We start from the raw sequence: 60,948 nt of genomic DNA, 5'->3' as shown, positions 1-60,948 counted from the left end.
CATTTTTGCAGTCACAATACTTTTCTGTTTCCCATCCTTGCTCTAACTTAAATGTTTTGCGGTGGGTGTGCGCCTTCGGGTCAGTATTGAGTCCTGGCGACAAATCCTTGTAACTTTCTCGGCCAGATTTTCCAAGGTGTTTTGCCTTTGCCCGCTTCTCTTGACTGAAAGAGAGTGCCTGATTCTAGGATTACCCAGCTGGCCTTTTTTGTGCCTTTTAATCATTACACCAAACTAGCTCTTAAATGCACTTAATGTATGCGATAGTTTTAATATATGTAAGACAGCACGTCTTTTGAAACAATTCATAAGAATCCTCAAAATTAATAACAAAGCATTATTTCAAGTTAGGTTTTAGTTCCTTAAATTTTACTAGCCGATGTACTCAACTGAGCCCGGAACTACCATAGCCTATCGCTAAAACAAAGCAGCCTCGATTCAAATAGGAAATTTGACACAGGCTGGGAACATTACTACACTATACAAACTTTTCTCTATAAGTCATCTCGAACAACCTCGTCTGCAACTCAACGGTGTCGCTCTACCCTCCCGTAGATCCATAGTTAAAAGCCTCTGCATCTTAAATTGCAAGTCGGGGGAATCACTAAAGTTACAAAGCTACGACAAAGCTTGCGCAGATGTATTTTCCTATGCACATTTCTTGCTAGCCAAACTCAAACTACCTTTCACGCCAACCTCCTTAAGCAAACCTCTTCCGCTTTCAATATGACACCCACCCCCAAAGCTGGGGCAAGAGAGACACTCTAGCCGAAATCCCTCTCTATGTATCAGTTCTTTCAATCGAAAGCTTGAAACGTTGCAAGGGTCTTCAAACTTGTCCCTTTTATGACTTGTGGACTTCAACTCCCAGAATTCCTCAGCCAGCATGCCTGGCTGAGGAATTCTGGGAGTTGAAGTCCACAAGTCATAAAAGGGACAAGTTTGAAGACCCTTGCAAGCAACAAAACGGAAGGCGCCCCTCCTTCACTTCCTTTATAGGAAAGGAGGGCCGAATAACGATAGAGCTGCAGGAAATATTTTAGCTAGAGAGGTCGCGGCTGTTCTTCCTGGATTTCCTGGAGGGGCGGGGCATGAAGGTTAGAGGTCGGCTCGTGTCGAAAAATGGTGGCGCGGGAGGAACTCCGCGTGGTTCGCTGCGGCGGGAGCTGGTTGAGCGGGTGTCGCGCGGTGTTTTCTGCGGATTCGAAGTTAGTAGAATTCAGAGAGTTGACGAGTTTTTTTCCTTTTCTCTTAGGCGGCGAGTTTCCATTACGCCAGAAAGCTGCGATTACAGGAAGCACGGTGTTTATTTTATTGACGTGTACCTGCGCGCATGCAATGCACTTATATATAACATGCTTGCACTTAATACATTCTGCAGACATATAAGCGGGAATATGCAACTGATTGTAGTGGTATGTCTTTTCTGAATAGGTCGGGTTATATGCTGTTGATATCTTTAGGCAACTGCTTTTGACCTCCAAAAATTTACTCCCTCTTTAGATGAATTTGCAGTCGGTAATGTCACTTCAAAAGGAGAAAGTGCCATAGGATCTGCAGTTGGAATGTGGCTTCCCTCTTATTACAATTCGTGCTGTACTCTTTAGTCTTTCTGAATAGAGAGTTCTCAATTAGGTCTATGTCTATAGAGATTCTCAGTTATCCAGCTCATGGTTGTCCCAAAGGTGCTTTTTCAAGAGGCGACAACTCTGAAAAAGCATCTTTGGGATTCTCAATTAGGTTAATATGTTTGAGCGTGTAAAAATAGACACACAACTCTTTTGTTTTCCTGTAAACTGAGGACATCACTTCTCTGGGATTTTGGCTTGTAAATTTCAGGTGGTGGGCCTATGCTTTGTTTTGTATTGATGTGAAATATAAAATAATGCAAGTGTATGAATCTTAATAAAGTTATTATTATTGCTTCATAGTTATTGAAAACACCTTTACCTCGTATTGTGCTTTTGAATGAATGCACCCTAGGTTTAATACAGAGTTTTAGTGCTGATATGTCACATAGTTTAGTAGATTTTGAGCACCTTTCATTTTATTTTAGTCTTTTAGCTTTAATGTTAAAGATCTGAAGAATCATGTCCTAAGTTCTAATTAATATGCAGTATGTTGTTAGAATTACATAGATGCCTTTTAAATTAATTTTTTTGAATCATTTACAGGTATCTCCTGTGTGCTTCAGGTGACTACATTAAAGTCTACAGTACACTTACAGAAGAATGTCTACATATCCTACAAGGTCATACCAATCTAGTGACAGGAATCCAGTTGAATCCTCAAAATCATTTACAGGTTGTTATCAGTTTGATTAAGGCATTTTTAAACTTAATTCTTGCATATCATTTCATTCAAACATCATTGGGTTAGACCAGACATGTCAGACTCGCGACATCCTGTGATGTCACAGGATGCATCGGAACATTTCCCCCATTGCTGGTTTTCTTGTGACACGTCTGGCCCATGGGCCGGCAGTTTGACAGCCCTAGGTTAGACAGACATATAAAGGCTAATAATTGAAAATTGAAGTCTGCTGAAAGTAGGATTAACGATTACTCTAAATTTTCCTTTAACTTTTCACTGTCTGTGGTTTTTCCTTTTCACTATCTAGAAGGCTACACTTACTCTTGGATCAAGTTGATGGGCATATACCAGTCCAGCAGCATTAACTTACTTGTTTCTTGTGCAATTTAAAAGTTCCATGCCATTTGAGGCCTGCACAATTTAAAACAAAATTAGGGAAACACTTTGTTTTCTCAATTTTTTGGATCTCAATTTCCATTATCTCTGATGATTGAAGATTCAGCTAGGATTCCACCCCTGGGTTATTTTGGGGGTAGGACTTATATTATAGACCCACCCCAAAAAATCAGGCTACAGCTTATTTTGGGGTGGGTCTTATTTTCAGGGAAACACGGTATGTGCACATGATTTTTAGCTAAATGCTTTAGCCAAATACATTAAAAATATCACATACTATAATGTCATAAATATAGCAAAAGGCACCAGGAGTACTGAACATTTTTTTCTACATCTATCTACATTGAAACTTACAGATCACTTGTTTTCCCCTTTTTCCTTACTAGCTTTATTCATCGTCTCTAGATGGCACTATTAAACTCTGGGATTTTATGGATGGAATTCTTATCAAGGTTTGTTCAATTTTCCTTTTCTTTAATTTTTTACACATCATTAATAATTTATGCTCACAAAGATACCAAATCACAGATTAGTAAATAGACTTGTACCTAATGATGCCAAAATACACTTGATTTCAGCAGTTAAGTAATATGAATTATCTATCCTGGGATTATGTTAGGTGTGATTTTTGTATGATGGCCGGGCTATAATATGCCATTATCATGCAAGCCACATGGTAGCTAATGAAATCATTTACTGCACATGAAATGTAATCCAAGACATAATAATTTAAAATATCAAACAAAATTTATCCAGAAATTCAAATGGCTCCTAATGATCTTGAAGGATATGCAAACCTGGCTGTTCAGGAGGCTTTTGGGATTTGGGATGTTGTGAGCCTGTTCTTTTTCACTATTCAGATATTGTTTAATGTCATCAGTGTTCCAAATTTATATCTTTAGACATATGTTCATATTAGTAGATGTTATTTTTTATTTTATTATTATTTAAACCTGATGTATGGATGGCAGGTTTTATGTTTTTCAGTGGCTTTTTAAGACTAGATAAAATAGTATATTAGATTTGGTTAGGGTTGCTCAGTATGACTGTTATTACAATTTTCTTGCAGTAATTTTTGTTGAGTATTAAGTTAACTACTGTGGATGTGTTAGGTTTTTTAAAAAATATTTTACCGTAACTGTTTTAATTGCTGCAGGAGTTCCTGCAGATTTGACAGTGGAATAAATGGAATAAATATGTTTCCTCTAGCTTATTGTATATAGGATGTACAATGTAACTGTTAGGCATAGGGCCAGGATGTGAACAGAGGTTCCTCAATATACGGTCTACTATAATTGCGGTTTCTTCTGATACAGTGGCCGTCCCTAAATGACCTCATGTTCAGCAACTGTTCAAACTTGTGACAGCAATGAATGAGTAGTACTTACAACTGGACCTCAAAGTTCTGGTGATTGCAGCATCCCCAAGCTCATGTGATTTTGATCTGGGTATTTGGTCCCCAGCACACAGTTACAGAGATTTTGTGATATCCCAAGCATGACCATTTATGCCATGAGAAAAACCAGAATATTCCAGGAGTACCAGAGAACTCTATCCCTACCAAGGTTGCATTTTGCACATCCGTATCTTATCAGACACCCTATGATATGTTATCTTCTTCAAAGCTAAATTTGTTACTCAAAAGTACCACAGACAGCTGGAAGGTAAAAATGTTGTGCACCACTGCACTGCAGGCAATATACCGGTACTGTCCTAGTGGACGTTCACTTAAATATGAGAAGTATTAGTACCTCTTTATAAAGCCTTAGAACAGGGGTGTCAAACTCAATTTCATTGAGGGCCGCATCAGCATTGCGGTTGCCCTCAGGGGGCCGGGTGGGTATGGCCAGGGTGGGCGTGGCCTACTGGGTGGGTGTGGCTAGAGTGCGTATGGCCTACTGGGTGGGCATGGCCAGCTCTACACTGTTCACATCAAGGGTGCCTATGGGGGCCTGGGCAGGAGTGGGACAGATCTGAGGGTCTCTGGCAGAAGGAGGGTCTCTGGGCCAGGGCCAAGGCAGTGGGGGCCGTTCCCTCACTGTTTCCAGGATAGCTTCACGGGCCACATGAAACCACTTCGCGGGCCGGATCCGGCCCCCGGGCCTTGTGTTTGACATGTCTGCCTTAGAAAAACCACACCTGGAATGCTGCTTTCATTTTTGGTCACCACATTACAAAAAGATGTTGAGACTTTGGGGGGAAAAAGTGCAAAGAACAGAAACTAATGTGATTAAAGGCCTGGAGACTAAAACATACGAAGAACGCTTGCAGGACTTGGGTTTGCCTAGTCTAGAGAAAAGAAGGACTAGGGGTGACATGATAGCAGTATTCCAGAATTTGAGAGGCTGCCACAAAGAGGAAGGGGTCAATTTATTTACCAAAGCGCCCGAAGGCACGACAAGAAACAATGGATGGAAACTAATCAAGGAGAGAAGAACCTGGAACTAAGGAGAAACTTCCTAACAGTGAGGACAATTAACCAGTGGAGTAGTTTGCCTTCAGAAGTTGTAGGTGCTTCATCACTGGAGGCTTTTAGGAAGAGATTGGATAGTCACTTGTCTGGAATGGTATAGGGCTGTGGCAAACCTATGGCACATGCGGAGCCCTCTCTGTGGGCATGTGCGCCGTCACCCCAGTCGGCCTTCAGCTGGGTTTTATAATTTTTTTTCGCTTTAGGCCTCTGCCGCCATGTGCAGAAAAAAAAAGGTTCAATCAGTTTCAACTTCTCGCGGGGGAAAAAAAAAGATCTCGCAAAGTTGGAATTGATTGAACTTTTTAGTCCCACCCAGTCTGCCGTTACCACCACAACCACACCCACCCAATGGGCCACACCCACCCAATGGATTGCAGTTTGGGCACTCGGTCTCTAAAAGGTTCGCCATCACTGGTATAGAGTCTCCTTCTTGAGCAGGGGGGGGTTGGACTAGAAGATCTCCATGGTGCCTTCCAGCTCTATTTTGATTGATGTTGCAGTGGTTAGAGTCCTTCGGGAGAGGGGCGGTATATAAATCCAATAATAAATAAGGTCGCCTTCTACAGGCTTCTTTGCTGGCTTTCTACAAGCCATGTCAATAGGGAAGCTGGCAGGAGGTGGCAAATGATGACCACATCGTGTCCTCACTTAATGACCCACGGTGATTCGCTTAATGACAGCAATGAGGAAGTGCCAGCTAAGCAATGTGGTCACATGACATCAGACTTTACGACCACATTGCTTTGTGACCGAAATTCCTGTCCCAATTGCTGCTATTAACTGGACTACCTGTAATTTTGCAGATACTTTTTATGTGTTTTTTTTAAATAATGCGGGGGCAGGGGAGGCATTCCTTTTTATCAAGTGAACTCAAGGCTGCTTAATGAAATGAAATCAGTTTGAATAATGTGCTTAACAATCATTGAAAGATTTTACTGTAATTGGGCATACATTTCAGTTGTACTGGCATAAGAGCAACTACGTTTTAACCAAGCCAAACCAAAAGAAAAAACCACATTGGGAATATGGGACAGGGAATATTTTTCTTGCTCTTCTCCTTTCAGAAGCTGCTTGGAACTTAGGACAAATTGTATTTCTTGCCAGGATTTCATCTTGAGATTGGCTGAGACTTAATAGAGGCATTGTGTTGCTGTGTTCTTTTCTTCCAGACATTTGTTGTTGGGTCCAAACTCTTTGCATTTTACACCCTGGCAAGTTTGGAGAATTCTGCATTTATCATCATTTCAAATCATAACGATGAAAAATCAGGTATGTTGTGGCCTATGTCCATTTTCTTCTGTAGATCTTATGTTCTCGTAAACCTCTTTGAAACTTTTGTTAAAGAATGGAAGGCTAGGGTAAAATAAATTCACTGCTTGAGTAGGCATGTATAAGCCCTCCTACGTTCTCAGAATTACGGACTTTATTTTAAGGTTATTTTCCCCAGCTCAGGATTTTGACAGGATTTTTTGACAGGATTTTTAGATGTATACTTGTGGTAAGCAAGTTGCAAAAACAATACGAAGTGCTGTGATTGAATGCTAACAGTTTTATTATGATGTTTTTGTAAATCAGTGATCTAAAAAGCAACCTATCAACGTGTCATTCTTTTGGTATAAATAGAATAATGTAATCATATGGCTCTTGGAATTTGAAGACCTGTCATGTGAAGTGGTTAATAAACGTTTATGGTTAGGGTGATGTTCGTTGACTTTCCACGATGGGTGAAATGAAGGAGCGTGATGAATTTATCCCAAAACTGAAGCCAAAGTAGATTTTTCTAAATTTAGCTCCAATTCTTTATTTCTCTCTAGAGCAGGGGTAGGCAATCTTGGCTCTTTTATGACTCGTGGACTTCAACTCCCAGAATTCCTGAGTCAGCTATGCTGACCACGAGTCGTAAAAGAGCCAAGGTTGCCTACCCCTGCTCTAGAGAGAATTTGGGGATGGAGGAGGGGAAAGCAGGTTAGGAAAAATTTCTCTTGTGAGTTCAATGAATGTGTTCTATAATTCAGGCCATAGGAGAAAATGGCCTGATTTATGCATTGTAGTAAGTCATAAAATGCTGTTTAATTTTGATTCAATATGATAAGTGAACCTGATTGTTCTTCCTTAATCTGCGAGTCGTGATTAAATTAATATCTTACTGTCAGCTAGTATCCATTTGTACCAATGTATTAATAAGAAATATTTATTTCACCAGATACGTTTCAGCTAATGACAGTGAAACTTCCAAAAACACCCGATCAAGAAGTGGAAGCCAATGAGCTAGAAATGGTTTTAAATGGTCTAAGCCAGTCACCCAAATGTACTGCATTTGGAAGAGATGTATGTATACTTTCTTTATTGTTAAGCTGTAGCAAAATGGCTGATCCTGTGGAGATGGGTTAGTGGCTTGGTAATTCCCTGTTGTCACTTATGGGAAGATACCATCAGTCATCCCTCTCTTTCCCAAAATCTGTGCTGCCTTTTTAATGATTAAATGGTCAAAAATTAAAAGTATTTTTTTTTAAAAAAAACCCCCACTACTTTTCAGTCAGGTAGTGCATGGCTGGTTGAGGAATTCTGGGAGTTGAAGTCCACAAATCGTAAAGTGGCCAAGGTTGGGGACCTCTGAGGTAGTGTATAGGCAAGGGACTAGAATTTTCAGGCTTTTGTTTCCTCCTTGGGAGGTAAACCAATTTCATCAAAAATGAACGATGAACTCTGTAACAAATCTATTTTAGTTTTAAATAAATACAATCCTCCAAGTAGACCAGAAGATGAGTGGATTTCTGAGCCTACTGTCTGGCAAGGAGGATACGTGCGTAACATACACATTTTACCGAGAAATGTTTGGGGTAATCAGGCTCCAGATTTATTTATTTTATTTTTATTTTATTAAACTTATATACCGCCCTTCTCCCGTAGGACTCAGGGCGGTTCACAAGGTTTTTTTTTAAACAATACAACAAATTACATAGATTAAAAACAATTAAAATGATTAAACTAACCTTGAAACTAAAAACCCCAATAACAATTAAAATACAATTAAAACCCCAATTAATACCCTCAGTCCAGGCCAGAAAGCTCAAAGAGCCAGGTCTTCAGGTCCCAGCGGAATGAGCGAAGGTCAGGGGAAGTCCTAAGCTCTACAGGTAGCTGGTTCCAAAGGGCCGGCGCACCCACAGAGAAGGCCCTCCCCCTGGGTATTGTCCGCTGGCAATCTTTTACCGGCGGTACCCTGAGAAGACCCCCCCTGTGGGAGCACACAGGACGAAGGGAGTTTGATGCCGGCAGCAGGTGTTCCCTCAGATATCCCGGACCCAAGCCATTTAGGGCTTTATAGGTCATCACCAGCACCTTGGATCTCACCCGGAGGGCAACCGGAAGCCAATGCAGCTCGCGGAATAGAGGTGTTACATGGGAGTATTGGGAAACCCCCATCACAACCCGCGCGGCTGCATTCTGCACCAGCTGAAGCCTCCGAGTGGTCCTCAAGGGCAGCCCCATGTAGAGAGCGTTGCAGTAGTCCAATCGGGAGGTCACGAGTGCATGAGTGACTGTGTGCAGGGCATATCGGTCCAGGTAGGGCCGCAACTGGCGTACCAGGCGAACCTGGGCAAAGCCCCCCCTGGTCACGGCTCCTATATGGTCTTCAAAACTGAGCCGCGAATCCAGGAGGACACCCAAGTTGCGAGCCCTATCGATGGGGGGTAACACCTCACCCCCCATCATTAAAGGTGGAATAGACTGGTTAATCCGAGATGCCGGTATGCACAGCCACTCAGTCTTGGCAGGATTGAGACGAAGCCTGTTTCTCCCCATCCAGACCTGGACCGCCTCCAGATCATTCTTTTTATTTCTCTGATTAGTCTGCTGCAGGAGAAAAGCAAAAATGTGGGCACATATCTATGATACGGGTGATGAAAAAAACTAGATGGCCTGTTCAGGGAATCAACAGTGCTTTATATGTCTCAGTCAGCATACATGCTGTTTCCTTTCCTCCTTCCCCAAAGTTCCTTCATGGTAAACTTTGTAAATTACAGTTTTTCCTCCAGACTAAAGCCTTGTTCCCCGTCCAGCTTGTGATGTGGAAACGGTTCATTTCAGTGACAGCTGAGTTGCATTATCAAACACGTAACTGCTTGGTCTTTTTAACAATGGAATGGGTAGCCTAATGATTTCCAGATGTCTTGTTCTACAACTTCTACGATCCGTTGTCATGTGTCATAATGACTGAGGCCGATGAAAGCAGGTCCAAAATATTTGCAAGGCACCAGATTGCCTCTCGGTGCATGAGGTCACTTTTCTGGGGTTGCTTTAAATTAATGGGCTTCTCTTGTAGTCCCCTATTAGTTGTCCCATTCCCAGCTGTTCTAATTATTTTTATAGTCAAATGAATGTTTTGATCTTGACAGGTATCTTGACGTAAAGATTTAAGATCTTGACAGAAAGTAAATCCAAGTTCATACCTTGCACCAACTTATATTTTTTCCCCCTTGATTTTGGCTTATTACAGTTTATTCACTCATCCGTATATTCTAAAGCCCCCGGTTCACAACTTAAAGTGGTATTTTCAACAAATTGCTTAAGCAAAGTAAGATTTAAATTGAAGCTGGTTGAAATTTCCAACTATATTTTCATTGTGACAGGGTGAATATGTAGTATCAGCCTGGAAGCTTCGTCTTGTGGTTTGTTTCTTCAAGAAGAATAAGGTTTACAGGTGAGAATTAAAAGTATAACTTGACTACTGTGGAATATCCAAAGCGATATGAATCAGTTGTTCTTCTTTACTTCCTCTTTTGGCTGTAGAGGGATGAATCTGTTGATTTGAATTTTTTTTTTTAAAAAAAAGAACATCCAATTCGGATTTAACCAGTTAAAATTGATTAGGTTTTCTGTAAGGATGTGTGGCTACTACAGATAAAAACCATTTATAAACCAGTAATGAAAGTGCTTTTTTGAAGTTTCTGGCTTCATCTTTAAAGAGCCTTGGTGGAGCAGTGGGCTAATGCCTCCTTAAGCAACACCAGCTGCCTGCAATTAGTGCAGGTTCGAGTCCCACCAGGCTCAAGGTTGACTCAGCCTTCCATCCTTCCGAGGTAGGTAAAATGAGGACCCAGATTGTTGGGGGCAATAAGCTGACTTTGTAATAATGCCGCTTGGGGTGTGTGTGAAAGCCCTAATAAGCAGGCATATACATAGAATGAAGGCTACTGCTAAGCTTGTAAGCCGCCCTGAGTCTTCGGAGAAGGGCGGGATATAAATGGAATTAATAAAAAAATAAAATAAAATAAAGCCATGAATGACAAGGGGGCAGGATACATGTGGGGCCACCTCCCTCTGAGGATGTCTTCCTGTTTCAACAGATGGATAGGGTGCGCATGGTGCGAGTTCTTTCCCTTGAACGTTTCTGTCTAGTGGGACCTAGGAGGTGTGCCTTCTCGACAACCAGCCCTGTCCTTTTGCAACACCCTTTCCCCTTAAGATTTGACAGGCCCCTATCCTGCTGGCTTTGTGAAAACCTAGGAAGAGGTGGCCTTTAACACATCCTTACTATGTATAGGAGATGGAGCCCTGGGAACTCTCATGTTTTTTGCCCTAGATGTGTCAGGAGCATTGAGAGATACTTTGTTGGATTTTAATGGCTTGTCTTTACTATTTTACTATTGCTTATAAGCTGCCCAGGATTGTGATTCATAAGATGGATGTATATATAAAATGCTTAAATAAAAATTCTAATAATATGAATTTATTTATTTATATCCCCCATCTTGCCTAGAGGCAACTTGTTGCGAGTTGTGGTTACGATTTGCTTTAAATAACAGCATGCAATTTGGAAAAAAAATGCAAAAGATCAAATGCTTACCACTGTTTGGTTGGCCCAGATTTTAAAGGTTTCTTTGGATATTGATTAAGCATTTTCTATCTTGCCTTCCTAGAATTCTTTCTTAGAAGAGAAAGATGTGGGAAGGTCAAGTATCTTTCAAACTCAGTCCTTACATGTTCCAGAATCTCCAGTCCATTCAATTTTGGCGGTTGGCATAATTGATTTCCATCCAGGGACAGCAATGAAAGAGAAAGGAAAATAGATTCAGGGAGAAATTAAAAAGAGATATATGTTCTTCTTCATAGAATCCATTCCTATCTCCCAAACCTTTTGAACATAGAAGTGTCGAATAATTAAGTTGGAAGATGGCTGGACTCCTGAATACCAAGCAAATGAAATGCATGTCAAAATAGATACAGAGATGACAGCAATATTCTGAATCCGTTTCTGAATAGACTTCAAATGGTAGTCCCATGTAGACGCTATTGCGGTCTTCTATCTCTGTGTTGTTAGATACGCTGCATTCCAGTTAGGAGATGACTCTTGCCGTTAGCATTTTAATTTTGTTAATTACTTGGCAAATTCTGCTTAACAGCTGCAACTAACTAAGCTCTAACTTTTATTTTTGAAGCTTCTCTGTAGGTAAAAATCTTAGAAATGCTTCGACCAGCCATTTCACCTGTGTAGCCTGTCACCCGAAGGAAGACTGCATAGCAAGTGGACACAAAGATGGCAAAATTCGACTTTGGTGAGGCAAGCATTCGTTATTCTTGGGTTGGGCAGCTGTTTCTAAGCACATATTTCCTGAAAAATGTAAGGTCAGAGTGTTAACCTCTGGCCACCAGCATACCCAAGTGTATGGCAAAACTGTACTGCCTAGAATAGATCAAGGGTGTCCAACCTTTTGGCTTGCCTGGGCCTCACTGAGTGAAGAGGAGTTGTCCTGGGCTGCATATAAACCATATGTAGTTAAATGTATATCAATAGCAAACCTCCATAATAATAATAATAATAATAATAATAATAATAATAATAATAATAATAATAATAATAATTTAATTTAATTTATTGAGATTTCTATACCGCCCTTCTCCCTAAGGGACTCAGGGCGGTTCACAGGGCATATATAAATAACAATACAAAAATTAAAAGAAAATTAAACCAATGCCCAATTAAAACAAGATTGATAAAATAATAAGCCGATAAAAACCCATATACCCCCCATCAGGCCAGACCCGCTAGTTCAAATAAATGGGTCTTCAACCCGCGACGGAAGGATCGGAGGTCCGATGCCATCCGGAGCTCAACCGGCAGTTGGTTCCATAATGCCGGAGCACCCACAGAGAAGGCCCTCCCCCTGGGGGCCACCAGTCGACATTCCTTGACCGGAGGCACCCTGAGGAGGCCCTCTCTGTGGGCACGCACAGGGCGTGTAATAATGATAATAATGATAATAATGATAATAATGATAATAATAATGATAATAATGATAATAATAATAATAATAATAATAATAATAATAATAATAATAATAATAATAAGAAGAAGAAGAAGAAGAAGAAGAAGAAGAAGAAGAAGAAGTAGTAGTAGTAGTAGTTGGAAGGGACCTTGGAGGTCATCCAGTCCAACCCCCTGCTAAGGCAGGAAACCCTATACCATTTCAGGCAAATGGCTGTCCAGTCTCTTCTTAAAAACTTCCAGTGTTGGAGCATTCACCACTTCTGGAGGCAGGTTGTTCCACTGGTTAATTGTTCTAACTGTCAGGAAGTTTCTCCTTAGCTCTAGGTTGCTTCTCTCCTTGACTAGTTTCCATCCATTGCCTCTTGTCCTGCTTTCAGGTGCTTTGGAGAATAGCTTGACTCCCTCTTCTTTGTGGCAGCCCCTGAGATATTGGATCACTGCTATCATGTCACCCCTCACCCTTCTCTTCATTAAACTACACATACCCAATTCCAGCAACCGTTCCCTATATGATCTTGGGGTTGCATTACTAGTTGTCTAGGGCTGTATGCAGTCTGCAGGTTGAGCATGCCTGGTCTAGAGCTTGGTAAAAAGATGTTTTCCAATGAATTGAAGACTCGTCAGATGAGAATATGTTGACTGCAGATTGCAAGATGGCACTGATTTATTGCAAATTAAGAAAAAAAAGTCACTCTGAAGAGAATGGAGGGGGATTCAATCCATTACAGATCACAAGACTATAAATAAAATTAATACTGTCAAGCCCAGCTTGAAATATCATATGCAGAGAAATAAAACCTTAAGACAACGAGCCTTGACAATAAGCAGCATAATGCTCATTTTTGGAAGACTACTAGCAGATTCCTCTGATAGTAGATTAAATGTATTAACATTCCTAAATTTTAATCAGAGGCGATGATTATCCTTCATGGTAATGTGGATTAATAATATGGCGTGAGGGGCTGCATTCAGAACATAAAAAGGAAAGAATTTGTTTTTCCGGAAGGCTGTTGCAATTAGAGGACAGTCTTATGGCAAAGAATTCAGATTTGCAGGGATATTGTAGCTAAAACTACTTGTCTTCAGTGATGGGACTTGCTTTGAGATCATTCTTGGGGCTAATGACAAAAAATGTATGCAAAGCTATGTAAGTTTGATGAATCAGTGAATGACAGCAGGAGGCGTTCAGCTCTTAATCCAGATGTTTTCTATATGTGAAGAAAAAAAATAGTTTTTGACGGCATTGAAAAAAACATGCATTTCATTATATGTCTGGCTACACACTTGATTCAAAACATTTATTGAGAATGAAATAGAAAGCTGGTATGGTTGCTACAAGGCACCATGTTCTAGTGCATTTATTTTGCAACAGTGTCTTTGGGCCCAGAAAGTTCCTTGGGATGGGATAGTTTATAAAACTTATAGATGGAGGCTTGTTGCCTTCGGCAAATTTATTTTATTTATTTTATTTTAATTCCATTTATATCCCGCCCTTCTCCGAAGACTCAGGGCGGCTTACAAGCTTAGCAGTAGCCTTCATTCTATGTATATGCCTGCTTATTAGGGCTTTCACACACAATGGCTCTTTATAACTGGCCACATTCACTGTAACACTTATTTTGTGAATAGACACTTCTCTCATGACAACTATTTTGTATGTGACAGAGGTGTGATCTCAAAATTCCAGATCTGACTCATCCCTGAGCAATTGTCTTCTGTACTCTTCTCTGGCTCAAATGTAAAGGCTTTGCTTTTCAAAAATGCTTATTACTTATCCCTTTACGGTAGTTTACATCCCGGCAAGTGATACACCTGAGAAAGCAGATATGTCTTTTTACCTGTATTTTCTTTGGTAGGGGCTAGGTACAATGTAAAAAGTAAATACTTTTACTTTGCAAGCTGAAAAATTAAAAATACTTAGCACCGATGCCTTCAGCTTAAGTGTCTTTGGATGTGCAGATTTCCTCAGTTGTCCTCAGTTCTCTGTATTGGCTACCCTGGCTGGCTAGAGAGAGAAATTCACACCACTGGATTGGGGAAAAGGTTGGTTTAATGCTTGACCAAAGTGATTTGGATATTAGCTCCTCTTTAACTCTTGAGAAGTTAAGAGCAATTCAATGTGTTTTTTTTATTCCTGTAGGAGAAATTTTAACCATAAGAGAGAATATACATTTTCTACAATGCACTGGCATCACAATGAAGTTATCGATCTTGCTTTCTCTGTAGAAGGTAAAATTGCCTGAGTTAAGAAAGCCCAATTTTAAGAGGGAATATTTCGGAGTATTCTGTGTGCTACTAATCTTTTAAGTACACACATTTGGATGACCTGCAAATGTGCAGACTGCTGAAAATGTACCGTATTTTCCGGTGTATAAGACGACTGGGCGTATAAGACGACCCCCCAACTTTTGAGATGATTTTCAAGATTTTTCGTCTTATACGCCGGAAAATCAGCGAGCCCGGGAAGGCACGCCCCCCCCTCTCACTGTGGAGGAAGCAGGGCAGGCTGGCGTCTGGTGGGAGCCCGCAGGGCAGTCCTACGCACGCGCACACTCCCCGGCTGCTCCTTAGCAGCTGGGGAGTGCGCGCATGTGCAGGACTGCCCTGCCAGCTCCCGCCCGACGCTCTTCCCTCTTGAGGCAGCATCCCCGAGGACTCCTTAGGAGCCGGGGAGCGATGCTGCCTCAAGAGGGAAGAGCGTCGGGCGGGAGCCGGCAGGGCAGTCCTGCACACGCGCACATTCCCCAGCTGCTAAGGAGCAGCCGGGGAGTGTGCGCGTGCGCAGGACTGCCCTGCGGGCTCCCGCCAGACGCCAGACGCTGATTTTCCGGCGTATAAGACGACCCCCCAACTTTTGAGGTGATTTTCATGGGTTAAAAAGTCGTCTTATACGCCGGAAAATACGGTAATACAAAAGCATCAAACATACAAGAAAAACAGTTTATAAAGTTTTCTCCACAATTGTTTTTATTGGGTATTGTTGTAGATTGTGATACTAAAGAAATTAATTTGATGTTGAACTTGATAACAGCAGCACGGTTACTGGTGGGACAATATTGGAAGAAGGATAGTTTGCCTACTATAGAAGAATGGGTACTTAAGGTATCGAATCTTGCAGAAATGTCTAAGATTTCTGCTTATTTGAAGGATCACTCGCAAGAAAGATATATTTCAGTTTGGAGGAGATGGATAGATTATATTCAGAATAAATATGGGACTAAAAAGTTACATTTAGCTTATGAGTAGATTTTAGATTGTTATTAATTTTAGTATTAGTATTGATTATATTTTTGTTTAAGTTATTATTATTATGTTTTTAATAATTTGAATGTATCTATGTTAAAGGGGAGTTAAAGCACATTATGAATTTGGTTAATTTTATAATGGATAATATTAGTTAGAATATGATTATTATATTTATAACCCTGTATTCAGCTCTGGGAAGTGGGGGGGGGAAGGGGGGTGGTTTGGGGCGGGTGGGTTTTGGGGATATGTATTGTAAAAAAATTTTTTTGTAAAACACTTTAATAAAAAAAAACATACAAGAAAAACAGTTTGATATACTAAATGCAGGTAGTCCTCGACTTATTACAGTTCATTTAGTGACCGTTCAAAGTTACGACGATGCTGGAAAAAGTGACTTACGACCGCTTTTCACACTTAAAATGATAGCAGCATCCCCATGGTCACGTGAACAAAATTCGGACGCTTAGCAACTGACTCGTATTTATGACGGTCGCAGTGTCCCGGGATCATGTGATCACCTTTTGCAACCTTCTGGCAAGCAAAGTCAGTGGGGGAGCCATATTCACTTAACAACCACGTTACTGACTTTTTAACAACTGCGGCGATTCACTTAACCACTGTGGCAAGAAAGGTCATAAAACGGGGCAAAACCCACTTTACAAATGCCTCACTTAGCAACAGAAATTTGGGGTTCGATTGTAGTTGTAAGTCGAGGACTACCTGTAAATCTTATCAAAGACGAGGGTTTAGAAATGGGTTCACAGCAAAAACAGAATCACGGTTATAGGTTGATTAATGGCAAGGTAACAAAATGGTTGTGCCTGTTTTATGTCAGTGTATGTGAACAGGGAGGCTGAGCCATTTCCTAAGTAGCCGGGGGAAAATCAGTTGTCTCGGTTGGAAAATTCTGGACCTTGCCAAGCACTTGAGGTGGCCCCTGTGGTGTTTATTTTATTCTTGGCTTCTTACTTGAACAGGAAAGAGGAGGAATTTTGCTGTGTGGCAGCAGAACATATTTTTCTGCTAACGTAAGCAAAGTGTAAGGTTTGGCTTGAAAATCCTGCTTCTTACGTGAAAAGAAAAGCCTTAATCCCTTGTTAAAGCAAATGTTAACTGTAGCATTGTAGAAGTGGAATTTCGGTTTGTGAGACCTGTTATATACAGAGATAAAAACATGTGCTTGTTATACACCTTTCCAGCAGGACATTTACCACACAGAGTGCTGCACAGTTTGGAGGGAGTCTGAGCTCATTCCTCAGTCGTTTTGTGCAAGATTGTGGTCTTATTCCCCTTTTTAATTCCACTTAGTATGACAAGTCCTCGTAGGCTCCAAATACTTGTACAGGCTGCTCAGCCAAAGCAAGAGTTGGCTTTACTTCTTATTAGCAATGGCATAAACGTAAAATAATTTAAATCACTGGAGTACATTGAAAACAATTGAGAACAGCTGCTCAGTTATTCTTGGCTTCTTATCTGTTATTCTTACTGTAAGTTATTATAAATTATTTTCTTATTGGTTGTTAATAGATTCATCCGCCCTCTTGATTCATTTTTTTTCCTTCTTTTGTTTGGGACAACAGGCACTAGCCTCCTGAGTGGTGGGATCGAATCTGTGCTGGTTCAGTGGCGAGATGGGTCAGATGCTAAAAAGGAATTCTTGCCTCGTTTAGGGGCCACGATACAGCATATCTCTGTCTCACCTGATGGAACTCTTCTTTGTACTTCACATTCCGATAACAGTAAGGCCAAACTGGGAAGATTTGTAAATGTTTTTTTGGTTTAACACAGGGGTGTCAAACTCAATTTCATTGAGGGCTGCATCAGCATTGCGGTTGCCCTCAAGGGGCCGGGTGGGTATGGCCAGGGTGGGCGTAGCCTACTGGGTGGGCGTGGCTAGAGTGCGTATGGCCTACTGGGTGGGCGTGGCCAGCTCTACATCGTTCGCATCAAGGGTGCCTATGGGGGCCTGGGCAGGAGTGGGACAGATCTGAGGGTCTCTGGCAGAAGGAGGGTCTCTGGGCCAGGGCCAAGGCAGTGGGGGCCGTTCCGTCACTATTTCCAGGATGGCTTCGTGGGCCACATGAAACCACTTCATGGGCCAGATCCGCCCCCCGGGCCTTGTGTTTGACATGTCTGGTTTAACATGAAATTTGTTATAATATACGAGTAGTCCTCAACTGGTCCCTTAATGACCCTTCAGAGTTACAGCAGATTTCCTCTTCCCTCCTCCTTCCACGACTTGGTCCCAAAATTATGGCTGCTGCAACGCTGCACTGGGGAGCTGTTGGACCTCCAGATATTTTGGAGTCCAGCTTCCATAACTTACTGTGCTGATTAGACCAGGGCTTTTCAACCTTTTCACCCATTGTACCACTTTTAGGATATGGCAATATCCAAGTACCACCAGTTGCCTAGCAAGGTGTCAAGAACTTGATGACCAAAAAAAAAAAAAGGAAAAAAGTGATGAAGTAGAGGTAGTCCTCGACTTACAACAGTTCGCTTAGTGACTGTTCGAAGTTACAATGGCACTGAAAAAAGTGCCCCCCAAGCCACAGCTGAGCAAGACCCCTGCCTGCCTGCCTGGCGGTGCTCTTCCTCCTATCCGAGGTTTTCATTGTTGTGAGCATTTCTGTTGAGGATTGGCAGCGGGGGTGGGGGGGATGTTTGGTTTTTATTCCCCACCCCTCTGCTGGGTGATTGCAGCAGATTTTGGTCACTTCACATGACCCTGGGACACTGACCATCATAAATATGAATCAGTTGCCAAGCGTCTGAATGTAAATCACAAGACCCTGGAGATGCTGCAACATTCCAGCTGATCAATGCTTCTTCTGGGCTCAGCAGAAGTGCCAAGATCAGCACCGAGCTCCAGCTGGAGTCTGGCGCTGATCCTGGATCTTCCGCTGAGTCCTGACAGCCCCGAAGAAGCGCTGATCCTGGCGCTTCCACTGAGCCCTGACAGCCCTGCAGCTCCAGCCATCTCTCGCTCAGGCTTGTGCGGTGCTGCCACTGGTTCAGCTCATTCCCCTCCCCCACTACCACTTTTCTAGGATGGTCACGTACCACTTGCCAGGTGCCAATGTACCACAGGTGGTACCCGTACCACTGGTTGAAAAGTCCTGGATTAGACAACCAAAGATGAAATCTGTCAAGCTCTGTTAGCTACATATACCCGATCAATGTTGCTGCACAGGAGGGAGTTAGCTACTTGGAGTGACTTACAGCACAAAATGGTCCTGCTACCTTGTTCTAAAGTAATTTTAATTTTGAACGGCCTTTGAGAATAGCTGTGCATTACAGTGGGCTACTTTTGAGGTCACCTGACATTTGGTTATCTTCAAAGCCTTATCCTAGAACAAGGGTGTCAAACTCGCAACGTCACGTGTCGTGTCGTGACGTATTGCGACTTTTTGGGTGGGCACAGGTTCAGCATGACGCATCCGGCTCGCAGGCTGGCAGTTTGACACCCCTGTCCTAGAAAGAGGTTTGCTGGCCTCTGTGAAAGCTGCTCAACCAAAGTACTATTGGTTGCCGCTTCCACCAAATTCTTCCAAGCCTAATTACAGAAATGCTGCCAAGATTTAAACAGCCCTCAAAAGCAAGCTCTTTTCCCCCCCACTAACAGAAATGCCTTCTGATCTAGCAGATATTCTGAATTGTCCAATTGTAGATGATAACTTTTCTCTACCTTCTGTGAGCCTTATTTCTTACGTTTATTAACTTCTTTTTATACACAGAGATAGTAATCATACATAGCAACCTGAAAGTTTCTGCAGTAATTCAAGGATTAATCAAAGGTATGTAGGGTAAAGGTTTGGGGATGGGGGGGAGTGGGGGTGGGGATGGAATTGTTTTTTGTGTTTTAGGAAGAAATGCCCTTCTGCTTCATACCATTTTCTTTATTTCAGGCAGTGATGTCAAGACTGGTTTGATAGTTGACCCAAGAACGAAAGCTTTAGTTCTAAATGGCAAGCCTGGACACCTGCAGTTCTATTCACTGCAAAATGATAAATTATTGTACAATGTAAGTTAAAGTAGGGAATATGTGATAAAGCCTTGTAAATTCAGGGAAGTTACTAGCTTACAAATGAGCTTGTGTTTCCATTCAACCAGCTGAGAAGGAAAATACCCAGTATTGCCCTCATAACAAGCTGAAAAAAATATTTTATTAGGTAAACGAATATCAGGGTACTAGAACTTAGCAGTAGGTTTCTCTTCGTCTACTAAAGGAGATAGTGGAAAAGAAGAAGAGACTCCAAGGTTGCTAATGGGTTGTTCTAATTACGTACCAGACAAATTGTTAAATATATGCATTTTAAATGCCATTCTCAAGGTACTCAACAAGGCAGGGTGAGCAGTACATTGGTGCTGTGGGAAGGATTTTTTGTGTGAAAATTAAGGGAGTTGTCTCTATGTATGGGGTAGCCATGAGTTGTGTGATGACATGAATTGGGAGCGGGGATGGTGATGTGATAAGCAGAGTGAAAAGGAAGAAGGTGAAGTACTGAACTTCAGGATAAGCTTTGCTGACGTTGGAAAAGGCCACGTAATATGGGGGCAAAAGGTAGACTCTGTCATAAATAAGTAGAAGTCACTAATGCCATTAGGATTAATGGACAGTGGGCTTAAAGAGAATAAAGTCTCTTGAGTTTCTATACCGAAGCAAAGAAATATGGTGATACAAAGTGACGTTGATAGTTGAGTTATACATAGAGGTATGCAAAAGGTTTGAATGGAAGTCACTGAAAAAGTGTGATAAAGGACTGTGTCCTTACGACCAGTAAGACAAGCCCTTTCATTTATTTATTTATTTATTTATTTATTTATTTATTTATTTATTTATTTATTTATTTATTTATTTATTTATTTATTTGAAAAATTCAAAACACAGTCCTATAATTTACCATTGCATGAGAGTAATAGTTATATATACTCTTATTTTTACTCTAGAAAGGATAGTAAGATAACTAGTGGATTATATGTTTTTCATGCAGAATGTTTAAAGGTAAAGGTAAAGGTTCCCCCGCACATGTGTGCTAGTCGTTTCCAACTCTAGGGGCTGGTGCTTATCTCCGTTTCAAAGCCGAAGAGCCAGCGCTTGTCCAAGGACGTCTCCGTGGTCATGTGGCTGGCATGACTAGAACGCTGTTACCTTCCCACCGTAGTGGTCCCTATTTTTCTACTTGCATTTTTACGTGCTTTCGAACTACTAGGTTGGCAGAAGCTGGGACGAGTAACAGGCACTCACTCTGTTACGCGGCACTCGGGATTCGACCCGCCAAACTGCCGACCTTCTGATCAACAAGCTCAGCGTCCTAACCCACTGAGCCACCGCATCCCTGCAGAATGTTTAGCAAAGCCTAATTAAAAGGATAAGAAACTGTAGACAATAGGAAAGTAGTTCTAACACTGCTAGTTTGAAGAGATGAGCCTGAATGGATCATGGGCTAAGGTAGCTTCATATATTCAGTCTTCTTTCAGCTGACTGTAGGTACTTGCTTCAATCTTTCTGAAGGCAGTGTTCTATCATTTTATGGTATTTGTGGGATAGGAGTGGCAACAATATATGTTTTCTAAAAAAACCCCAATAAAGAGTAAAATATTAAAAAACCTGGATAAATAATTGGAAATATTTCCCTTCCTAAATGGTAATAAAAGGCAGAACTGATTTCAATGTCAGTGATAATTTATTTCATAGCATGTATCCTGTCGTAGAAAAAGTAGAATTAACTGTTGCTATTAAGTTTGTAAGTGAAAGACTTGCAAAAAGTATTCCAGGGAGGACTGGAAGTATGGGATTTCAGGTGTATACTATTTGTATACTATTTGTGACTAAGACTTTGTAATTTAGTTTTGCATATGGTAGCTATGTTTTTCACTTGAAAGCATGTATAATTCCATCCATAGAATAATAGCAAAGTACGTTATGGCACCAAGCCATAACGTACGTATGAAAAACAAATAAGAATTCAACTTGAAAACTATTAATGAATTTTAATTCTACCTAAAGATGGAATTCTTTATAAAAGAATTTTATAAAGAATCATATAAGATATTGTAGCTAATTATTGATTTTAGTAACCTCCTAATCTTAGTTGGTACAATATAGTTTAATGTATAGCATTAATCTAACTCTATTTTGAAATTTTAATTTAATCTTATGCTTGTTTAACACAGTGAAAGATGAGGTGAAATGACCAGACATTATTATTTATTTATTTATTTAAATATATTGGCCGCCCAACTCTAGCGGACTCTTGTTGGTGTACAAAACTAAAAAAAAACGAATAAACAGCTAGAAACATGAACATATTAAGCATCAAAATTGAAATAGGCTGGAATTGAATATTTTCATCAAAGGGTTGCATTGTATACAATGTAAAACATGCAAAATAACAGAGATCATCAAAATTTTGATCTTACTGAGCAAGCAGTATAATGGAATGAAACAATTGTTCATTTTTATAAAGAACACCAACTACAGATGCTTAGTAGCAAATTCTAAAGAATGGTGGTGAATGTTGCAAGGCGCATTTTGGTATCTGCCTCCTTGACTCACCCTAATTTTAGGTTGCCTCCTTCCTTGTACAGGTAGTCCTCAACTGACGACCACAGTTGAGCCCAAACTTTCTGTTGCTAAGTGAGACTGTTAAGTTAATGTCCCATTTTACAATCTTTCTTTCCACAGTTGTTAGGTGAATCTGGCTTTCCCATTGACTGCTTGTCAGAAGGTCGCAGAAGTCAATCACGTGGCCCTGCAATTTACGACATGTCAACCGTCATAAATACGAGTCAATTGCCTGGCATCTGAATTTTGATCAGATGGCCTTAGGGCAGGGGTAGGCAACCTTGGCTCTTTTATGACTTGTGGACTTCAACTCAATTCTGGAATTGTTGTAACTTTGAATGGGTCACTAAACGAAGAGTCGTAAGCCAAGAACTACCGATATTGCTTAGTTTAGAGAAGATGGATATACCTCCTGCAAAGTCTTTGGTCCTGATTTGGTTTTGACTTGCCTCCAAATGTGTTGTTGTTGTTAGCTGCGAAGTCGTGTCCGACCCATCGCGACCCCATGGACAACGTTCCTCCAGGCCTTCCTGTCCTCTACCATCTTCTGGAGTCCATTTAAGCTCACTCCTACTGCTTCAGTGACTCCATCCAGCCACCTCATTCTCTGTCATCCCATTCTTCTCTTGCCCTTAACCTTTCCCAGCATTAGGCTCTTCTCCAGTGAGTCCTTCCTTCTCATTAGGTGGCCAAAGTATTTGAGTTTTAGCTTCAGGATCTAGCCTTCTAAAGAGCAGTCAGGGTTGATCTCCTCTAGGACTGACCTGTTTGATCGCCTTGCAGTCCAAGGGACTCGCAGGAGTCTTCTCCAGCACCAGAGTTCAAAGGCCTCAATTCTTTGGCGCTCAGCCTTTCTTATGGTCCAGCTTTCACTGCCATACATTGCAACTGGGAAGACCATAGCCTTGACTATACACACTTTTGTTGACAGGGTGATGTCTCTGCTTTTTAGTGTGCTGTCTAGATTTGCCATGGCTTTCCTCGCCAGGAGCAAGCGTCTTTTAATTTCTTGGCTTCTTTACCTCCAAATGTACCTGAGCCTAAACATTTCTTTTGCCTCTCCCTCTTTCCGAAATGCCCAGCTGGATGTTGTGCAGCAGGAGTATATTCATCAGTCGGGTCTGGACCAGATTGACTTACTGAAAGCTGCGTTTCATTCCAAAGGCGACTGGCTGGCTACTGTGGAGCAACGGCAAGGAAGCGGCAGTGAGGTTGAGATGCAGCTGAAGCTCTGGGCCTACAGTGAGCAGACACAAAGGTAAACATGTTTGAATTTGTGCTGGACAAAGGGAGTCGTACTCCTATAGCTTCTACCTTGCAGGGCAGTAACATGCCCCCGAGATCATTTTAAAGCATAGATTTTGCTTTTAGGCATGGAGAATGAATATCAAGACTTCAAGTGTCTCATGAGCCCGAGGACGGGTCATTTTTTTCAGGATTGGCATTTTTTTACAGCGTTATTTTGAGCCCCAGGGAAGCAGAGCACTGACTTCATGACACAGTGCAAGTGGGCAGTAACACCGTTTTTTTCAGGGAGGGATAGATTTTTTGAGGAAAAAAAATCTGTGATTTATGTGCTGACCCTCCAATTAATCTTAACCTGGTCACTCTCTGCATTCCCAGCTAAAACGGCCAAAGAACTGAAGTCCAACTTACCTAGTGGACATAGTCTGGAGAAGGCTGGAACTCCATTTCTGATTTGTTACACAGGTTAACCTCGATAGGAACTGGGATGGCAAGCATCTTCTCAGTGTTCCCAGCGTTTCAGCTACTTTTGCATTCTGGCTTCTATTTTTGTCCAAGTATAAATGTATATCATTTGCACTAAAGTTGACCATACTAATTATCAGCGGAGTACTTAGGAAACCGAATGATGACATTTATGGAACTAGTGGCAATCTACCTTATTTCTCATTCCCATTCCATTTATATAATTAACATAATACAACAGATGGTTTCTGATAGTTGGACAATTCCAGTGATATCTATAAATCACCTCCTAGTTCCAATAAGTAGAGAGAGGTCTTAGAAGCCTTACATTGCTGTAGCCTCTTTCTAATGTTCGAGGATATGAATTTGACAGAAGGGTGTTACCGTACAGGAAAGATACATGCTTCTATTAGGGCTATTTAATGTAAATGGGAATGTTGAAACAACACTTCAAAATAAGATAATGGCAAAACAGTTCTGTGCCACATCCCCCCAATTGTATGAGATTCAAGGTGCTGGTAATGACCTATAAAGCTCTAAATGGCTTGGGTCTGGATTATCTAAGGGAACACCTCCTGCCGGCATCAACTTCCCATTGTTCTGTGCGCTCCCACAGGGAGGGCTTTCTCAGGGTACCGCCGGTTAAGGAATGCCAGCGGGTTATTCCCAGGGGAAGGGCGTTCTTTGGGCGTGCCGGCCCTATGGAACCAACTTCCCACGGAACTCAGGACTGCCCCCGACCTTCGCTCATTGCGCCGGGACTTGAAAACCTGGTTCTTTGAGCTGTTTGGCCCAGACTGAGGGGTTTTAACTAATTTAATTTAATTGGGTTTTAGTTTAATTTCAGGGACTTAATTTAATTATAGTTTTTAACTGCTTTTAATTTTTGTATGCTATGTATTTTAATTCTCCCTGTAAACCTCCCTGAATCCTACGGGAATAGGGCGGTATATAAATTTAAATAATAAATAAATAAATAAATATTTACATGTAATTCAACAGGAGTCAAGCTCAACTCAGAGGCAACTACCACGTTTTATATCTTGATGGTTTATAACCAGATCCGTTTCTTACACTGACTGTTTCTATCAGTGGTACAGTAGTATAGAATGTACTGCTTTTATTTGAGGATAAAAATGCAACACCATCGATTGGAAATTATAATATCCAATAATTACGCCATCCATTTACTTGCTGTGATCATTGTTCAGAATTAAATATGTCATATATCAAGCCAGCATAATATTACAAGCCTTGAAGCCCATTTACTTTATGAGAATACTTTAATATTTTTTTTGATGTTAGCTTTACTTTAAACACACGAATAAATACACCCCATGAGGACTGCATAACAGCGATGTGTTTCCGTGGCACAGATGGCTCTGAAAATGTAACCCCAACTCTGGTAACAACCAGCAATGATGGACACTTCAAGGTCTGGATGCTGCTGGTGGATAAAGAGAGTGAAAGTAAGTAAAATGGGGAGAGTAGCCTTCATTCATTTGCAACATGAATAAAGTGTTCAGTTTGGGCTTTTTAATGAACGTGAGGAATTTGAGGAACAGCTGAGGATTGATTGCAGTGCAGGTGACAATTTCCTGGTTGGTTCTCTAAATCTGTAAAAGGCCATTGTGTGTGCTGAAGGCTAAAGAAAAAAGAATCTATATGAAATTTCTAAAACTCAAATAAGCAGCGTGACTTTTATTTTTCTGTTTCCTTCTGGAGTATGTATGTATGTATATATGTATTTAAATAGGTAGAAATTAGCTCTATGTAGAGAGACGTGACTCTGTCACTTAACTGTTCTATGTTCAGTAGAATTTGACCATTTGCAAACTTTGCAACTGGAATAAAATCATATATACTACAAGAGAAAAAGACTTTAGGGTAGCTGTGATTGAAGTTCTCTGTCCTGTGCCTAGTTGATGGCAACTAGGATAGGATAGGAACTCTCTTAACTGTAGTATTTTCTTATCCCTTTACATTCAATCATGAAAGCTTGCTGATCTTTATGGGACCATTTTTGTGGAGATGTAAGATTCTTTGTTTACCCCTTAATTTTAAGTTTCTGCATTTTTCCATGTGTAAAATACCTACTCTTGTAGAAAAGAGTGCTGTTTATACTTGAACGTTATTTATGGTTTTCATAATCTGGGCATTTAAAGTGGCAGGTAGGAGCACCTATTTGAAGAAGTTTCTATCTTGCTATTTTGAGTGTAGTGTTTGGGTCTTTTTGCTTGTGTGTTCGTTTCTTGATGTGGTATATCCAGATGTTGTATTAAATGTACTGTGTCTTTCATGACACTAAATTCTCTCTTCCATGTGGTCTGAAAGGAGATGGTTACCAAGAAAAACTGCAGCCCTGGGCACAAATTAGTGATTGCAAATAGCTTATTAAGAAGCCCTTTAAAAGTGAAGTCTGTGGATTTATGTTTGCATCAGGCAAACCTATGCAGTTGTGGCTGGTAGCCTAGGATTTTTTTTTTTTGAACAAAGTACAAATACGTCACTTATATATGGCCGTGCTTTTAGCAAGATTCCATTTTATGTAGAAATAAACTTAAATAGCAAAGATTTGGGTTTTTTTTCTTCACTTTTTAGCTTGCCATGGCAAGTATTACTCCCACACAGTGGTCTCTTGGTCCAGAAATTTCTGCCTCTTGGACAGAAATGTTCCCCAGCAATCTGTGGCTTTTCCTGCTTCAGAAAAAGAGAGAGTAGCATGCAGTTTGCGTGGAATTGCTCCGCTGGACTATCGACATGGACTAAACTCTCCTCTTTCTCTTCCAGTGGAGAAAGAAAATGGGGCCTCGTTGGTGCCACATTAGTTTGGTATTGCTCCGTTGCAAAGAACTGGGAGTTTTCTTGCAAGGAAAGGAGCAAGTGAATGCCTCACAAGAAAACCAGACCAAATTTGTGAAATTAAAATTCTCACACGATTTTTTTTTCGTGCCATCCGGCTAACATTTCTATGCCTTTTCCTAAATCCGTGTACTCCAACAGATGAAAGCGTAACTTGGACCTGCGATTTTGTGGGAAGCTATCATAATTACCGAGCTACAAATTGCTGCTTCTCTGAAGATGGCTCTTTACTCGCTGTTAGCTTTGACAAAACAATCACCCTGTGGGATTCGGAAACATGGGATTTAAAATGCACTTTCTGCCATCCTCCAGGGACGATAACGTATGTACTTGTTGTATGCTTGTTCCTCTGGGCCTTACAGCTTTGCTTATTTAGTATTTAAATGGCTTTTTTAAAAGTTCATTTGACAAGCGTAATAATGTTGCAGTTTTCAAAAGTGTGTCTGAAATGCTCTTCTCGGCTTACAGCCTGCCCTAATTCATTTTAGAACAGGATCTGACAATAGAGACAACAGTCTTCGTAAATTAACTCATTTTCTGTGCCTGGAACAGCACATGCAATATGTATAATTTTAGCTTAGATCAGGACCCTTTTGGTTAAGAATAAAATGGGGGAAGAGAGATAATGGGGGAAAGTTGAGCTTAAAAAAATATGTAAAATTGCTCTTCTATGAAACTAAAATGCGCATTGGAATAACAAGGAAAGCCATTGGGCCCTCTCTTGTATTTATTTCTGAACTTCCTGCATCCAGTACAGGGAGCCTGGTTAACAGGAATGATTAAATCAGCAATTCATTATAATTGAGGACTGTGGTTGCATTTGTGTTTCTCAGTAAATAGACCACCCTTTTTAAGCGTGAGCACTTGTGATACAATATTCTTAAATAGGTAAATTAACAGCTATAGTTCTCAACGCCTCTCTCTGCCCTCAGTCTGCTTGAATTCCTCGCATTGGGTTGCTGCGGTAGTCAAAGCCAGTTCCTCCTAATTTACTGTTCCGTCAGCAAGACGGTTTCAGAAAACCTCTAAAATTGATCATGACCTCCTGCCTGTCAGCACTTGCAGAGAGCAGTGTTATCTGGAAATGGTTTCAACAGAACCGTTTGCTCGGAAGGTGCTCTCTCTTTTTTCCCCCCCAAATGACTTCCTTGACCCTTTCTGTGTAAACATTTGCTTGAGTGCTGTAGGAGGTTTGAACTGTAGGCTTGTAAAATGGAATTTGTTCCCAGGTCTGTACATATAGTCGCTGCTAGGAGATGTAGGTTAAAAAGGCCATAAAGTTGCTGGGTGGTGAAATTGGAAGGCTTCGGCTAATCTTCTGAACGTCCAGCTGGCCAGAACATCAGGGATGTCCTTCCTTTTGCAGGAACTTTTTCGATGACCTTCTTGTTTACCGTTGTTCTCCAAACCATAATAGATAAGTTGCTGTTGAGCATACAGTATATCACTTGGAAGTATATCTTTGGTCAGCATAAGAGTCTTATAGCCAAATTTGAGAAGTGAGTTTCTGAGATAGACCCTGGATAATGTAGTGTGTGTGGGGGGGTCATATTATGAAATATCTCACTGAGCTGGGGACGATCAGCTCTTTTTCCACCAGTTTCAATCCTGGATGCTGACGAATATAGCAGTGAATTTTACTGGCGGGATTTGGAATTGGGCAACTATTCTGACCTTTCCTTCCTTCCTTCCTTTAGGACCCTATGCTTTGGGAGGCTCATTTCTTCCAAATATCTCCTTGGCACCACCAGCAGTGGCTTCTTGTGCTGCTGGAACTTGCTGAGTTGTTCATGTAAGTCTTTGCTTTTACTTCTTGCATCCTCTTTTCTCCCTTGGAATTTTATGCTACAGTAACACAACGGTTGAAAGAAGGGGTCAGTGCAAACAAAACCAATCAGTTTTGATTTCATCTGGGAAAAGAAAAATCCTTCCAGTAAATGTTTAACAATAAAGGGCAGGTTAATCCACTAGCACAGGGGTAGGCAACCTTGGCTCTTTTATGACTCGTGGACTTCAACTCCCAGAATTCCTGAGCCAGCCATGCTGAGGGAAAAAGAGTTTCCAAGCTGAGTCATGCTGGCTCAGGAATTCTGGGAGTTGAAGTCCACGAGTCATAAAAGAGCCAAGGTTGCCTACCCCTGCACTAGCACATGCACTGGATTACTGTTACTAACTACCACCTATTATTCATTTGTGGTACATTTGCCAAAAGATACTGAGTTAATCTGTGTCTTTTTGACAAATGGCCAGAATTGTTGTTCTGCTTAAAACTAAGCTGTTAAAGAGATGCATGAAGTCTAATTACATCAAATTAGATGGATTTTTTTTTACATTAGATACAAATCGAAATGAGTAATTTAGCATCAGCAAATTTATTCCATAGTCTAGCTTAGGATGCTGTTAGTAATCCTGTCTGGAAGAGTTATTTTGCTAGTCCTACACGAGGGAAACTCAATGACACTTACATGCGGATAGCCTGGAGTGGAGCTGGGAGAGGGATAACTGCCTGTCCACCTCCTATAAATTCAGAGAATTGGAAGTTCTTCCAGAAGAGTTTTGAGGAGCTGCTGGAGAGTTGGGAAGAAAGACCTATTTTAGGAATAAATAAATGATTTACAGAAATCCAGGCAACTAAACAATATCTGAAAGCCACAAGACAAAATATTCTAATAATCAAACAAGAGGAGGACCAGCAGAGTTGGGTGCCTCAGTAGAAAACATTCCATCTCCTAGCCCTGAAACATTGAGCAGGTAGGTCTCTCTTAACAACCTGAGAAGACTAGGGTGTTAGACCATTGGTCCCCAAACCTGGCAGCCCAGCCGGGTGGGGGGGAAGGAGAAGGTTGGGAATAGGCCACGGCCTGGTAGTGGGCCACAGCCCAGGGGTTGAGGACCTCTCTGTTAAAGGGATCTAAATAGTAACCATTATATGAAAATTATGCTTTTTTGTCTGTTTTTACTCTTGGCCAAAGTGTAATCTGTCTTTGTCCAATGGATTTAGAGAAAACCAGTTGTCTACTGGAGCACATTTTAATGTATTTTATTATTAATCTGAAAAAGACTAATAGTGAAATATATGATCAGTTGAGTTCGAACAGTTTGTGATTTCAAAATGTGAATCTGTCAGGGCTATGCTTATCCCGTGCCACTTTGTATGGTCCCTCCTTTCCAGGTGAGCTAAACAATCTTTAGAGCTGATGGTGGCCAAAATGTGATTGATGGATTTCAGGACACTTTTGAGATCCTGTTGGGTAACCTTAGGCCAGCCATCATTGTGGAACACCCTCTTAGTCTCATCCCTTATGCAGACCCTACTCAACAAAGTTGCATTTGAACTGAATCTGCCCTTCTTGCAAGTTGTGCCCTTCCTAGAAAAAAAAATAATTCTTTTCATAGTCTGTGGTTCTTTTTACTGACCTGATTATTTTTCTTTTCAGTGGAATGGAGTGCCCAGTTACGTGTCAACATTCTTCAGCCTGATCATCTCTCTGAGAATATTGTCGCAATTTCTCAGCACTCAGAATATTCAGATGGTGAGAACAAAGAGGCCTTTCTACTTTGTGTAGATCCCAGTTGTGGTATTATCATGCCTAGAAAAATATTTTAGATTTAATGCCACTTAAAACAAACTTTTTAACTAGGCTGAACCTGGAAACTTAGATCCTACCAAAAACTTACAGGAAATCCAGCGTAGTTAGTTTTTCAATCTTTTCCTTTGCTTTGATACTGCCTGACCTTTCTGCAGAGGCCTCTTGAATATGAGTAAAGTACAGAGGGATGCTGAGGTAGAATAATTGCCAAATATTGATTAATGGTGGAACTTCTGAAATGAATTTTATCTTAGGATCAAAACCCAATTACTCACTGTATTTGGAATAAAGGTTTCTTACATATAGAGGGAGTTAATTTCCTTTTGGGATATCTAACTGTTAGTTATTACTTAATCTCTTAGTGTTAAAGCAGCTTCTGGTTTTCAGATTTTTACTACAGAGGAAGAAAAGATGTTTTTAAAGAGAACCTAGTAATCTTGATACCAGTTTTATAATATTACTGTTTCACTTTATGAACAAGCCATTTTGGTTGAGAAAATATCAGAAAAAGTACAGAGTTCTGTGTCTGAATCCCGTTAAGAAACTGTCATGGTGAGTAGGAGTGAAGGCCATATTAAAAAATCAGAATCTTTTTTTACCGTTCCTTTTCCTGAACAGTAGCTATCTCCACTTGATTTTCTCCAAATCTAGAGGTTAGGATTTTGAACCAGCATGAGAGTTGGAAATTCAAGGAGTTTATGAGTCCCAATCTATTAATGGAACTAGTTGGGGCAGGCTCAACTAGCTTATTTCTCATCAAAGAGGTGTCATCTGGCATTGGTTTTCTCACACTATCACAACTATAACGATGCGGTTTGGCTCTTCCTGCCAGATTAGTTGCTAAGTTGGCCTTATACAAGATCGATTAGCAATATCAAGGCTGGGACTCCATGCTCTTGGGATCGTTGTGGCTTTGTAACTCAATGACTTCAACGCTGAGTCAGAAAAACAGACAGGGTTGTTTTCAAAAGCTAAAGATATTCTTCTCTGCTTTAGTGTTTGTGTTCAAGCCCAGCGAACCACGGCCCTTGTGTATCCAAAGGAATGTCTGCAAAGGGAAAGTCCAGTGGGCTGTCTTTGTTCCAAGAGATGTGCCTGAATGTATTACCTCTGAAAAATACCAGTGGCTTAGCCAGTCTCAGTTTTATTTTCTGACTGAAACGCACGTAAGTTCCGAGTTTATTAAAATGATTTAGAGCAGGGGTGTCAAACTGGCGGCTTGCGGGCTGGTTGCATCACGCTGAGGCCGCGCCCACCCCAGCTCCGGCAATGCAAAAAAAAGTTGCGATATGTCATGACACATCACTTAGAGTGAAATTGGTAGGGATGACTAACAGATCTGGAAAAAGGCTATAATATTCATTTTTGCCAGTCTTTACAGTAGACCAGGCACGTCAAATTGCTGGCCTGCGGGCCGGTTGCATCATACTGAAATCACGCCCACCCCATTGCCGGGAATGGGGAAAAAGTTGCGATATGTCACGCGATGTCACGTGATGTCGTGAGTTTGACATGCTTGCAATAGACCAGACATGTCAAACACAAGGCCCGGGGGCCAGATCCGGCCCGCGAAGTGGTTTCATGCGGCCCGCAAAGCCATCCTGGAAACAGTGAGGGAACGGCCCCCACTGCCTTGGCCCTGGCCCAGAGACCCTCCTCCTGCCAGAGACCTTCAGATCTGTCCCACTCCTGCCCAGGCCCCCATAGGCACCCTTGATGCCAATGATGTGGAGCTGGCCACACCCACCCAGTAAACCATACACACTTTAGCCACGCCCACCCATTAGGCCACACCCACCCAGGCCACACCCACCCGCCCCCCTGAGGGCAACTGCAATGCTGATGTGGCCCTCAATGAAATTGAGTTTGACACCCCTGCAATAGACTGTCATTACAATATTGTCCTAGTTGGGGTGGGCCATAGAAACAAGAAAAATTAGCTTAAAGTGTTTCCTGACTCCTATGTATATTTAATCTGAATGCTTTTATTTTTTCAAAAATGTTTTTAGTATTTTTAATTGCAATATATTTTTTTAATTGTAATTCCACTCCCCTCCCCCCCCAAAAAAGGTTATTGACTGGGATGGACAGCTATAGAAATTGCATACATATTCTTCAAGTACTAATGACACACTCTGCTTGCTTGTTTAGAAATAGGTCCTGTTTGTTCAGAGGCTCTTAACTCCATTTAGGATTGCAACCTAGATAAACTATATTGAGCCAGCTATGTTTTGACATTTATGGGCTTCTCTGAGCAACCTGCATTTTGCATATCTCTTAACTGTGTCAAGATATAGATTATTTTCCTGCAATCTAATTCCAGCCATCCATACTATGCTGACATGAAATTTGGCCTGTCTAAATCCAATATTGCTTTCTATGAATGCTGTACTTGGTTTGTGGGTAATGTATTCTCCCCAACAGCACTAAAAAAAGAGTGTTATTTGGTCATTATTAGAGGGAAAGGAAATTCCCTATAATATTTAAAAGCAAAGGCATTGTTCCAAAGAGTAGCAAATATATTTTTTTTACTATCCCCCATGTTTTGGCTAATGGCCACATCTCATATTTAAATTCACCTAGTTCTATATCCATATGCTTCTGGACTGGTATTTTGAATGGTGTGCGCCATTTTAAAAACTCAATGTAATTATAAGGATACCTTTCCTGGTCTGTAATCTTGCTTTTCTTTTCCCTTTTGATTGTGTAGGAATTAATGACTTTTAGCACAAAGACCCCAGAAGAGAGACTTACGCCTTCCAGTAGACAGGTATTAATTTTCGTAGCTAAATGACTTATGAAACGAATGAAAACCCTTTTTTGAATGCTGAGTCATATTAAAATATTTCAGTGAAGAATGCAATGGAGTCTTGAGGCGTGGCCTGCCTCAGTGAGTGTCTCTGGATCGAAAAGGCTGTGTCAAAATTTTTCCCCTGCTCCATCTACAACGCTACCTCTTTTCACATTGTTCTTAATTTTTCATGTCTCATCACGGGACACCTATCTTTCACCTTCTTTGGCCAGGATAGTATTGAATCTTTCATTTAAGATGGCAAACACTTGACTATGGGAAAGGCTGAGACACCCATCTACTTGGTGGATACCAATACAGATGGAATAGTGAGAGTTGCCAATTAAGTTTTAAATGCTTGAGTAAAAATGATATCTGCAGATAATTTTAGCTTTGTTTTAGTTGAAAGAGTGAAGGTTTCTTGGAAGAAAATACTGCATTCAAGGATTGATCCAAGATGGGTACGATATTTAATTTTTCCAAATTAAAAATCTATCTTCAATAGTATAAATATATATTAAAATTTACAATCGGGTTAAGATAAAGCAATTCCAAATGATAATTGGCCTTCATCTCAAGGACCTGTAGTACCTTTCTTGGAGTTTTTGGGCTCTTAAAAATCATGGAGAAGGCACTAAGCTGGTCATGGATTGTACTAATCTTCTGGCCAGGTATTGCTAATTCAACCTTGCCTTCCTAATCTGGTACCACCCAAGCAAGTGGATGCTTTTTGCAATTCCCTCTGCTGGCAGCATATTATAGATAGACACTCTAGTTCCACCAGGATACAAAGGCTGACCTAGTTAATGACTGCCTATCATCATGGTGCACCTGACTGCTGAACAAGCATGTGCTCCAAAGATAAGTTACTGTTTTCTTGTTTTGTAGCACTTTTGTCCCTATGCTTGAAAATTACTTGCCTATGCCTTAATGTAGATGTGGTTGTTTTTTCCATCTCCTTTTTAGTTAGCAGTTGAGGAGAGCATCTCCATGACTCCTTTTTGCCTCTTACTGGGGAAGCATCGGCAGCAAATGAAAGAGGGAATGGATATTGGGAAAGTTCCTGTGCAGAATCTGCTAGGTCAAGAATCGCCTGCTGTTAAAGAAGTAAGAATGGATCTAACCCACACTCGGAATTTATGCATTTGCAATGACCTCTTAAGAAAGTGCCCTAGTCTCACCGGCCTGTGTTTTCTCCCCAGCTGCTTCATACTCCAGCACATGTGTTACCTTCAGCTTCTTTCTTATGTCCTCTTTTTATTCACTCTTTGCTGGTGCCTAGAACAAGGTAAGAAACCCGAGAGGTCGCTCAGATGTAATATACTAAAAAAAGTATTGTCCAATTTTGGTTGAGATGGGATCCAAACGCAGAGATACCCATGTAGGCTGCATGTATGCTGCTGTGTTCAGAGAATTGCAAGACATCGCCCTGGCAGGAGTTCTAGAAATGAATCAGCTACTGTCACCTCTCCATCAAACCCCCAAATCCCTTGTTAGGATTAGATTATTTGTCCTTCCTCTGCCATTTTTTTTTTCTTTTTTACTTTGTACACTTTCCTTTCTTGTCCAACTGTTGGAAAGTAAGTGAAATATCAGCTCGAAGATAGGGATGCTTCCTCTTGTATTTAGGATATATCTAGAAAGTTTAGAAATTTGTGGACCCAAAACCTTCACCCCTCTTCCAAAGTTGTCTGCAGGAAGGGGGTCAGGATGCGCAATCATGCAGTCAACATGCTTCCTTCTTTTACCGTCTTATATGTGGAGTTTTGATCACATGGGTTGTAGCTCTTAAGGTTGACCCTGTTTGGACATATCTGTCGATGACCATAATCCCTTCAGGGCTGTTCTTTCTGGTCCTTTATTGATCCAGGTTTTTTTTTTACTCTTTGGAGCTTTTTCAGGGAGTGGAGGATTTAATCATTTGGAGTATCTCATTAGCAAAGAAAGAATTCATGGAATTCTTGGAATAGTTTTAGTCCCAGTTGGGTTCTTCAGCTTGCAAGATCAATACCCTGGATTTGGTCCTAATCAAATCCATCTGGTATTGATCAGATTTTCTGCAGATATTCTGCCCCAAGACCCTGGAGATTGTCAGTCACCAACCTTCTTGATTTCAACTTTTCAAGTTTCAACTCTACAGATGCCACAAGGGAATCCTCACTGAATTGCTGCACCAATGTAGCCTTGCCAGGAGGCAAAATATCTGCCCCCCAAAACAAACCCAAATCAAAGCCTCATTATTGATCTCCCAAAGCACAGAGTATCTGACTGCCAAGTATGCATATTAACCTAATAATAGCTCCTCTCCCCCCCCCCCCCCCCCAGGATATACTGCAAATGCATACAATGCTGGCACCTCAAGGAAAATGCCTGGCTTTCCCTGATGTAGCTTGGTATATATACAAACTCCATCGGTGCCTGTTGTATAGGGGGGGAAAAATCTGAAAATATGTATTTAAGGAATTTGTGTTCCTTTTTATACTAAAACTGTTCAGGAAAACATTTTAAGAGGAAAGGAGGACTATTTGCAGTGGAACCGCTGACTGAGATAACTTGCTAGGCTTTTTTTTTGGCATTATTTTGAGACAAATAGACGAATGGTTTATATAATTCTTTTTTTTTAACAGCACTAGTGAAATTGCTGATGAAGTGGAAATGCTAAGTGACAGTGAAGAGAAGGAGTCCGAAGAGGAATCTGAGGTTATTGAAGTTTGCCCAGAGGCTTCACAGACAACAGAATGCTTTGGGGAGAGTGTATCTAAATTATCAAAACTTCAGGAAAGAGAACTTCGTAAATTAAGGAAATTGGACTACAGCTGGGCCTCTGGACTCTAAACATGTGACATTTACAGACTTTCTTTTTTTTTACATATTTCTTCCAGTAATTTAATAAAATGCCAAAAAAAAAGTTAGCTTTCTTTGTCACTTTTGCTATTAATATAAAATAAATCTTCAGGGCGTTCTTAGATATCACCCATCATAGGCTTGAGCATGCTTGCCTTAAAAAAAAAGAGAGCTTTGTGATGAAAATAGGGCTTCCTTTTATGTGTTACTTTTGGCCAAGATTCAAGAGCATTACAATTCAAGTGTTTGTGTAAATGCATCTTATTTTAGACATAGGAAGCATTTACCTACTTGCGTTTAAAAATAATAATAATAATGCTGTAACACGGAAGCTAAGGGATCTTTGCTGGAGAAGAAAAGCAGTAACCAAGCTGAAAGAACTATTTGCTAATCTGCATTCCTAAAATGTCTAGAGATGCCTGGGGCAGAGTTTGGAAATCTTAAAGACATACAAAACAAATCCTCTTTTGTCAAATGCAGGCAGTAGAAATGAAATTAAGAGGTCATTGAGGATGCTGAAAAATAGCAGTCTGTGCAAAACAGTTGATCAGAAAAGAAAATTTCAAGCGTTAAGGAGTGTGTGTCTGTATGTTGGGACGAGGGGGCTCTTATGAATTTGATACTGTAAACAGTGTTGTTTCAGAATAGTTTTCCCCTTAGCACTGTTTCTTACAGTAAACAGCTTTGGAAACAAAAAATGACTGCCCAAGAATGTTCTAATTTGTATAAATCACCAGCAAAACTATTTTTTAAATAATTTGCACTAAGGTTTACAGTTATAAAGATAAAAAACTAAAAAAAAAGGAAAATTATTTCTAGTTCCTTCTAGCGTCAAAGCTTAAAATTCTCATTTTTTTTCTAATCAGACGCATTTTCTCATGGGAAGGTTTCTTCTATTTAATTTCATAATCTTTATATAGTTTTGATAGAATTCTGAGCAACTCACAGGAAGATTTGAAATTAATTTCAAAGTCTTATATCAGATTCATCTGGCTTCTTAGTCTGGTTATACCTTTCCAGAACCAATGTTCTAATCACTCTCATTTCAAATTCATCTAGCTCCTTAGTCTATTTATACCTGTCCAGAATCAATTTTCTAATCACTCTTTCGCTGTTTATTCTGAAATAAGTGTTGTTGTTTTTTTAAAAAAATCCTTAAACTTGCATGAAACGTCTTTCCCTGAAGTGATACTTGCTGTTTTGGAGATTCTTAATCTCCCCAAAATTGTTAACAAGCAATTTTCAGAAATGATTTAAGAAAGGAAGTGTGCGAACCTTGAGCCCGTAATGGTGCCGATTGTGGCTTGGGCAAAGATGGCAGTCCCTCAGCTCTCCAGACCCCCAAACCTGCTGGAGATTACTATCTTATGGTGTCCTCACAGGAAGCTACTATCTGGAATGCTTGTGGATGGTCCTGAGTCCTTTCTTTTTCTGGAGAGGAATTCCAAGAAGCAGATCACTTCACCGGCTCATCAATCTGCCATGGTCAGTTCTGCTTTCAGTGGAGCCGCCTTCAGTTGGCTATTGCTTCTCCAGAAGTCCAGCAAAACTATTTTTGCAACGAGTACGCTAACCAAAAAAAGATTTAATGTGGATCTTCAAGATAATGTTTTTAAAAAAATTACTTTAGAATCGGGAGTAAACATGGATGCCCATTATTTAAGACTGCACCTATTTTGTCTAGATCAGCTTTGGAATAACTGGGGGAAATAATCACTGCAGTACTGTATGAGAAATGTAATGACAATGACACTCAAGCCCCTAACAGCAGCATATAATCAAAATCCATACAGAATCACATTAATTAGGTGTAAGTGCCAGGAAAAATTTTTTATACAGTGTTGGGAACTAAGAAAAACTACAGAGCTCAGTTGTTAGCAAATACATTATTGGGACTAGATTAATGAATAGATTAAAGCATAGCTGACTCAGGAATTCTGGGAGTTGAAGTCCACGAGTCATAAAAGAGCCACGGTTGCCTACCCCTGGCCAAGGCTATAATCTCAGATGCATCATATGGTATCAAGCCCATGGACAGCACAGGATTGCTTTGTGAGGGGTTCAAATCTTTTTTTTTTTTGATGAATGCCTAAACTATGGATTTTTGGATTCTAGATGGACACCATACAACTTCTGACTAGTTTCAAAATAGAATATGCACTGTAGTTCTCTGAAACTTCCACCCTTCAACAAACACAAACATGAACAAATTGGCTTTCTGACACTGGAAATAAAGATACTGTAGTAGTTGGCCTTGCACATTACAAACCAATAAAACAAGTTCAGTGTGTTAGATTGCTTCATCTGTTTGTCAGTATTTAGGAAATACAACACTCTAGGATAATCTGCTCCATTAAGAAAATAGTATGCTAACAAAACTGTAATGTCTAACAAGTTCTATGACTGAAATGCTGTTGGGTAGCGTCTGTTGTATTGAGTTAATTGCAGAATGACTGTCATTACGTGTTTTGTCTGCTGCACTACTGCCTTGACTTGTCATTCAAAATATACAAGAGTTTTTCTCCCTGTTCATTAATTATTATTTAGAAATTTAATAAGTATTTGTCTTAGCGGTAGGATTTTCTCAGACTAATGATGAAAGGTAGTATGTAATGATTAATGACTAGAAATGTGGCTACTAGTTTTTTCATCTTTGGTTCTTTCTACAATCTACATCAACAACTTTGGGAGATACATGAAGTAAGTGCATTCTCCCCCCAAGCTAGTTTTGTATCTTAGGCAGAACTAGAATTCATAGTCTTAGGGCAGACTGTGAATATAAAAGGGGCAAGCCTTGCATTGTGAAGCAAGGTGCCCGGTGTCTGGTGCCCTCATTGCTACACCACACTGACTTTTCTATAGTATTATAGACTTTATCAAACGTATGTATTGTTTTATTATTATTATTATTATTTTTAAAATTCCATTTCTACATTGAACAGTGTGTTGTCTAGGTATATAAGTATTAAAATATAATCATCACATAATAATCTTATCAAAATACAATCATATACTAAAAATAGCCATCAAATTGTTAAAAATAGCATTACCCTCATTAACATTAGTTATATAACAATCAAAGTATTTACTAATCCATTATAAATCTTGCTCACATAATGCACATATTCTCATATTTCCAACTTTCTAACCTTTGTTTTTATTTTATTTTATTTATTTTTTATTTTAATTCCATTTATATCCTGCCCTTCTCCGAAGACTCAGGGCGGCTTACAAGCTTAGCAGTAGCCTTCATTCTATGTATATGCCTGCTTATTAGGGCTTTCACACACACACCCCAAGCGGCATTATTACAAAGTCAGCTTAATTGCCCCCAACAATCTGGGTCCTCATTTTACCTACCTCGGAAGGATGGAAGGCTGAGTCAACCTTGAGCCTGGTGGGATGCGAACCTGCACTAATTGCAGGCAGCTGGTGTTACTTAAGGAGGCATTAGCCCACTGCTCCACCAAGGCTCTTTATCAGCTAACCATTGGTAAAATAGGTCCCATGTCATATAATATTCCATTTCTTTTTCTGTAACCTATCCATTTCTGCACATTCCAGTATTTTTTAAATTATATTCTCCTGTGTAGTAGTTTCTTCATTTTTCCAAAATTGTAATTTCCTGGTAACATGCCCAGTAAGAATATCTCTGGTTTTAGATCTATATGTTGTTTTATCATTGCTTTCAACCATACATGTATTTTATTCCAATATTTTTTTGCCCTGGGGCATGTCCAACATATTCCAACATTTAGCAGATTTGTCTTTATACATATTCATTCGCTAGTCTAGCAGGTGAAAAATGCCATCTGTAGAACATTTTATAAAGATTTTCTTTATACCCTGTTGACATTATAAGTTTATAGTTTCTGTCCCACAGTTTCTTCCATTTTACTTAATTCTATTGTATAGCCAAAATTCTGAGCTCATATTACCATTGTCTCCTTTATTTGTTCCTCTTCCAATTTAGTACATAGTAAATAATTGTATATCCTTTTAATTAATTTCTCATCTATCCCTATTAGAATCTGATCCAATTCAGTTGGTTCTTTATAAAAAGCCATATAACTTCCTGTCTTTTTCATATCTGGATTATATCTGTAACTGTGGCCACCATGATAAGTCAATTCCTAGTCTATTAAGTTCTCGTTTAGTTTTAAGTTCCCCCTTTTCATATATCATTGTATCTTATAATTTTTTCCATATTAATTTCAATCAGGTGTATTAACGCCTCCATTGTAGATAACCAGACTGGTATTTTCAAATACTGTTGTTTTTTAAATTTTGTCCATACCAGCAGTAATGCATTCCTAATATAATGTCTTTGAAAGTAGCTATGCATATCACTCTTCCCATACTGTACCATGGAACAAGTACAATAATCTTGGCAAAATATTCATCTTAATCGTAGTTATTCTATCCAACAAGGACAGTTGTAGGTTTTTCCAATTTTTCAAATCTACTTTAATTTACGCCTTCAATTTATCATAGTTATCTTCTTTAATAGTCACACATCTTGCTGTTAATTGAACTCCTAGATATTTAACTTCCTTTGCAATCTGCATACCCATCATTGCAAATTCTCTTTTCTGTTTATCCATAAAGTTTTTAATTAATATTTTGGTTTTCTCTGTTTATTTTCAATCCTGCCACTGCACTGTATTCTTCTATTTTCTCAGTTTAGGTCCTGTTTCTTGTGGTTCTTCTAAAATAAACACCAAATCATCAGCAAATGCTTGTAGTTTATACTCCTTTATTTTCATGTGTTTTATTACACTGTCTTGCCTAATATTTCTGTTTAATACCTCTAAAGTTAAAACAACAATGGAGATAGGGGACCTCCTTGCCTTGTACCCTTTGTTATATTAAAGTTCTCTATTAGATCCCCATTTATAACCACCTTTGCTGTTTGTTTATAATATATTGCCTTAATTGTGTTAATAAATTTCTCTCCAAAGTCCATATAGTTAATTGTAAAAGCATAAATTGCCAGTTCACACTGTCAAATGCCTTCTCTGCGTCAAGGAAGATCAGTGCCATTTGCTTTCTAGGGTGCATCCAATAGTATTCCAATGTATTCAAGTTCATCCGCATATTATTTCTGATTTGCCTCTTAGGTAGAAATCTATTTTTTATATATGTATAAATATTTTATTAATTTTCTATTTTCACAAACAAGTGCTCCATAAACAACGTGTTGACTGAGTCCATTAATAATTCGGTGATGCATATAAGTTTTTCCAACTAAGTCCAATGTTACACATGCCAATACATTTTCTCTTCTGGTAATAACAATTTTTCACATTAGGCAACGATCTATGTGTATGTATTGTTATAATCCCATATTTCAGAAGGACTAGGAGTGGCTCTCTGTGTTTCTTGCTTGTTCATCCACCCTACCACGCAAATCACTTCCTGCAATGAAGACATGACCTGAGCATTTCTGCATGCCAAACCCATGCTAAATTCCTGCATTATCACTCTCTCAAAACAGTATCTTGCTAAGGACAGAATAGTTTTAAAATTTGTCAAGTCATACCAATTGCTCACAATTATGTGAGTAAACTCTAGAGGAGAGTTGAAGAACACTGACTCATCAAAATGAGCAAATGTAATTACAGTTAAGATTGGCTTTCCACCACTGAAAGATGGTTGGCAATTTTCATAATTTCCTTTTGCAGTTCCTTGCCTTACATAGCATCCACAGGATTTGGCGGTCAGGTTTTGACATTTTCCTGCATGTTCCACCCCATTTATGTGTGAGTAGAAAATCTTCAGGTACAAATGGGACAAGGCTTGTGACACATCACTGTCATGTGCTTTCAGCATTTTGCCTCCCTGTAGATATCATCCTTCAGAAATTCTGACTTGGTGTTGGCTGGATCAGTTCACTTCAGAGAAGATGGAGCGGTTGAAAGCCTTCCTGTAATTTACTCACCTGTCCACCTCAAAGTTTACCTATCAAGCTTTCATAAAGAGCATTCGCTTGGTATTTTAGACATACAGTAGGTATCTGCAGGTTTCTGCATAATGAAAAAAATGGCTGATGTGAAAGAATATTACATGCAAACCTAGTCCTTTTGCATTCATGTTCTGATGTGAGACAAGGGTGTCAGTCATGGGATTTGTCTTGTGGCATTATGTGTGCATTTTCACTTCCCTATTCCCTTGCAGAGGCTTATGAATCTGGAGCTATTAATTTCTCCTGACACGGGGAGCTATTTAATGTTAAAACCTGCATAAGTCCAAGTTAAGTATTTTTAAAGGCATTGTTTTTGTTTTTCTTAAAATGAGGAAGTCAAGCATTATATGGTTTTTCTTCTCAACATTCTCCTCGATTAAATCTTCCTTGTGATTAATATCAAATCAGGGATAGTTGAGTTTCATGGGCCTTCCTGTAAAGGAAAAAGTAGATGGCAAAGTAACTCAGGATGCAGATCATGTTCGGTCCAGCTCAGGTTCATCACCCAAGGTAGCAAAGTTATTCCTTATGTAATATGCTTAGGGAGGTTGATTGAATGGTGAAAAATTACAATTTGCCATGGCATGCAAAAGTAATTCATGACCAAGGCGTAGCTTCCTCTTCTCTGTGAATCGTGGCTCTAACCTGAATTGGGTCCTTGAATACTTACACACAACAGGAAAGAAAACAAAAAGTGCTGCTGTATGATCCAAAACTTAAAGGTGACTCACTGATGCTTTTGAAGAAGAATTAAAGCTACGTCCAGTTGTAATTGACAGAGAGATTTAAATATTCCACCTGGAATTTGTTCATAATTAAGAAGTCACAAGAGGTCTAGTGGAACACTAGACTTCTCACCTGGGAGGCTGTTCCATGAAGTCATAGGCTATGCTGTATACTGAATGTATTTTATTAATCTGTAACTTTGCAGGAAAAAACCCAAAACAAAACAAAATCAGTATAAATTTCCAGCAAGCAAGCTGTGAGCTCTGAATGCTAATAATGGCATGCCTTTGTACCAGTAACATAATCTGATTAGCATACTTAGGAACTTACATTAGGTATGTGCAAGCATACATTGCCTTAACCCAAGGGTGTCAAACTCACAACGTCACGTGATGTGTCGCAACGTATTGCGACTTTTTTTCTATTGCCGGCAATGGGGTGGGCATGGTTTGCTTACATACATTTTTGACACAAATGGTAGTTTTATATGAAATGCTGTGAACACAACCCAATTTAACTTAGAATCTCCTTGAATGGTAATGTCAAAAAATATCCAGTGTGAACATTATCTTCATCCAACTTTTTATTGTTTTGTGTTTGTGCAATTAAATTATCTCTGTGCTCCATAAGACTTGTCTATAGCGCACTTCAGCTTTAATGTTCAAATTCTCAAGAGCTTTGGGGTCTTTGCATAAGTTGTGAAATATCACAACTCTAAACAACAACGTGTAGTCAGAAGAAAATTCATACAAATGTAGCAATCCATGCTGTGAATTTTCCTCAATACAAATGTAGCAATCCATGCTGTGAATTTTCCTCAACTACTGTAAACATTTTTGTAGGTCCCTTATTGTCAGAGAAGATGGGATAATGGGGTCTAGTAACAATTGGAAGGTCACAGATTCTGCATTCTTACTTAGATTCATAAAAAGGCACATTCACAATTGGAAGAATTCCCAAATAGACTTATATACCATACAGCTGGTCCTTGCTTAATTACCTCTCATTCAATTGGTTGCAGCATCCCACAGTTACGTGATTGTGATCTGGGCACTGGGCACCTGGCTCATAATTACAATGTCACAACATTCTGCAGTCACATGTTTGGCATTGGTGACCTCTGCTGGTTTTCTACAAGCAAAGTCAACAGGGAAGCTGACAGGAGATTGCAAATGGCAACCACAGGATGTCTTTGCTAAATGAACTATGGTATTTTACCTAATGACAGCAAATAGATGTGCCGGACTTTTCATCACTATGCACCACTTTCCATGGTCTCGTGTGTTGCATTTTACAACCACATCAATTAGCGAAGGCAATACTGGTCCCAAATGCTTCTGGATGTGACAATTTTTACATTTTCATCTGGATAGATCAGATGCAAGTTTTACTGACAGGGTAGGAAAGAGAATTGTAGCGTATTTTTTCCCCCAGACCAAATTATATTTGCCAAAACTCCTACGCAGCAATTAGAAATATAAGAGATCTGTCTTCCTTTCCAGCTGGACAATTTATCTTGTTCTTTAAGATGAATTAAAGAATATTTTGTGTGTGTTCTGAAAATGTTCTTGCTGAAATTCAGAAACGGTCTGTTTCTCCTGGATTTGAATCAAAGAGTGAAAGTATCCCATAATATTATTTATAAGTATCACAAGGCTTAACATAAACCAGAAAATTAAGGAACTCTAACCAGTGATTCCCCTTCATGGATTACTGCCTTGTCGTGGTGAAGGGGCTTGCGTAATTCAATGAAGCTATGAGCTATGCCGTGCAGGGCCACCCAAGACGGACAGGTCATAGCAGAGAGTTCGGACAAAACGTGATCCACTGGAGAAGGAAATGGCAACCCACTCCAGTATCTTTGCCATGAAAACCCTATGGACAGTACCAAAAGGCAAAATGATATGACGCTGGAAGATGAGCCCCTCGGGTCGGAAGGCGTCCAATATGCTACTGGGGAAGAGCAGAGGGCTAGTACTAGTAGCGCCAGAAAGAATGAAGCGACTGGGCCAAAGCCGAAAGGACACTCAGCTGTGGATGTGTCTGGTGGTGAAAGGAAAGTCCGATGCTGTAAAGATTTTTTCTCCATAGGAACCTGGAATGTAAGATCCATGAATCAAGGAAAGCTGGACGTGGTCAAACAAGAGATGACAAGACTGAACATCGACATCTTAGGTATCAGCGAACTAAAATGGACAAGAATGGGTGAATTTAATTCAGATGACCATCAGGTATACTACTGCGGGCAAGAATCCCTCAGAAGAAATGGAGTAGCCTTCATAGTCAATAAAAGAGTAGGAAAAATAATACTGGGATACAATCCTCAAAATGACAGAATGATCTCAGTTCAAATCCAAGGCAAACCATTCAATATCACAGTAGTCCAAATCTATGCCCCAACCACCAGTGCTGAAGAGGATGAAATTGACCGGTTCTATGAAGCCCTACAGCACCTTATAGAACTAACACCAAAAAATGATGTCCTTATCATCATGGGTGATTGGAATGCTAAAGTAGGAAACCAAAACATAAGCGGAATAACAGGAAAGTTTGGCCTTCGAGTACAAAATGAAGCAGGGCACAGGCTGATAGAATTTTCTCAAGAGAATACGATGGTCATAGCAAACACTCTTTTCCAACAACCCAAGAGACAGTTTTACACATGGACATTACCAGACAGTCAACACAGAAATCAGATTGACTATGTGCTCTGCAGCCAAAGATGGAGAAGATCTATACAGTCAGTAAAATCAAGACCATGAGCTGACTGTGGCTCAGAGCATGAGCTTCTCATTGCAAAGTTTAGGCTTAAACTGAAGAAAGTAGGGAAAAGCACTAGGCCACTCAGGTATGAATTAAATCATATCCCTGTTGAATATACAGTAGAGGTGACAAATAGATTTAAGGAATTAGATCTGATAGAGTGCCTGAAGAACTATGGACAGAGGTTCGCAACATTGCACAACAGGTAGCAACCTGTTGGTTGCGCTGGTGAATGATCTCTGGAGGGCAAGGGACAGGGGTTGCTCATCTGTCCTGGTCCTATTAGATCTCTCAGCGGCTTTCGATACCATCAACCATGGTATCCTGCTGCGGCGTCTCAGGGGGTTGGGAGTGGGAGGCACCGTTTTACGGTGGTTCTCCTCCTACCTCCAGGGCCGCTCGCAGTTGGTGTTGACGGGAGGGCAGAGATCCGCCCCGAGGCCTCTCATTTGTGGAGTCCCTCAGGGGTCGGTTCTCTCGCCTCTCCTGTTCAACATCTATATGAAGCCGCTGGGCGAGATCATTCGTGGTTTCGGGGTGGGGTATCATCAGTACTCTGATGATACCAAACTTTTTCTTTCCACCCCGAACCAACCCAGTGATGCCCTCTCCGTGATGTCCCGGTGCCTGGAGGCGGTTCAGGTCTGCATGGGGAGAAACAGGCTGTGTCTCAATCCCGCCAAGACTGAGTGGCTGTGCATATCGGCATCTCGGGTTAACCAAGTTATTCCACCTCTAACGATGGGGGGTGAGGTGTTACCCCCCGTTGATAGGGTTCACAACTTGGGCGTCCTCCTGGATTCACGACTCAATTTTGAAGATCACATAGGAGCCGTGACCAGGGGGGCTTTTGCACAGGTTCGCCTGGTGCGCCAGTTGCGTCCCTATCTGGACCGAGACGCCCTACGCACAGTTACTCATGTGCTTGTGACCTCCCGTTTGGACTACTGTAACGCTCTCTACATGGGGCTGCCCTTGAAGACCACTCAGAGGCTTCAACTGGTGCAGAATGCGGCCGCGCGAGTTGTAATGGGGGTCTCCCGATACTCCCATGTAACACCTCTACTCCGCGAGCTGCATTGGCTTCCGGTTGCCCTCCGGGTGAAATTCAAGGTGCTGGTTATCACCTATAAAGCCCTACATGGCCTGGGTCCGGGGTATTTGAGGGAACACCTGCTGCCGGCATCAAATGCCCTTTGCCCAGTGCGCTCCCACAGGGAGGGTCTGCTCATGGTCCCGCCGGTAAGAGATTGCCGGCAGGTGACACCCAGGGATAGGGCCTTCTCAGTGGGAGCGCCTGCCCTCTGGAACCAGCTGCCAGTGGAGCTGAGGACTGCCCCCGACCTCCGATCATTCCGCCGGGGCCTGAAGACCTGGCTCTTTGAGCTCTCGGGCCCAGGCTGAGGAGAAATTTATTTTAATTGGGGTTTTTAATAGTACAGGGTTGGTTTAATCTTTTTTAAATTGGTTTTTAACTTTTGTATGGTTGATTTTTAACTCCCTGTAAACCGCCCTGAGTCCTCAGGGAAAGGGCGGTATATAAATGCAATAAAATAAATAAATAAAATAAATAACCAAAACCATCCCAAAGAAAAAGAAATGCAAGAAAGCAAGAAGAGATAAGAATGCCTTCTTAAATGAACAGTGCAAAGAAATAGAAGAAAACAATAGAATAGGGAGGACCAGAGATCTTTTCAAGAAAATTGGAGAGATGAAGGGAACGTTTCATGCAAAAATGGGCATGATAAAGGACCAAAATGGCAGGGACCTAACAAAGGCAGAAAAGATTAAGAAGAGGTGGCAAAATTAAACAGAAGAACTATACAAGAATGAGCTTAACGTCCCTGATAATCACAATGAGGTGGTCACTGACCTCGAGCCAGACATCCTAGAATGTGAAGTGAAGTGGGCCTTAGAAAAGCTGAGCAACAACAAAGCTAGTGGAGGTGACAGTATTCCAGCTGAGCTATTCAAAATCTTAAAAGACAGTGCAGTAAAAGTGCTACGCTCAATCTGCCAGCAAATTTGGAAAACTCAACAGTGGCCACAGGATTGGAAAAGATCAGTTTACATCCCAATTCCAAAGAAGGGCAGTGCCAAAGAATGTTCAAACTATCGCACCATTGCACTCATTTCTCATGCTAGTAAAGTCATGCTTAAAATCCTACAAGCTAGACTTCAGCAGTATGTGGATCAAGAAGTACCAGAAGTACAGGCAGGATTTTGAAGAGGCAGAGGAACTAGAGATCAAATTGCCAACATACGCTGGATCATGGAGAAAGCTAGAGAGTTCCAGAAAAACATCTACTTCTGCTTCACTGACTATGGTAAAGCCTTTGATTGTGTGGATCATAACAATCTGTGGCAAGTTCTTAAAGAGATGGGTGTACCAGACCATCTTATTTGTCTCTTGAGAAACCTATATATGGGCCAAGAAGCAACAGTGAGAACTGGACAGGAACCACTGATTGGTTCAAAATTGGGAAAGGAGTCCGGCAAGGCTGTATACTGTCGCCCTGCCTATTTAACTTATATGCAGAGCACATCATGAGAAAGGCAGGGCTAGATGAATCAAAAGTTGGAATTAAGATTGCCGGAAGAAATATCAACAACCTAAGATATGCAGATGATACCACTCTAATGGCAGAAAGTGAAGGAGAACTAAAGAGCCTCTTGTTGCGGGTGAAGAAGGAGAGTGCAAAAGTTGGGTTGAAACTTAACATTAAGAAAACCAAGATCATGGCATCCGGCCCTCTCAATTCCTGGCAAATAGATGGGGAAGAAATGGAGGTAGTGACAGATTTTATTTTCCTGGGCTCCAAGATCACTGCAGATGGGGACTGTAGCCAAGAAATTAAAAGACGCTTGCTCCTGGGGAGGAAAGCCATGGCAAATGTAGACAGCACACTAAAAAGCAGAGACATCACTCTGTCAACAAAAGTGCGTATAGTCAAGGCTATGGTCTTCCCAGTTGCAATGTATGGTAGTGAAAGTTGGACCATAAAAAAGGCCGAGCACCAAAGAATTGAGGCCTTTGAACTGTGGTACTGGAGAAGACTCTTGCGAGTCCCTTGGACTGCAAGGCGATCAAACAGGTCAGTCCTAGAGGAGATCAACCCTGACTGCTCTTTAGAAGGCCAGATCCTGAAGCTAAAACTCAAATACTTTGGCCACCTAATGAAAAGGAAGGACTCGTTGGAGAAGAGCCTAATGCTGGGAAAGATTGAGGGCAATAGAAGAATGGGACGACAGAGAATGAGGTGGATGGATGGAGTCACTGAAGCAGTAGGCGTGAGCTTAAATGGACTCCAGAAGATGGTGGAGGACAGGAAGGCCTGGAGGAACGTTGTCCATAGGGTCGGGATGGGTCGGACACGACTTTGCAGCTAACAACAACAACAAACCAGTGATGTTTCTATTTTACAAGTCAAAACAGTTCATTGACTGTAAAACTTTGAATTTGTGAAAGATGCCAATCACTTAGTTGCATTTCTTAATCCCTCCCTGTAATCCATGCATTGTACTACTCTACATGTGACTGCAGCTCTGAAATAGCTACGCATTTACAGATATGTAGAAAGTTGTGGGAGAAAGCATGTCAAATTTATTCAAGTGTAGAACTTTCTGTACTCGGTAACATGTTGCTCTTGTGGACATCGATACTCTTCCTGTTGAAAACTGTCATTGTTTTAGAAAAAGAATCTGACACTGTATCTGGAATCTGAGTTATGATTTTCATTTAGTGATATTGGGACTGTAAGGCATCACTCATCTACAATTCTTCCTTATTTTAAGTTCTCAGGCTTAGACTCTAAAAGGAAAAGGGTTCTGTTATTGGATGGATGGGATCTCCTAGAACTGAACCCAATGTCACGGTAGGTTCTGAATTATCGTTTCTGCACCCAAGACCTTTATGATCTGTCTAATCAAAAATTTCCTTCATCAGTCCTTTTCACACTTCTTCATTGGAACTAAAGTGATTGAACAGCATAGAAGTAAATGAAGTAAACCATTTGTTCTCAACCTGTGGTCCGCGGACCCCTGGGCCTCCACGATGTTGTCACAGGGTGTCTGCGAAGGCTTGAAGAAATAATATGATTTAAATCTTGGATTAAGTCTTAATTTTCTGTGGCCACAAAATGTATTTAAAGGTGGTCCGGGGTGAAGAAAAGGTTGAGAACCACTGAAGAAAATGATAGAATAAAAATTGGTTACCTGATTTTTCTTTTCATGAATTGCTTAGTTTTCCCCCACTTGCTACACAGCACGAATCCAAAACATTTGCCCAATTCTGCCATTTTTAAATACCCAGGAATTCTTTTGACTTACTTGATTTCTTTTGCCAAAGATGGTAGGCTTCTGCCACATGGATCCAGAGGATATATCCACTTTGCTGTTAGATCTAGAGTGAGGATGAAAAGAAAAATGAACAGTGAGCAAATATTCCCCTAATAACTACTTTATGCCATGTCCTCGAGACATTGCCTTCACCTGATCCCCACCCGCACTTTAACCAGGTTAAATCCACTTTTCACTCTTCCTGTTTTAAACTGGCAATTTGCTTCATCTCCCCCCCCCCACAACAAGTTTCACTCTGGAGATAATCTAGGATACTTAACTGTGGGTAGGACCACATTAGACTGCTATGGGCCACCCCTCCTCTCCTCGGGCTGCTGGGCATTTCCAGGCCATTTTCTCTTGTGTTGTAGGACAGAGGCATCTTCGCATGTAAAACCTAAATGGCATTTTCAAGGGAGCACTGATCTTTTGCTGCAGAAGAGCTGAAATTAGGCCAGGAAAAGAGCTAGGGTGCTGCCAGCTATGTCTTAACAGAATAACAGGGGCTTTGGAAGTTTTTTAGTCCAAACCCCTGCTCAAGCAGGATACCATTTCAGACAAATGGCTGTCCAATCTCTTCTTAAAAGCCTCCAGTGATGACGCACCCACAACTTCTGAAGGCAAGTTGTTCCACTGATTGTTCCCCTTAGTTCTAGATTGCTCCTCTCCTTGATTAGTTTCCGTCCATTGCTTCTTGTCTTGCCTTCAGGTGCTTTGGACAATAGCTTGACTCCTTCTTCTTTGTGGCAGCCACTCAAATATTGGAACACTGCTATCATGTCATCCCTAGTCCCTCTTTTCACTAGACTAGACATACCCAATTCCTGCAATTGTTCTTCATTTAGTCTGCAGCCTCCTAATCATTTTTATTGCTCTTTTCTGGAGTCTTTCCAGAGTTTCTACATCTTTTTTTATAAAATGGTATATTATACTATTATTATATAATAACCATATTATAATATTAATAATAATATAATTATACACCATATTGTAATATTGTAATAATGATGTATAATATAGTGTATTGCCAGTTCTATCTTCATTTGATTATAGTACAGGTATTCTGCTACTACTCACCCAATGGAGAGTCGCTGTACTTTATGTATGGCTGTATTTTTATTATTTTTATGGCTTGAAAGAGTGGAACCATTTTACCCAGTTCATTCCGGTTCCATGGCCAGTTCCAGGTGCTGCCAGCCTTGAGGAAAAACTGGATTCGCTGCCAGTCCAGAGGAATCCAAGTTGGGAATGGAGCTTGCTCACCGTATATTTTTTTTCCCTCCCCCTTCAACATGAGACTTTTCAGCTAGTCTAGTTTTGGGCACAGATTTAGTATTGTTTCGGAAAAGGAATAAACTCAATAAAACAGGTCTACTGCCTTTCTAGAAATAACCAGTTGATAGGAGAAAGGTATGGAAAATATTATGCCTATGACCTGTTTGCTAGACACTTGGGAGGTAGCTAAACACACCATTTCAAGTATCTGGTCTAGTCATCTCTCTCCCACCTCACAGCTTCATTACTATTTGCAGAAGAGGGTTTTGCTGGCAAATGACATGCCAGTTTACTACAACATGACTATCTGGTTCTACCTAGAAACATTCTTCCTGTACTGTATATGGGCATGATACTGCAGTAACTGAATAAATACAAAAGGTTTCAGCAGCAAAAGATGCATCTTTTTGTTGATCGGTCAGTGCACTAATGTTATACCATAACAACAACAAAAAAACCCACAATATCATGGTGCATAAGCACATTGTGCTGGTTTTTTTAAATTAAAAAAGCAGTTTTTCTTTCTTCTTTTTTTTTCTCTAGGTGGTGCTTTTCTAAAAAGTTCAGGTAGCTGAGTTGGTGCTCAGAGATTGCAAAGCTTGTGACTCAAGTTCCTGTTATGAAGCTAGAAAGTGCCCACACAGCAAACTTAACAGTGAGTGAAATAGAAGAATCAGCTAATTCTGCAAAGCAGTTCCCAGGCTCTGCTGAGCTGGCCAGGAACAATATTTGGATGACCATGTGAGGACACAGATCGTGCCTGAGTTGCTAACCTGGTTTTCAACCCATAATTACCAGACTTTTAATTCACTATTTATTTGTCCCTATCTTAGGCCATGCAGTACCAGATGCTGAATTTTTGATTCAACTGAATAATAAGAACAAGAATAGCAACATTCCTGTGCCATTTTCTTTACAGAAAATTCCAATTGTTTCTCACTGCAGTGATTTTGTAAAACTCTGCTGATGATATTTTCTCCATTTAATGTATGCTATCCTGCCTCTTGATGACACTTCTACATTCACACTGGCTGACAAATCTAAAAAGCCATCAATTATGACATTGGACATACATTTACAGAATAAGATTTTATATTGTGTTTTGGCATTTCAGATTCTAAAACCTTCAGGTGGACAACACATTACAGCAATGTTTTGAAACATTGTTCCCTGAGACCCTATTAGGGATCTGTGAAATCAAAATTATTTGCTAGCCTATACTGAAAAACAATAAAATATTAAATCCCATCAAAGAATTGTGAAACATAGTCACGGTGAATATGTGAATTTCAATTTTAAGTATGGTAAATATAGATAAATTATTATTTATTATTTATTATATATGATTATCTGGACCCATACCAATCGGGCTTCAGGACCGGGTACAGCACGGAGACGGCATTGGTTGCGCTGGTGAATGATCTTTCCCGTTCTCGGGATAGGGGTTGTTCCTCTGTCCTATTAGACCTCTCAGCGGCTTTTGATACCATCGACCATGGTATCCTACTGCGACATCTCAGGGGGTTGGGAGTGGGAGGCAGTTTTGCGGTGGTTCTCCTCCTACCTCCTGGGCCGCTCGCAGTCGGTGTTGACGGGAGGGCAGAGGTCTGCCTCGAGGCCTCTCGTTTGTGGAGTTCCTCAGGGGTCGGTCCTCTCTCCCCTCTTGTTCAACATCTATATGAAGCCGCTGGGTGAGCTCATTCGTGGTTTCGGGGTTTTTTCTTTCCACCCCGAACCAACCCAGTGATGCCCTCGACGTGATGTCCCGTTGCCTGGAAGCGGTCCGGGTTTGGATGGGGAGAAACAGGCTTCATCTCAATCCTGCCAAGACTGAGTGGCTGTGCATACCGGCATCTCAGACTAACCAATCTTTTCCATCGTTAACTATGGGGGGTGAGGTGTTACCCCCTGTTGATAGGGCCCGCAACTTGGGTGTCCTCCTGGATTCAGGCTCAGTTTGAAAGATCATATAGGAGCCGTGGCCAGGGGGGCTTTTGCCCAGGTTCGCCTGGTGCGCCAGTTACGGCCCTATCTGGACCAAGATGCGCTACGCACAGTCACCCATGTGCTCGTGACCTCCCGGCTAGACTACTGCAATGCTCTCTACATGGGGCTGCCCCTGAGGACCACTCGGAGGCTTCAACTGGTGCAGAATGCAGCCGCGCGAGTTGTGATGGGAGTCTCCTGATACTCCCATGTAACACCTCTTCTCCGCGAGCTGCATTGGCTTCCAGTTGCCCTCCAGGTGAGATTCAAGGTGCTGGTGATGACCTATAAAGCCCTAAATGGCATGGGCCCGGATTATCTAAGGGAACACCTGCTGCCAGCGTCAATTTCCCATCGTCCTGTGCGCTCCCACAGGGAGGGCCTCCTCAGGGTACCGCTGGTCAAGGATTGCCGACGGGCAATCCACAGGGGGAGGGCGTTCTCTGTGGGCGCGCCTGCCCTATGGAATCAACTGCCAACGGAACTCCGGACTGCCCCCGACCTTCGTTCATTTCGCTGGGACCTAAAAACCTGGCTCTTTGAGCTATCTGGTCTGGACTGAGGGGTTTAATGTTTTTAAATTGTGATTTAATTTTTGCGGCTATACTTAATTTAATTTTATTTTAATTTTATATTGGATTGTTTTTAAATTTTGCCTTGTAAACCGCCCTGAGTCCTTTGGGAATAGGGCGGTATATAAACCAAATAAATAAATAAATAAATAAATAAATAAATAAATAAATAAATAAATAAATAAATAAATAAATAAAAAATACCACTCTTTAGGAGTGGGATTAAGATGTTTATTAATATGTTAGTAAAATACATTTATTAAAATCAGTTAAAATTCTGAAAGTATGGAGCAAGCTTGTACTTTCTCCAGAACCTTTCATTAAGTTGAGGAGTGCATTTTGGCTATACCAGAAAATGCTAAAAGAATGAATTAGTACATAGAAGCAGGGCTTTTTTTGTCATAGAATGCACCGGAATGGAGTTCTGGCACCTTTTTCTAATGAATTTTCCAGAGTTGCGTTCTTTTTCTACTGTTAACCTTCCTATCCTTGTTTGTTTTTGAAAATGCCCTGCTGGCGGTACGATGCGAGCGGGGTCCCCTCTGCCGCTATCTGCCTTCTCTAGGAGGAGCCATGAGGCACCGGAGCACCATAGCCAGAGCACGGCTTGATTGGCTGGGTCGGACTGTGTGGTGTGGAAGCCTATGGTGGCGGTGGGAGACACATAAACATGGAGGCCCTCTTTCAGGAGAGGGTGAGCAAGGCTTTTGCCTTCCCTTACAGAAGGTGGGGTATGTGTGAGGTTAAAAAGAGGCAAAGGTGGCTTGTGTGGAAGCTTGCCCGACAGCAAAACATTGCTGTTTCAGTTCCTTGGGTAGTTCAAAGGCTGGGATGTCTACGAAAATCTCTTTTTAGTCTTTTATACTTTATATTGAAATTGCAGAGGGGAAGAATAAGAATAAAGCCAATGTCTTTTGATTTGGAGGTATTATTAATAATAATATATATTAACTATGTATTGGTCAGATGTAAAGGTAGACCTACAGTACGAGGTTTAATCAGATCTATTTATTAAATTGGGTTTAACTTAAAGGTAAATTAAAAGTAATCTGTTCACTGACAAAGTTTCAACTTTAATTTGTTTCAAGTCAATATCCATATCCAAATGTAAATTTTTCCACCTTGTTTGACAATTTTTAAAAAATAATTCAATCTTTTACAAGCAAACATTTTTTTTTATTGGGCCAATTTCATTCCACATAGAAAACTGACATTTCCACTCATTAAACTAAATGGGTGTGCCAGTGGTAAATGTCCCAAAAGATTAATAAAATGCCTTAAAGCCACACAAAGCATGGTAACATTAATAGTGTTAACTTACCTTGAACAAAATCCTAGTCGTTTAGATATACTAAAAATTGAAGGGTTTTTTTTTCAACTACAAAGGTAAACCTTGTAGGGTAGGCAAGATGGGTTGTATGACGGGTGTGAGTTCTGGCACCTTTTTTTTTTTTACAAAAGAAGCACTGCATATAGAAGAATTAGGAAGTAATGCTGAGTCACCAACTACAATAGAGCTAATTGTAATAGAAAACAATATAAATTTAGCCAAAAGAAGAAAAAATGTTAAGCTCTATTGTGCTTATTCCCAAGTAAATTGGTATAGGATTACAGCCTCAGAAAATGTATTGCTTAACTTGGATCTGAATCTGAAATTTTTCAATGCATAATCTTAGTCACTATTATGCAACAGAAGGCGTTAAACAAGCAAATTTCTTTAAAAATTACCTGAGAAGCACTTAAAGTCATTTATGTCAAATGGTAGGCAAACAAGCAATAATAACATTAAAATATGTTCTATTTGAGTGTGAAAGAAACTTTACAAAGCTTTAGGCTTGCTGCCTCAGCTTTTCTTCAAATGGAAACCCCAATACATCCCTTCTGTCAATCAACCACAGCCCCAATGGTCCCAACCAAGTAAAATGTCAGGTAACTATGAGAGGATAGAATGACTTGTGGTGGGATTTCAGCCATGAAACACATGCTCTCTCTGAATTTGCACCTGGTACTCAATAATTTCTTTAATGACAGATGGCATGAGATTTTTTTCTTTTCTGAAATACTGAAGCACTAAGAGTATCTATAATGTAGATCAGCAGTCCCCAACCATTGTGGCTTGGTGGCCTGTCTGGAGGGGTAGGGGGGAGAGAGAGGGAAACTAGGCCACTACCTGGTGCGTGCAGGTCAATTTGCATGAGCGGCGGCCCACACACATGCGTACACAGCTCGATTTGTGCATGTTGAGGTGCGTCTGCATGTGCGCTGGCCTGCTGCTTGCACAAGTTGAGCTGTGGGTGTGTGCGAGCGTGCCAGCCTGCCGCTCGTGCAGCTCAGTTCCCAACTAGGCCATGGCCTGGTAGTTGGCTGCAGCCTGAGGGTGGGGAACTCTGATATAGATGACATTTCCCCCCCAAAATACCTTCTTCTGTTGCAATTTCCAAGACCAATTATTAAGATCTCTCTCTCTCTCCAAATAGACTCTTTCCCACCCTGCTCATAATGATACACTAATACCAACACACAACATGAATAGTATATAATGAGTTAAAAAAGCAGTTTCTCCAATATAAACAAATAAGAAAGTTGGTTAGAAAGATTACAAAAAGGTAGGGAAAACTTAAAAAGTCTTCCTCCTGTTTCTCCATAATAAACAGGATGAATTTTTAAAACACAACTTCTAAAGCAGGGGTCTCCAAACCTGGCAACTTGTGGACTTCAACTCCCAGAATGGCTGGCTGAAGGAAGTGATCTGTGCCAACTTTCAAAAAATTAGCCTGGAGTTCCAGAATGGAATTGGGAATCCGGATCCCATAGCATTGTGCCAACACAAAAGTCAGGAAAAATTCCTTTCTACTATCCATCATAGTATCTTTTATAGTATTTTTTTAAGTATGTCATAATTACTTCTGTCATATGGCATTGATCTAGCATCTTCTTCCAGATGTATTCGGTTTGGCTCCTGTAAATACAGCCCTGTGAGGGGGAGGATGAGTCTTGATTTGCAATGTATCTGGGAGACTCCATGCATAAAAAGATTGCCCCAGGGCATCAGTAAAGGTTCAACTGGACTAGTTGGAATCAGAGGACTTGAGTTTGGTCTGATCCCTTGTAGCAACATGCAACAATGTTAACTGTGTGTCTTATGGCTTTCAGTTGCTGGCTTTCTTTATACTAATGACTTTTGTTAGCATCTGGTAATAAAGCTATTTTATCAAAAACCACATCCTTGAATCTCTGCCTGTAAGTCTTCTGCTTCCAGATTAAGTCTCATATCAAGTTGCAGTACGATTAAAAATGAAATCAATCTTAATTGATATTTTTTTACCTATTGCTATTTTCAAAACAACAGATTTTAACTGTATATTTGACCCAATAGTTTTGTCAGTTTACAGTTGACAGTTCAGTCAAACTGATGAAGGACTTGTTCTACAGCACCAATAAATGCATCATCAGCAATATTTTTAATTAGCTAGTCACAGATTAGCTTCCTAAGAAAGTAACAGGCTAAAGAATTCACAAGAGCAAGAGCTGGAACAGCAAATAGTTAAGTGGCTGGGAAGGTGACCAAAAATGTGATCTGTCTTACCCACAGATGGAGGAGGATTTTGAAGAAAAACAATACATTGTGCAATGTTCACATTCATTTTGTGTATTATGATTATTTCAGAATACCACCGCTGTTTTCTGCCTTTGGATGAATGAGTGAATATACTGTATATACAGCCATATGTTCTGGAGAAATATTTACCAGTATGCATGCAAAAGTTCTCAGGTTTCTAATTTTCAGCATTAACATTCAGGTAACAAACAATTCCGATCTTTGAGAGTTACAGATATTAATAGACAAGATTGAGCAATCAGTAAAAAATGGGCCAGCAATCTTATTCAGCCCTGAAGTCTGAGGCACCCTATGTTTCAGGTGGCTGGGGTTAGATTTCCCCCCACCCACCCACACACCACCAACTAAAACTGACCACAGAAGAAGGAGAAGAATTGTTGCCAAACATTGCTGCTATCAGTTAGATAGCACATTGCCAAGAACATATCAAAATTCCTGTTATTTTTTAGAATGATTGCAAAACTACAAGAGGTACTTTAACTTTCTACAAGTTTTGCAATGTCTTCTAACCTTCCCACACCAAATGAATTCAAAACAAGAAGGATGGGGGAAAGAGCTGTTCTTTTCCAAACTTTTTGCCAGGCACAAAAAACCAGGCCAACATGTAAAAGTTCCAAATTATTGGTTTATTATTAAGCCTATGCATAGGAATCTTCTCAATGGTTAGCGCCCGGTTAGAACTAGCTAAGAGTCAAGGTCATCCAGTGGGGAGTTGCCTTTTTTGTGTCTACATAATAGTTCTAAACTGATGCCTCTTTTACTGTCCTCTTGACTCTGTCAGTCCTTCCCATATACTTCTACACATGCATGGAAAGGAGACATTTGCATGAACCAGAAGTTCTATATGGGCCTCCTTCTACCCTACTCATCCATGAGAGGACAGATGATATTAACAAGATGAGCTATGACCATATTAAGTAATTTATATTTCTCTAGGAAAAAAGATAATGAACCTTGAGACTCCAGTGTATTTTCATTCATCCTTCTGGTCCATTCAAAAGGGTTGGAAAAGAAAAATATGTGAGCAACTAACTGATTATAGAAATGGCCAAGATTTGGGCTCTGTGCCATATTCCAGAGGTCTCCAACCTTTTGGGCACCAGGAACCGGTTCTGTGGAGAAAGTTTTTTCGCATACTGGAGAGTGCGTGGTTTTGTGTGCTGCCTGCATCCTGGGGATGGGGCTTTGTTTGTGCAGACCAGTTGCTGGCATGCCTAGCCCAGTACCAGTTCATGGACTGGGGATTGGGGACCCCTGCCATATTAGACTTCATCTGGGTGATAGGGTGATTGATTGCCGGCATGTATATCACAAAGTCTGGGAAAAAAGTATTTGGTTGAAGCATGCAAAACTTAATTTGAAGAATTGTAAACTGTATCTCTTAAAAAAATTATATTCCAACTGCATGAGGATACAGCTTAAATAATCAGCTTTTCTTTGGTGATGGGACTTGAGAAACCTCTGCTGGTAAAGTGCTGTAAAGATGTAGATTCAGTGTTGAAAAATCCTTCTTCATCAGGGCCACTAACGTTACTGCTCTCTGCAGTGGGCAAACAAAGAGAAGTCTTTGTATTCCAGTCCTTCAAATAACTTGGACTCAAACAGTTAATGGTTTTATTGGCTAAAGTCAGCATCTCAAATCTGACAACAAATTCATTAATAATACAGCAATTGAAGCAATATAGATGTTATATTAACCAATCTCAATTTCCCAGGAATATTCAGAAGGGCGCATTGTACATCAGCTGAAATTACCAAACCATCTTTAAAGACAATCACACCAAAATAAAGTTAAAGTAACCACGTCAAGCTTAACTCCTGGTGCCTGCATGGATTGACAACAATATAGAAGTCATTTGCCACTGACTTCTTCAAAGTTTTTTTTTACTTCTCTATCTAACTTTTTCTAGTATTAAGACCTAAACCTTAGGTTAGCTTAGCTTAGCTTCCAAATACAGACAAAGTTGACCAAGTGCTCCTGTCAGCTGAAATCCAACCTGTCTTATATAATGGACATTAAAATACTTTGGTGCAAATAGTTGATAAGAGTACACCAATCCTGATAGGAGTGTAGCTAGTATATTAGCATAAGCTGCTAAAAAGTCTCTCCTGGTCAACACTGTTGCTTCAGATGTCATAGTAAATAATCCAGAATTCCTAACTCTGCATTTTGTCTTTCAGTGAGAATAGAATTGTATCTAAGATCAGTTGAAACCTCCATCGCTGTAATATATTAGTAACAACTGGTACGAATCAAATTTCACTTGTTTATTCTCATCCTTCCTAAAACAACCCTCAAATCTCAATTCAAGAGTTTTGTAGATCAATAAATGAAAATCTGGGGCAATAGTGAATAAAACTGCATACTTAACATATCAACACAAATCCCACAGCATGTAAATGTTGAAAACCAGGAGACCATGGTGAAGCCAAGATTATGGGCTAAAAAGAAATTGCTGAGACTTATCTTCTGGAAACACTTTTAACTAACTGCAAAAGCATCTGAGAATTTCAGAAGAATTACATACCCTGAATCTAGTCCCATGTAGACTTTCATTACTATTTTAGTCCCAAAAGCAGGCTTGAAACCAGATTGGTTTCTTAACTGAGAACATCCAGAATTCCCCAGTTAAAGGCTACCACAGGCAAGAATGAAGTTAAGAAATTGATCTTTCAGTGGACTTATTATTATAAATAATTCATAACCACTGACTTCCAGTTCCAGGTTGTCCATGAAATATATTAAAGTTTCTTTTTGTTTTTATTTGACATCACTTGTAGCAACCTTTTACTTATAATTTCAGTTCTCATACTATAAAAATATGTGTATAAGACTATCATCAATTGTCCTGACCTATTTTATTTTTCAGGTCTTTACTAATCACTGAACAGCCCAGAAAATTGTATGCTGTATTTGTGTCATTTTGCTGTTCTAGTCTCAATCCAAACTATCGGAATGCTTTGAAGATGATGCTCCTGTGGATCATCTTCTTCAAAGAATATAGACATGACTCATGGAAAGCATTTGCATTGCTAGAGTTAGATATCTCCTTCAAAATATTTATCCTCCTGCTCTTAAGCCATGTTTCGCTCTCTTTTGCAATATTGTCTAAAGGTCTAGTGCCTTGATTGTTTTATATATGTAATTTTCACTATGATAATTACAGCCCCTTGAGAAATAATTACAATGTCTTGTGGAAGGACCATTTTTCTTCTGTGGAAAAGCCACAAATGAATTGTCTCCCTTGTCAGTCACTCATGAGATAATACAATTATCATGATGTATTTGTTGATCCTTCTGCATAATTCTTCCTAGACTGTAAGCAGTTTCAGCAAGAAGTTGCCTTTCTCTCAATCCTTGATAAGAATTCATTCATTTGAAGGTTTATGAGTAATAATCGCAACAATCCAAGCATTTAATGGAAAACAACAATAATGCAAACATTACCATACCCCAAAGGAAAATAATGAATTGGTTGATTTTCAAGTATGTTCCCTGAGTGTCTGTTTTAGAACATTGCTTATAGCTAATAGTTTTATGGAAGGAAATTATAACCCTCCTCTTTTTCACTTCAAAGTTTTAACTTAAAAAGTTTGGCTTAACAATACAGCAAAAATAAAAGGACAAAATTAGATGA

At 40.3% G+C, this 60,948-nt stretch overlaps 1 protein-coding gene across 3 annotated transcripts; it reads left to right on the top strand.

The window, feature by feature from the left end:
- Positions 1-1,110: 1,110 nt before the first annotated feature.
- On the top strand, positions 1,111-36,165 carry WDR75 (WD repeat domain 75). Of its 3 annotated transcripts, XM_083350509.1 has the most exons (22): positions 1,127-1,415; positions 1,504-1,591; positions 2,175-2,304; positions 3,096-3,161; positions 6,352-6,451; positions 7,386-7,510; positions 9,817-9,887; positions 11,626-11,742; positions 14,596-14,684; positions 17,282-17,440; positions 19,439-19,498; positions 19,610-19,725; positions 23,352-23,527; positions 25,285-25,448; positions 26,983-27,163; positions 28,539-28,633; positions 30,279-30,374; positions 31,428-31,597; positions 33,142-33,201; positions 34,189-34,329; positions 34,425-34,510; positions 35,850-36,165. In XM_083350509.1, the coding sequence occupies exons 2-22, from the start codon at positions 1,566-1,568 to the stop codon at positions 36,055-36,057; spliced, it is 2,436 nt and encodes an 811-aa protein (XP_083206635.1). In that variant the 5' UTR covers positions 1,127-1,415; positions 1,504-1,565; the 3' UTR covers positions 36,058-36,165. The 3 variants fall into 3 exon arrangements, with proteins under 3 accessions (XP_083206634.1, XP_083206635.1, XP_083206636.1); XM_083350508.1 differs by lacking the exon at positions 1,504-1,591 and having other exon boundaries at positions 1,111-1,208; XM_083350510.1 differs by lacking the exon at positions 1,504-1,591 and having other exon boundaries at positions 1,129-1,415.
- The last annotated feature ends 24,783 nt before the right edge of the window (positions 36,166-60,948 follow it).

The sequence above is a fragment of the Vipera ursinii genome (assembly GCF_947247035.1).
Source record: "Vipera ursinii genome assembly, chromosome: 1".
NCBI classification, from domain to species: Eukaryota; Metazoa; Chordata; class Lepidosauria; order Squamata; family Viperidae; genus Vipera; species Vipera ursinii.
This window is presented reverse-complemented; position numbering and strand designations above follow the sequence as displayed.

What these genes read in the sequence shown, in the direction of transcription:
- WDR75 (XM_083350508.1), top strand. Translation starts at nt 1,123, where the DNA reads ATGGTGGCGCGGGAGGAACTCCGCGTGGTTCGCTGCGGCGGGAGCTGG. An exon ending in GTACTGCATTTGGAAGAGAT is followed by an intron (nt 7,511 to 9,816) that starts GTATGTATACTT and finishes TCATTGTGACAG; the next exon opens with GGTGAATATGTAGTATCAGC. An exon ending in AATTCAAGGATTAATCAAAG is followed by an intron (nt 19,499 to 19,609) that starts GTATGTAGGGTA and finishes TCTTTATTTCAG; the next exon opens with GCAGTGATGTCAAGACTGGT.